At 46.6% G+C, this 72,089-nt stretch overlaps 1 pseudogene; it reads left to right on the top strand.

Annotated features, from left to right (window-relative positions):
- Positions 1 to 27,377: 27,377 nt before the first annotated feature.
- LOC119308250 lies at positions 27,378 to 31,373 on the top strand (annotated as a pseudogene).
- The last annotated feature ends 40,716 nt before the right edge of the window (positions 31,374 to 72,089 follow it).

Below are 72,089 nucleotides of genomic sequence, written 5' to 3'. Positions count from 1 at the left end.
TTGCATTGTGGTGTTCCACGTGGCGTGAGTTTGTGAAACTATTCCACATTGTTTTAATTGAAGACCAAACTCGTAACTCAAATATTCATCTCCATGATCAGATCGCAGAAACTTTATTTTCTTGTTACGATGATTTTCCATTTCACTCTGAAATTCTTTGAACCTTTCAACTATTTCAGACTTATGTTTCATCAAGTAAATATACCCATATCTTCTCAAATCATCTATGAAGGTCAGAAAATAACGATACCCGCCACGAGCCTTAATACTCATTGGTCTGCATACATCAGTATGTATTATTTCCAACAAGTTTGTTTCTCGTTCCATTGTTCCGAAGAACGGAGTTTTAGTCATCTCGCCCAAAGGCACGGTTCGCAAGCATCAAATGATTCATAACCAAGTAATTCCGGAAATCCATCTTTATGGAGTTTCTTCATGCGGTTTACACCGATATGACCCAAACGGCAGTGCCACAAATAAGTTGCACTATCATTATTAACTTTGCATCTTTTGGCATCAATATTATGAATATGTGTATCACTACGATCGAGATCCAATAAACTATTTTCATTGGGTGTATGACCATTGAAGGTTTTATTCATGTAAACAGAACAACAATTATTCTCTGACTTTAAATGAATAACTGTATTACAATAAACATGATCAAATCACATTCATGCTCAACGCAAAAGCTAAATAACATTTATTTAGGTTTAACACTAATCCCAAAAGTATAGTGAGTGTGTGATGATGATCATATCAATCTTGGAACTACTTCCAACACTCATCGTCACTTCCCCTTCAACTAGTCTCTGTTTATTCTGTAACTCCTGCTTCGAGTTACTAAATTTTTAGCAACCGAACAAGTATCAAATACTCAGGGGCTACTATAAACACTAGTAAGGTACACATCAATAACCTATACATCAAAATATACCCTTGTTCACTTTTCCATCCTTCTTATCCACCAAATATTTGGAGTAGTTCCACTTCCAGTGACCATTTCCTTTGCAGTAGAAGCACCCCGTTTCAGGCTTAGGTCCAGCTTTGGGCTTCTTCACGGGAGTGACAACTTGTTTGCCATTCTTCTTGAAGTTTCCCTTTCTTTCCCTTTTCTTGAAACTAGTGGTCTTGTCAATCATCAACACTTGATGCTCTTTCTTGATTTCTACCTTCGTCGATTTCAACATCACGAAGAGCTTGGGAATCACTTTCATCATCCCTTGCATATTATAGTTCATCACGAAGTTCTACTAACTTGGTTATGGTGACTAGAGAATTCTGTCAATCACTATCTTATCTGGAAGATTAACTCCCACTTGATTCAAGCGGTTGAAGTATCCAGACAATCTGAGCACATGCTCATGAGTTGAGCGATTCTCCTCCATCTTTCAGCTATAGAACTTGTTGGAGACTTCATATCTCTCAACTCGGGTATTTGCTTGAAATATTAACTTCAATTCCTGGAACATCTCATATGGTCCATGACGTTCAAAACGTCTTTGAAGTCCCGATTCTAAGCCGTTAAGCATGGTGCACTAAACTATCAAGTAGTAATCATATTGAGCTAGCCACACGTTCATAACGTCTGCATATGCTCCTGCAATAGGTTTGTCACCTAGCGGTGCATCAAGGACATAATTCTTCTGCGCAGCAATGAGGATAAACCTCAGATCACGGATCCAATCCGCATCATTGCTACTAACATCTTTCAACACAATTTTCTCTAGGAACATATCAAAATAAACATATGAAAGCAACAACGCAAGCTATTGATCTACAACACAATTTGCAAAATACTACCAGGACTAAGTTCATGATAAATTCAAGTTCAATTAATCATATTACTTAAGAACTCCCACTTAGATAGACATCCCTCTAATCCTCTAAGTGATTACGTGATCCATATCAACTACATCATGTCTGATCGTCACGTGAGATGGAGTAGTTTCAACGGTGAACATCAATATGTTGATCATATCTACTATATGATTCACGCTCGACCTTTTGGTCTCCCTGTTCCGAGGCCATATCTGTTATATGCTACGCTCGTCAAGTTTAACCTGAGTATTCCGCGTGTGCAACTGTTTTGCACCCGTTGTATTTGAATGTAGAGCCTATCACACCCGATCATCATGTGGTGTCTCAGCACGAAGAACTTTCGCAATGGTGCATACTCAGGGAGAACACTTCTTGATAATTTTAGTGAGAGATCATCTTATAATGCTACCGTCAATCAAAGCAAGATAAGATGCATAAAGGATAAACATCACATGCAATCAATATAAGTGATATGATATGGCCATCATCATCTTGTGCTTGTGATCTCCATCTCCGAAGCACCATCGTGATCACCATCGTCACCGGCGCGACACCTTGATCTCCATCGTAGCATCGTTGTCGTTATGCCATCTATTGCTTCTACGACTATCGCTACCGCTTAGTGATAAAGTAAAGCAATTACAGGGCATTTGCATTTCATACAATAAAGCGACAACCATATGGCTCCTGCCAGTTGCCGATAACTTCGGTTACAAAACATGATCATCTCATACAATAAAATATACCATCACATCTTGACCATATCACATCACAACATGCCCTACAAAAACAAGTTAGACGTCCTCTACTTTGTTGTTGCAAATTTTACGTGGCTGCTACGGGCTGAGCAAGAACCGTTCTTACCTACGCATCAAAACCACAACGATAGTTCGTCAAGTTAGTGCTGTTTTAGCCTTCGCAAGGACCGGGCGTAGCCACACTCGGTTCAACTTAAGTTGGAGAAACAGACACCCGCTAGTCACCTGTGTGCAAAGCACGGCGGTAAAACCAGTCTTGCGTAAGCGTACGGTAATGTCGGTCCGGGCCGCTTCATCCAACAATACCGCTGAACCAAAGTATGACATGCTGGTAAGCAGTATGACTTGTATCGCCCACAACTCACTTGTGTTCTACTCGTGCATATAACATCAACGCATAAAACCTAGGCTCGGATGCCACTATTGGGGAACGTAGTAATTTCAAAAAATTTCCTACGCACACACAAGATCATGGTGATGCATAGCAACGAGAGGGGAGAGTGTGTCCACGTACCCTCGTAGACCGAAAGCGGAAGCGTTAGAACAACGCGGTTGATGTAGTCGTACGTCTTCATGGCCCGACCGATCAAGCACCGAAACTACGGCACCTCCGAGTTCTAGCACACGTTCAGCTCGATGACGTCCCTCGAACTCCGATCCAGCCGAGTGTCGATGGAGAGTTCCGTCAGCACGACGGCGTGGTGACGATCTTGATGTACTACCGACGCAGGGCTTCGCCTAAGCAACACTACGATATTATCGAGGTGGATTATGGTGGAAGGGGGGCACCGCACACGGCTAAGAGATCCAAGGGATCAATTGTTGTTGTGCCTAGAGGTGCCCCCTGCCCCCGTATATAAAGAAGCAAGGGGGGAGGGGCGGCCGGCCTAGGAGGGGCGCGCCAAGGGGAGTCCTACTCCCACCGGGAGTAGGACTCCCTCCTTCCTTGTTGGAGTAGGAGAAGGGGGAAAGAGGGGGAGAGGAGGAAGGAAAAGGGGGCCGCACCCCTTGTCCAATTCGGACCAGAGGGGGGCTGCGCGCCTCCTTCCTTTCGGCCTCTCTCCTCTATTCCCGTATGGCCCAATAAGGCCCATATACTCCCCGGCGAATTCCCGTAACTCTCCGGTACTCCGAAAAATACCTGAATCACTCGGAACCTTTCCGAACTCCGAATATAGTCGTCCAATATATCTATCTTTACGTCTCGACCATTTCGAGACTCCTCGTCATGTCCCGTTCTCATCCGGGACTCCGAACTCCTTTGGTACATCAAAACTCATAAACTCATAATATAACGGTCATCAAAACCTTAAGCGTGCGGACCCTACGGGTTCGAGAACAATGTAGACATGACCTAGAACTATTCTCGGTCAATAACCAATAGCAGAACCTGGATGCTCATATTGGCTCCCACATATTCTACGAAGATCTTTATCGGTCAAACTGCATAACAACATACGTTGTTCCTTTTGTCATCGGTATGTTACTTGCCCGAGATTCGATCATCGGTATCCAATACCTAGTTCAATCTCGTTACCGGCAAGTCTCTTTACTCGTTACGTAATGCATCATTCCGTAACTAACTCATTAGTTACATTGCTTGCAAGGCTTATAGTGATGTGCATTACCGAGAGGGCCCAGAGATACCTCTCCGACAATCAGAGTGACAAAACCTAATCTCGAAATACGCCAACCCAACATGTACCTTTGGAGACACCTTTAGTACTCCTTTATAATCACCCAGTTACGTTGTGACGTTTGGTAGCACCCAAAGTGCTCCTCCGGTAAACGGGAGTTGCATAATCTCATAGTTACAGGAACATGTATAAGTCATGAAGAAAGCAATAGCAACATGCTAAACGATCAAGTGCTAGGCTAACGGAATGGGTCATGTCAATCACATCATTCTCCTAATGATGTGATCCCGTTAATCAAATGACAACTCTTTTGTCCATGGCTAGGAAACATAACTATCTTTGATAAACGGGCTAGTCAAGTAGAGGCATACTAGTGACACTATGTTTGTCTATGTATTCACACATGTATTATGTTTCCAGTTAATACAATTCTAGCATGAATAATAAACATTTATCATGATATAAGGAAATAAATAATAACTTTATTATTGCCTCTAGGGCATATTTCCTTTAGCAGCAACCTCTTCGTCTTCTTCTTAAGAATCTCTCCTCATAGAGGGCTTGCCAAGAACCTTGGCAGTAGTGGTTCTGACTCTCTTCTTCTTGTCCTAGCTAGTAGCTTCATCTTCAGACTCAATGGTGAACTTCATGGTTTCACCAGTGGCAACCTTTCTAGGTTTGGAAGTGGGAATCCTTCTTGCAGGTGCCTTCTTCTGCATTCCTGGCTTAGTGGCAGCATCTGTGCCATACTCCTTCTTGAGCACCTTCTTCTTGGAAGTGGCCTCATCCTCAACAGCCACATAGTCTTCATCCTTAGACTCTGAGGTTCTCTTCTTTCTGGCCCTGGTGGCTGCCTTGGGTAAGTTGCTGGGTGTGCTCCTGCTACCATCATCATAGCTGCTAGAGGGACTAGTGCCCTCACTCATCTGAACCTGTTCCTCAGACTTGTTCTGACTGTCACTCTAATCTGACATGATGCAAACACTGTCAGCAGACCCTGTGAATAGATATAGATGAGATAGATAGGATGAGCATCACAAAGTACAGAGGTTTTTGCAAAAGAATGAGTCAAAAACTTAGTTTTAGTTTTCCACAGAAAGCATTTCGGATCTACCGATTTGTAAACTTGGTGATACCGAAGCAGCTTTTGGAACCTAAACTAGTGAACTCGGTTAGACCGAGTCACAGTTCGGTGGCACCAAGACTGCTAGGGTTTCACAAAGTCCTGAACTCAGTCACACCGATTTGCAATTCTCGGTCAGACCGAGAATCACATGTGCAATGGCCTTGGCCAAATCGGTGGAACTGATTTCTACAACTCGGTTGGTCCGGGATGGTTTCGGCGGACACCTAACCCTAAATTTTCAATTCACAACTATACTATGGAGTGTTTTCGCTAGATAAGATGAACTCAATCATGGCAAGATACATGGCAAAACAATGTGCTAGGAATTCGGAGTGGGATTAGGACAAGGATCAAGTCTATACCCTATTTCGGCAATGGACTTGCTACGGCGGCAACGGCGGAGACGATTCCCGTTGACGGCGACGGAGACCAACGGCGGGAGGCAGCTGGCGACGAGGTGGACGATCCGGAGACCCAGGGAGGCAGAGCAGGCTGAGCGCAGGCGAAAAAGTTCGAAGAAATTTCCAAATTTTGGCCCCTGGATATATATAGCCTGACCCTGTCGGTGTGACCGAGTGGAACAACTCGGTGGCACCGAGATGCATAACTGCAAGCAGTTACTGCAACTTGGTGTGACCGAAAAGTCCAAATCGGTTGCACCGAGATTGAAAACCTAGATCGACTTAGTGATCTCGGTATGACCGAAATGGAAGAATCGGTCAGACTGAAACGCACAAAGAAGTTTAGGAAGTTTAAGTCTATGATGAATCGGGGACTCTGAGTGCTCCTCACACAGAGTGGTTCGAATCTGACTTGATCAAACTTTGTGATGTAGCATGAATAGAGTTTGAGATAAGAAAAGCATAGATAGATAGAGAGGGTTCTTAGGCATTCTTGTCCATCCACTTGGCAAAAGAAAAGAAACCAAACAATCAAAACAACAAGTGGATGTCCTCGGATGAATAAAATATGCTACTAACATGCTCACACAATAAAATGGCAAATGAAATATGTGGCAAAGCATGCACAACCAATTCTAGCATCTATCAAGCAATTGGGATGACTAGGTCATCTATATATGAGTATATTGACTTAGGAGTCAAATGAGAACGTTTGATCATAGGTCATACTCATCGTTTAAGCTCAAGTGGGGTTGCCACTTTTACATAATGCATTGTTGTGTTCACACCATTAGAGTTGCTTTGACTCAATTCTTAGAGTAAATCTCCCCCTAGATGTGAGATCCCCCCTAAGAGGGATGAACTAACCTTGGGTTTTGTCGATGATGACTTCATGTAGGTGTTGAAGATGTGGATGCTCAATGTTGATGTAGATCGTTTGGAGCAATCCTTTGGAGTGAGTTGCACTTTCAATACCTACACGGGTTAGTCCCACAAGGAACAAACAAGGATATCCATAGACATAGAGTGATGCACACAAGATGATGCCTATGAAAGCATTAGGTTACCTTATCCCTTGTCTTACCAACAAGAGGGTTTGTGACTCCATGAACTAGTGCAAGATGTGGAAGTTGATTGCACTTGTTCTTGCCAAAATGATAAGAGTGAAGTACGTTGGCGGAGTCACCCTCAAGAACTCTCTAGTTCTTCTTCTTCGGGATCCACATCATCTTGATGGGAATCCTTGGAGTTGTAGTCGTACTTGATGAAGTAGAACTTGATATAGTCTTGGGAACCCACTTGACCAAGGCCTTAGGAGCTTCTTCAAATGCATCAATCTCCTCTTGAAGCTTATCCTTGCCTTTTTGCTTGTGGTCTTGTGGTGTATGATCATCTTGAGCTTGTGTCCCTTTGAAGGAAGTAGGATCATACTTCTCTTGTTGAGGAACAAACTTCATCTTGGGGTATTGATCTTCTTCCCACTCAACTCCATTGGCATTGAACTTTCGCTCAAAACCAACACCTTGGTTCTTCCAGTGCCTTCCTTGCTTGCGTACAATTTCCTCGAATTGCTTACTCCCAGCAAGGCTCTTGTAAACACCTTTCTCTATAATTCCCTTCAATAAGCTATTTTCTTGCTCAAGAGTAACTTGGCTAAGAGAATCATTAGTGGAATCAAGAGAACTACTAGGAGCAACAACATTGGATTTAACATGATTATTGTTACTACTAGAGGAAGAATCTTTCTTGTTCTTGTTACTAGAATTGACTTGAGGCATGTAAGTAGATAAAAGTAAACGCTTGGCAATGTAAGAAGAACTTTTCTTACGAGGATCATCATTGATTGCCTTTAAGAACTCATGCTCTTGCTCAAGGTTGAGCTTTTCAAAGCATAACTTCTCATGAGTTCTTAAAAGTTCTCGATGATCTTCTAAGATAGTTTCATGAGCTAACTTAGGAGTGTTTAGTTCTTTAGTTAGAAGCTCAATCTTCTCCTTATAATTGTCATTCGTTTTATCTTGATTAGCATGATTAATTGGCGTTTCATCATAGTATTCATCACTAGAGTTGTCAACAAGTAAATCATCATCACCTAACAAGTCATCTTCATCACTATTGAAATCAACATACTCGGGGTGTGATACCTTTGGGCCTTTAGCCATGAAGCATCTTCCAAGTCCTTCATTTGGTGAATCAAATATGTCTTAGGAGTTGGTTGACACAAGTGCTAGACCGGCAACACCTTCATCTTGAGTATATTCGAAGTCGGAGTGATAGCTTCTCTCGGAGTGATTGTCGGGGTCGGAGCCGGATACCCATTCACCAACATGAGCTTGATGTCTTTGTTTTGTGTAGCTCCTTGATGACTTGTCCTTCCTTTCTGAATCCTTGCTTCTCCGGGATGTTCTTCGTTCATAACGATCATCTCTACTCCTTCTCTCTCTTGGTGGCGATTCTTCTCTTCTACTTCTTCTTTTTGGAGAGTCTTCTCTTCTTTTGTAGGGTGCCGTGCACTCATTGGAGTAGTGTCCGGGTCTTCCACAATTGTAGCAATTACGCTCTCGACTAGAAGATCTTTTGTCATTGTAGGACCTCGACTTGGAACTTCTCTCTTTGCTTCTACTCTTGTAAAACTTGTTGAAGTTCTTCACCATTAGGCTCAATTCTTCATTGAAGGTTTGTTTCTCACTTGATGATGTGGGAGCTTCACATGAGGCTTTGTAAGCACCACTTGACTTGTTGTGGAGCTCCTCCTTATCCTGGAGTGACATCTCATGAGCAACAATTATTCCAATGACTTACGTTGGCTTGAGATCTTTGTAATTGGGCATCATTTGGATCAATGTTCACATGGTATCATATTTTCCGTCCAAAGCTCTTAGGATCTTCTTGATGATGAATTTGTCAGTCATCTCTTCACTTCCTAAGCCGGCAATCTCATTTGTGATCAGAGCAAGCCTAGAGTACATTTCAGCGACACCTTCACCATCCTTCATTTTGAACTTGTCAAGCTGACTTTGAAGCATATCCAACTTGGATTCCTTGACGGAGTCGGTACTGATACGTCTCTGTCGTATCTATAATTTTTGATTGTTCCATGCCAATATTATTCAACTTTCATATACTTTTGGCAACTTTTTATATTATTTTTGGGACTAACATATTGATCCAGTGCCCAGTGCCAGTTCCTGTCTGTTGCATGTTTTTTGTTTCGCAGAAACCCAATATCAAACAGAGTCCAAACGGGATAAAAACGGACAGAGATTTTTTTTGGAATATTTATGATTTTTGGGAAGTAAAATCAACGCGAAACGGTGTCCGGGGTGGCCACGAGACAGGGGGGCGCGCCCTCCCCCTGGGCGCGGCCTGGGCACCTCGTGGGCCACCCATAAGGCGGTTGACGCTCTTCTTTTGGCGCAAGAAAGCTAATTTTATGAGAAAGATCTGGGCGAAAGATTCACCCCAATCGGAGTTATGGATCTCCGGATATTTAAGAAACAGTGAAGGGGTAGAATCTCAGAACGCAGAAACAGAGAGATAGATCCAATCTCGGAGGGGCTCTCGCCCCTCCCATGCCATGGGATCCAAGGACCAGAGGGGAAATCCTTCTCCCATCTAGGGAGGAGGTCAAGGAAGAAGAAGAAGGGGGGCCTCTCCCCCTTGCTTTCGGTGGCGCCGGAACGCTGCCGGGGGCCATCATCATCACCGTGATCTTCACCAACAACTTCACCACCTTCATCACCAACTCCTCCCCCCTCTATGCAGCAGTGTAACCTCTCTCTTACCCGCTGTAATCTCTACTTAAACATGGTGGTCAACACTATATATTATTTCCCAATGATGTATGGCTATATTATGATGTTTGAGTAGATCCGTTTTGTCCTATGGGTTAATTGATGATCGTGATTGGTTTGAGTTGCATGTTTTATTATTGGTGCTGTCCTATTTTGCCCTCCGTGTCACGCAAGCGTGAGGGATTCCCACTGTAGGGTTTGCAATATGTTTATGATTTGCTTATGGTGGGTTGAGTGAGTGACTGAAACACAAACCCGAGTAAGTAGGTTGTTTGCGTATGGGATAAAAGGGGACTTGATACTTTAATGCTATGGTTGGGTTTTACCTTAATGAATATTTAGTAGTTGCGAACACTTGCTAGAGTTCCAATCATAAGTGCATATGATCCAAGTAGAGAAAGTATGTTAGCTTATGCCTCTCCCTCAAATAGAATTGCAACAATGATTACCGGTCTAGTTATCGATTGCCTTGGACAAATAACTTTCTCATAACAAAAATCTCTCTACTAATGCTTACTTTATTGCATCTTTATCTAAACAGCCCCTAGTTTTTATTTACGCGTTCTTTATTATCTTGCAAACCTATTCTATCACACCTACAAAGTACTTCTAGTTTCATATTTGTTTTAGGTAAAGCGAACGTCAAGCGTGCGTAGAGTCTTATCAGTGGCTGATAGGACTTGAGAGAGTATTTGTTCTACCTTTAGCTCCTCGTTGGGTTCGACACTCTTACTTATCGAAAGAGGCTACAACTATCCCGTATACTTGCGGGTCATCAAGACCTTTTTTTGGCGCCGTTGCCAGGGAGTCATAGCGTGGGGTGAATATTCTCGTGTGTGCTTGTTTGCTTTATCACTAAGTAATTTTTATTTGTTGTTCTTAGTTGTTCTCTATCTTTAGTTATGGATATGGAACACGAAATACCAAAAAAACTTAGGTGTACTTGCTACTCATGGAGATGGGGAACCTCCTAAAACCCTTGATGCTCGTTATGTTCAAGATATTATGTACTACTTTGATAATCCTGAGAAAACCCAACTCAATTATGTTATGGGAGTAACGTTGGATCAACGTGAATACTTTAGGGATTATCGCTTGACACAAAAAGGGAAACTATTATGGGATCAAATTCAACTATTGAAGTGGTATGCTAGGCAACTATGCTTGATGCATGATTATACTTGCTGCTCTAGGATGAAGTCTCCACACCTTCCCTTTTCATGCAAATTCAATGGTAATGAAACCTTATCTTCTTATGCTAATGGTATCTTTGATTACTATGACGTGGAGCAAATAGAAGAATGTGTTGCTTTTATGGGTGCTTATGAGGTTGAATCTATGTTTAAAGCGTTTGATGATTTTGATGATTCAGTTTATAGACCAGAAAATCTTGCTATACTTAGATATTGCTATGAAAATTATGAATACAATTACAATATTAATGCATTTATTGAGAAAGTCTCCGCTGTCCAAGAAGAGAATGATATTTTGCAGGAAGCTATGGAAGAAGAAATTGATGAAACTGTGAGCTCATTGGATGAAAAAGATGACGAGGAGAGTGAAGAACAAAAGGAGAAAGTGCGGATTAGCTACCCGTGCCCACCTTCTAATGAGAGTAACCCTCCAACTCATACATTATTTAATTCCCCTTCGTGCTTACCGAAGGATGATTGCTATGATCCCTTGAATTTGTTTGAAATATACCTTTTTGATGATGCTTGCTATGCTTGTGGCCAAGATGCCAATATGAATTATGATTATGGAGATGAACTTGCTATAGTTCCTTATGTTAAACATGAAATTGTTGCTGTTGCACCCATGCATGATAGTCCTATTATCTTTTTGAATTCTCCAAACTACACTATATTGGGGAAGTTTGTGCTTATTAAGGATTATATTGATGGGTTGCCTTTTACCATTGCACATGATGATTTTGATGAATATAATATGCATGTGCTTGCTGCTCCTACTTGCAATTATTATGAGAGAGGAACTCTATCTCCGCCTCTTTATGTTTCCAATATGATAGAATTGCAAGAAACTGTTTATACTATGCATTGGCCTTTACTATGTGTGCATGAATTGTTCTTTTATGACATGCCGATGCATAGGAAGAGAGTTAGACTTCGTTGTTGCATGATATATGTTACTTTGTTCTCACTACTAAATTACAAATCATTGTTAATTAAAATTGGCTTTGATATACCTTGGGATCTGGGTGGATTCATTACTTGAGCACTAAATGCCTAGCTTAATGGCTTTAAAGAAAGCGCTGCCAGGGAGACAACCCGGAAGTTTTAGAGAGTCATTTATTTCTGTTGAGTGCTTTCTTATAGTCTAAAAACACAAAAATAAAGAGGGGAACCTAAAAACTTTTCAAAAAGGAAAGTAAAAGTGAGAAAGACAAGCATTATTGAAGTGGGAGGTAGCCTTGAACTTCGTTCATGCTCACGGAAACTTTGTGAATCTTGATTACAGAAAATTTTCAACAAAATAATTATCCCCTTGTACAATTCCATTGTATTATAAAAATAATGTGCCAAGGTTTGCCTTTAGGATGTTTACAATGCTTGTTGGTTTGTACAGTGCAGGACAGAAACTTTGGCTGTAGTGCACGATTTTAAGTTTTTAGCTGGAACGACAATTGGTTCTGATTCCTTTTGCAATGTCTTTCTATACTTTTATTTTTCCGAATTTTGGTGGAATTTTTGGGGTAACATAAGTATGGTGGATGTTCAGATTGCTACAGACTGTTCTGTTTTTGACAGATTCTGTTTTTGATGCATATTTTCCTTGTTTTGATGAATCTATCAATTTATATCAGTGGATTAAGCCATGGAAAAGTTATGTTACAGTAGACACAATGCAAAAAGAAGATATGAATTGGTTTGCTACAGTACTTAGAGTGGTGATTTGCTTTATTATACTAACGGATCTTACCGAGTTTTCTGTTGAAGTTTTGTGTGGATGTAGTGTCTAATCGAGGATGTCTCGATATGAGGAAAAGGAAGAGAGGCAAGAGCTCAAGCTTGGGGATGCCCGAGGCACCCCAAGTAAATATTCAAGGAGACTCAAGCGTCTAAGCTTGGGGATACCCCGGAAGGCATCCCCTCTTTCTTTAACAAGTATCGGTATGTTTTCGTATTCGTTTCGTTCATGCATTATGTGCAAATCTTGGAGCGTCTTTTGCATTTAGTTTTCACTTTTCTTTTATGCACCATGCTGGTATGAGATAGTCCTTGGTTGATTTATAGAATGCTCATTGCACTTCACTTAAATCTTTTGAGTATGGCTTTATAGAATGCTTCATATGCTTCACTTATATCATTTGAAGTTTGGATTGCCTGTTTCTTATCACATACAAAACCGCCATTTGTAGAATGCTCTTTTGCTTCACTTATATTTGTTAGAGTGTGGGCATATCTTTTGTAGAAAGAATTAAACTCTCTTGCTTCACTTATATCTATTTAGAGAGATGACAGGAGTTGGTCATTCACATGGTTAGTCATAAAATCCTACATAAACTTGTAGATCACTGAATATGATATGTTTGATTCCTTGCAATAGTTTTGTGATATAAAGATGGTGATATTAGAGTCATGCTAGTGGGTGGTTGTGGATTGTAGAGACACTTGTGTTGAGGTTTGCAAGTCCCGTAGCATGCATGTATGGTAACCGTTGTGTGACAAATTTGAAGCATGGGGTGTTTCTTTGATTGTCTTCCTTATGAGTGGCGGTCAAGGACGAGCGATGGTCTTTTCCTACCAATCTATCCCCCTAGGGGCATGCATAGTAGTACTTTGCTTCGAGGGCTAATAAATTCTTGCAATAAGTATATGAGTTCTTTATGACTAATGTGAGTCCATGGATTATACGCACTTTTACCTTTCCATCATTGCTAGCCTCTTCGGTACCGTGCATTACTCTTTCTCACCTCGAGAGTTGGTGCAAACTTCGCCGGTGCATCCAAACCCCGTGATACGATACGCTCTATCACACATAAGCCTCATTATATCTTCCTCAAAACAGCCACCATACCTACCTATCATGGCATTTCCATAGCCATTCCGAGATATATTGCCATGCAACTTCCATCATCATCATATTCATGACTTCAGCATTCATTGTCATATTGCTTTGCATGATCATAAGATAGCTAGCATGATGTTTTCATGGCTTGTCCATTTTTTGATGTCATTGCTACGCTAGATCATTGCACATCCCGGTACACCGCCGGAAGCATTCAATAGAGTCATATCTTTGTTCCAGTATCGAGTTGTAATATCGAGTTGTAAGTAAATAAAAGTGTGATGATCATCATTATTAGAGAATTGTCCCCCTCCCCAAAAAAGGGAAAAAACGAAGGCCAAAAAGAAAAGAAAAGAAAGGCCAAAGGAAAAAAAGAAAAAAAAAGAAAAAAAGAAAAAAAAATAATAAAAAAAGGGGCAATATTACTATCTCTTTTTCCACACTTGTGCTTCAAAGTAGCACCATGTTCTTCATGTAGTGAGTCTCATATCTTGTGCTTCAAAGTAGCACCATATTCTTCATATAGATTGTCTCCTATGTTGTCACTTTCATATACTAGTGGGAATTTTCATTATAGAACTTGGCTTGTATATTCCAACGATGGGCTTCCTCAAATGCCCTAGGTCTTCATGAGCAAGCAAGTTGGATGCACACCCACTTAGTTTCTTTTGTTGAGCTTTCATACACTTATAGCTCTTAGTACATCCGTTGCATGGCAATCCCTACTCCTCGCATTGACATCAATTGACGGGCATCTCCATAGCCCGTTGATTAGCCGCATCGATGTGAGACTTTCTCCTTTTTTGTCTTCTCCACATAACGTCCATCACTATATTCTATTCCACCTATAGTGCTATATCCATGGCTTGCGCTCATGTATTGCGTGAGGGTTTAAAAAGCTGAAGCGCGTTAAAAAGTATGAACCAATTGCTCGGCTTGTCATCGGGGTTGTGCATGATGGGAGCATTTTGTGTGACGAAAATGAAGCATGGCCAAACTATATGATTTTGTAGGGATAAGCTTGCTTTGGCCTTGTTGTTTTGAAAAGACATGATTGCTTTATTGGTACGCTCGAAGTATTATTGTTTTTATGTCAAATGATAGACTATTGCTTTGAATCACTCGTGTCTTAATATTCATGCCATGATTAGACATATGATCAAGATTATGCTAGGTAGCATTCCACATCAAAAGTTATCTTTTTTATCATTAACCTACTCGAGGACGAGCAGGAATTAAGCTTGGGGGTGCTCATACGTCTCCGTCGTATCTATAATTTTTGATTGTTCCATGCCAATATTATTCAACTTTCATATACTTTTGGCAACTTTTTATATTATTTTTGGGACTAACATATTGATCCAGTGCCCAGTGCCAGTTCCTATCTGTTGCATGTTTTTTGTTTCGCACAAACCCAATATAAAACAGAGTCCAAACGGGATAAAAATGGATGGAGATTTTTTTTGGAATATTTATGATTTTTGGGAAGTAAAATCAACGCGAAACGGTGTCCGGGGTGGCCACGAGATAGGGGCGCGCCCTCCCCCCTAGGCGCGGCCTGGGCTCTCGTTGGCCACCAGTAAGGCAGTTGACGCTCTTCTTTTGGCACAAGAAAGCTAATTTTATGAGAAAGATCTGGGCGAAAGATTCACCCCAATCGGAGTTACGGATCTCCGAATATTTAAGAAACGGTGAAGGGGTAGAATCTCAGAATGCATAAATAGAGATATAGATCCAATCTCGGAGGGGCTCTCGCCCCTCCCACGCCATGGGAGCCAAGGACCAGAGGGGAAACCCTTCTCCCATCTAGGGAGGAGGTCAAGGAAGAAGAAGAAGGAGAAGGGGGGCCCTCTCCCCCTTGCTTCCGGTGGCGCCGGAACGCTGCCGGGGGCCATCATCATCACCGCGATCTTCACCAACAACTTCACCACCTTCATCACCAACTCCTCCCCCCCTCTATGCAGCGGTGTAACATCTCTCTTACCCGTTGTAATCTCTACTTAAACATGGTGCTCAACGCTATATATTATTTCCCAATGATGTATGGCTATCTTATGATGTTTGAGTAGATCCGTTTTTTCCTATGGGTTAATTGATGATCGTGATTGGTTTGAGTTGCATGTTTTATTATTGGTGCTGTCCTATTGTGCCCTCCGTGTCACGCAAGCGTGAGGGATTCCCACTGTAGGGTTTGCAATATGTTTATGATTTGCTTATGGTGGGTTGCGTGAGTGACTGAAACACAAACCCGAGTAAGTAGGTTGTTTGCGTATGGGATAAAATGGGACTTGATACTTTAATGCTATGGTTGGGTTTTAACTTAATGAATCTTTAGTAGTTGCGGACGCTTGCTAGAGTTCCAATCATAAGTGCATATGATCCAAGCAGAGAAAGTATGTTAGCTTATGCCTCTCCCTCAATGATTGCCGGTCTAGTTATCGATTGCCTTGGACAAATAACTTTCTCGTAACAAAAATCTCTCTACTAATACTTACTTTATTGCATCTTTATCTGAACAGCCCCTAGTTTTTATTTACGCGTTCTTTATTATCTTGCAAACCTATTCTATCACACCTACAAAGTACTTCTAGTTTCATACTTGTTTTAGGTAAAGCGAACGTCAAGCGTGCGTAGAGTCGTATCAGTGGCCGATAGGACTTGAGAGAGTATTTGTTCTACCTTTAGCTACTCGTTGGGTTCGACAATCTTACTTATCGAAAGAGGCTACAACTATCCCGTATACTTGCGGGTCATCAGGTACCTTCGTGCATATCAATCAAAGTATCCCAAATTTCCTTTACATTCTCAAGATGGCTGATTTTGTTGAATTCTTCGAGGCACAATCATTGAAGAGGATATCACAGGCTTGAGCGTTATATTGCAGCATCTTCAACTCTTCCGCGGTAGCTTCACGGTTCGGTTCTCTCCCATCAAAGAATTTACCTTGCAAGCCAATACACACAATAGCCCAAACGGCGGGGTTATGTCCAAGAATATGCATTTTCATCTTATGCTTCCAACTTGCAAATTTAGTACCATCAAAGTAAGGACCACTACGGTGATAGTTTCCCTTGCTAGATGCCATAGTCTCCTAGGTTGTGAAACCAAGGCTATGATTACCAAGAGCTATGGAAATCAAAGCAAATGGAGACCAAAGCTCTGATACCACTTGTAGGATCGAAAGTATGTCTAGAGGGGGGTGATTAGACTACTTGACCAAATAAAAACTTATCCTTTTCCCAATTTTAGTCTTTGGCAGATTTTAGCTAACTTAGCACAAGTCAAGCAATCTTAACACAATTCAAGCAAGCATGTAAAGAGTATATGAGCAGAGGAAAGTAAAGCATGCAACTTGCAAGAATGTAAGGGGAAGGGTTTGGAGAATTCAAACGCAATTGGAGACACGGATGTTTTTGTCATGGTTCCGATAGGTGGTGCTATCGTACATCCACGTTGATGGAGACTTCAAACCACGAAGGGTAACGGCTGCGCGAGTCCACGGAGGGCTCCACCCACGAAGGGTCCACGAAGAAGCCACCTTGTCTATCCCACCATGGTCGTCGCCCACGAAGGACTTGCCTCACTAGCGGTAGATCTTCACAAAGTAGGCGATCTCCTTGCCCTTACAAACTCCTTGGTTGAACTCCACAATCTTGTCGGAGGCTCCCAAGTGACACCTAGCCAATCTAGGAGACACCACTCTCCAAGAGGTAACAAATGGTGTGTTGATGATGAACTCCTTGCTCTTGTGCTTCAAATGAATGATAGTCTCCCCAACACTCAACTCTCTCTCACATGATTTGGATTTGGTGGAAAGAAGATTTGAGTGGAAAGCAACTTGGGGAAGGCTAGAGATCAAGATTCATATGGTAGGAATGGAATATCTTGGCCTCAACACATGAGTAGGTGGTTCTCTCTCAGAAAATGTATGCTCGAAGTGTAGGCACGTTCTGATGGCTCTCTCCTCGATTGAAGAGGAGGTGGAGGGTTATATATAGCCTCCACACAAAATCTAACCGTTACACACAACTTGCCAATCTCGGTGGGACCAAATTGAGAAACTCAGTTGGACCGATTCAGCAAATCTAGTGACCGTTAGGATTTTCGGTGGGACTGACATGCAACTCGGTAGGACCGATATGGTTAGGGTTAGGGCATAAAGTAATCTCGGTGAGACCGATTACACAAACTCGGTGGGACCAATTTTGGTAATAAGCTAACCAGAGAGTTGGTCAGCTAAACTCGGTGGGACCCATTTGCTCATTTCAGTGAGACCAAAATGTTACGAAAGGGAAACAGAGAGTTTACATTGAAATCTCGATGGGACCGATCGCTCATCTCGGTGGTACCGAAACATTACAAAGGGAAACAGAGAGATTACAATCCCATCTCGGTGAGACCGAGATCCCTATCGGTGAGACTGATTTGTCTAGGGTTTGTGGCAGTGGCTATGACATCTGAACTTGGTAGCGCTGGATAGAAAGAATCGGTGGGGCCGAGTTTGACTTTTGGTTTAGGTCATATGAGGATGTGAGAAAGTAGTTGTGGGGTTTGGAGCATATCATTAAGCATTTTGAGCAAGAAAGCCATTAAGCAAGACCTCATCCCTCCTTGATAGTATTGGCTTTTCCTATAGACTCAATGTGATCTTGGATCACTAAAATAGAAATTGTAGAGTCTTGAGATTTTAGCTTGAGCCAATCCTTTTGTCCTTAGCATTTTGAGGGGTCCATTTTTCTCATCCATGCCATGCCAATCATTGAGCTTTCCTGAAATATTCATCTTGAAATAGCATTAGCTCAATGAGCTAGATGTTGTTAGGAATTACCAAAACCACCTAGGGATAGTTGCACTTTCATGATGAGACAGTCACCCCAGTGGGTTACTGTGAGACGCCCTACTCGTTTAAAAAGTGCAGTGTCATCCTCCCCACATGATTCTCAATAACAGCAAGGCTAAATGAAGATAGTCAACATAGCTCTCTAGTTGAGGACCGCAATTCCCCCACACCGCAATCGCAGGTGCTTGCTCTTACTTGGCAGTGTGATATGTGGTTGCATGTTGCATATGGTGTCTACCTTGTAATGCTTCTAATTAGGGTAAATTGCATCTGCTTAGTTAACACATTATACATATGAATATGACATGCCTTCCTGTTTTTGGTACATACTACGTCTTTCTATTAACCATGTTCTTACATCAAACTACTTTTCTTGTGTATCCCTCATCAATCACTTTTGACGATACACCTTCAAGTTGATAGTGTAATATTGGTTGCATCTTGCATATCATTTCAAACATGTATTGCCTCTAATTTATTGAAGTGCCACTTATAATGAGACACATCTAACTTGGTAGAGTGATTTTGGTTGGATCTTTCATATGGTGTCTAGATTGCATTGCTTCCAATTTGTTGAAATGCCTTCTGCTTAGCGTTTTTCATACATATTCCATCCTCCTACAATGTGGTTGCCATACATAAAAGTTGTGTTCGTCAGTATCATGCATCAACGAATTTGGAAGTGCGAATTTCATTCCTTTTTCTTGTGTGTTTACTTGATAAGGCAAAATCTGAAAGGACGAAGGCACGGAATGATGGTGGTCCTCTGGAGCAACCGAAACAGATGATCTCTGCAGATTCTCCTGCTACTCGTAATGCAGTGCAAGATCCAAATCTCATCTCCCCTACTCCACAACCCAAGGTGCTTGCTCTAACATGGCAGTGTGATATTTGGTTGCATGTTGCATATGGTGCCTAGCTTGTATTGCTCCTAATTTGTTAAATTGCATCTCCTTAGCTTACACATTATACATGTGAATATGACACGCCTTCCTGTTTTTGGTACATAGTACATCTGCCTATCGCACCATGATGAGACAGTCACGCCCGTGGGTTAGTATGAGACGCGCTACTCTTATAAAGAATGCAGTTTCATCCTCTCCACATGATTCTCAAGAAACAGCAAGCCTAAATGAAGATATTGAACGTAGCTCTGTACTTGAAGACCGCACTTCCCCTACACCACCATCACAGGTGCTTGCTCTAACTTCGCAGTGTGATATGTGGTTGCATGTTACATATGGTGTCTAGCTTGTAATGCTTCTAATTAGGGTAAATTGCATCTGCTTAGTTTACACATTATACCTGTGAATATGACATGCCTTCCTATTTTTGTTAGACACTACATCTATGTGTTAACCTTGTTCTTACATGAAACTACCTCCCTTCTGTATCCTGCATTAATCACTTATGATGAGTCACCTTTATTCGTTGCATATTGCATATTATTTCTAGCATGTTGCCATGTATTGCTTCTAATTTGGTCAAAATATATTTGTTAGGGCACCCTTTTAATTTGGCAGAGTGATATTGGTTCCATCTTTCATATGGTTTCTAGCTTGCATTGATTCTAAAAAGTTCAAACACCTTGTGCTTAGTTTACACTTTATACATCATACATGTCAATATGTCACACCGTCCTGTTTTTCATACATATTCCATCCTCTATCATGCGCCGTACATGAAAGTAGTGTTCGTCAGTATATGCATCAATGAGTTCTGAAGAGCAAATTTTATTCCTTTTTCTTGTGGGTTTGACTTGACAAGGAAAAATCAAGAAATAGGAAGGAAAAGAGTAAGGAAGGCGATGATGGTGGTCCTCTATAGCAACGTAAATGGGGCATCTGTACCGATTCTCCTTGTACAGCTAGTGCATTACAAGGTCCAAGTCTCCGCTCCCCTACTCCACCATGTAGGTGCTTGCTCTAACTTGGCAGCGTGATATCTGGTTGCATGTTGCATATGGTGTCTAGCTTGTATTGCTCCTAATCAGTGTAAACTGCATCTACTTAGCTTACACATGATATGTGTGAATATGACACGCTTTCCTGTTTTTGGTACATATTTTATCTGTCTATCACACCATGTTCTTACATGAAACTACTCTTCTTGTATATCCTGCATCAGTCACTTATGATGGGACACCTTTAAGTTGGCAGTGTGATATTGTTTGCATCTTGAATATGATTTCTAGCATGTATTGCTTCTAGTTTGATGAACGCCACCTATGACGAGACAGTTTTAACTTGGCAGAGTGATATTGATTGCACCTTCCATATGGTGTCTAGCTTGCAGTGCTTCTAATTTGTTGAAGTGCCTTCTGCTTAGTTACCACATCATAGGTGTGAATATGTCAAGCCGTCCAGTTTCTCATACATATTCCATCCTTGTATCATGACTTTGCCTTTCATCAGAGTAGTGTTCATCAGTATCATGCATGAATGAGTTCTGAAGAGCGAATTATATTCCTTTTTCTTGTCGGTTTGACCTCACAATGCAAAATCAATAAAGCTAAAGGAAATTGGCAAGGCATTGGATGATGGTGGTCCTTCCGAGCAACTGAAATGGAGGTTCTCTACAGATTCTACTACGCCATCCTCCCAACAAGATTCGCAAGACAACGCAAGGCTAGACAGCCAACGTAGCCGTGTAGATGATGAGCACATCTCCCCTACTCCACCATCACAGGTGCTTGCTCTAACTTGGCACTATTATATGTGGTTGCATGTTGCGTATGATGTCTAGCTTGTATTGCTTCTAACTTTGTTGAACTGCATCTGCTTACTTTACACATAATGCCTGTGAATATGATATGTGTTCCTGTTTCTAGAACATACTATATCTGATTACAACATGTTCTTACATCAGACTACTGTTCTTGCATATCCTGCATCAGTCACTTATGATAAGGCACCTTTAAGTCGCCACTGTGATATTCGTTGTGTCTTTCATATGATTTCTAGCATGTATTTCTTCTAATTTGTTGAAACGTCATACAGTTTGAACTTGGCAGAGTGATATTGGTTGCATCTTTCATATGGTGTCTAGCTTGCAGTGCTTCTAATTTGTTGAAATGCCTTCTGCTTAGTTACCACATCATAGGTGTGAATATGTCATGCCATCCTGTTTTTCATACATATTCCATCCTTGCATCATGTGTTTGCCTTTCATCCGAGTAGTGTTCGTCAGTATCATGTATGAATGAGTTCTGAAGAGCAAATTTTATTCCTTTTTCTCATCGGTTTGACTTCACAATGCAAAATTATTATAGCTGAAGGAAATTAGTCCAGCAGTGGATGATGGTGGTCCTTCGAAGCAACTCAAACAGGGGGTCTCTACAGATTCTACTCTGCCATCCTCCCAACAATATTCATAAGACAACACAATGCTGGACAGTCAACATAGCTATGTAGATGATGAGAACATCTCCCCTACTCCACCATCACAGGTGCTTGCTCTAACTTGGCACTATTATATGTGGTTGCATGTTGCGTATGATGTCTAGCTTGTGTTGCTTCTAACTTTGTTGAATTGCATCTGCTTACTTTACACATAATGCCTGTGAATATGACACATGTTCCTGTTTCTAGAACATACGTGTACATGATGAGCACATCTCCCCTACTCCACCATCACAGGTGCTTACTCTAACTTGGAACTGTTATATGTGGTTGCATTTTTCGTATGATGTCTAGTTTGTATTGCTTCTGATTATGTTGAATTGCATCTGCGTAGCTTACAACTTATACCTGCAACGATCACTTACCCATAAGACACATTTAACTTGGGACTGTGATGTAGGTTGCATCTTGCATTGTCTTCTAGCTTGTACTGCTTCTAATTTCTTGAAATGACACTTACGACGAGACACTTTTTACCTGATAGAGTGATATTGGTTGCATGTTCATATGGTGCCTAGCTTTCATTTCTTCTAATTTTGTTGAAATGCCTTCCGCTTACTGTTTTTTCATACATATTCCATCCTCCTATCGTACGTGTGAGTATGCAACACTGTCTTTTTTTGTATATGTTCCATCCTCCTATCCTGCGATTGCCTTACATCAAAGTAGTGTTCGTCTGTATCATGCATCAACCAGTTATGCAGAGCTAATTTTATTCATCTTCTTGTGGTTTTGACTTCATAAGGCAATATCAGAAAATAGGAAGGAAAAGAGTACGTTAGGGGATGTTGGTGGTCCTCCGCACCGACGCAAACAGAGACTCTCTAGATTTGCCACTCCTACTGCTAATGAAGTTGAAGTCCCAAGTCTACATGATGAGTTCATCTCCCGTACTCCACCATCGCAGGTGCTTGCTCTAAGTTGACAGTGTGATAATTGGTTTCATGTTGCATATGTTGTCTAGCCTGTATTTCTTCTATTTTGATTAAATTGCACCTGCTGAGTTTATACGTTATACATGTGCATATGACATGGCTTTCTGTGTCTAGAATACACTGCATCTATCTATCATATCATGTTCTTACATCAAAGTACTGCTATTGTGTATCCCGCATCAGTCACTCATGATTGGACACTTTTAACATGGCAGTTTGATAGTGGTTGCATATTGCATTGATTTCTACGTTGTACTGCTTCTAATTTTTCGAAATGCCACTTATGACAAGACACTTTTAACTTGGCAGAGTAATATTGGTTGCATCTTTCATATGGTGTCTAGCTTGCATTACTTCTATTTTCTTGAAAATCCTTCTGCTTAGTTTACACATCGTAGCTGTGAATATGTCATGTCGTCCTATTTTTCTTACATATTCCATCCTCATACGGTTGTCTTACATCAAAGTATTGCTTGTCTGTATCATGCATCAATGAGTTCTGAAGAGCGATTTTATTCTTTTGTGTTATGGGTACGGCTTGACATGGCAAAGTCGAAAAAGAGCAAGGAAAATAATATAGTAGGGAGTGGTGTTACTCGTCGGGTGAAACGGAAAAGGATCTGCCGTCGAGATTCTGCTGGTACTTATAGTGCAGTAGAAAGTCCAAGTCCACCGGCTAAATCTACAACCACAGTATCACCTGCTCCACCGGCTGCAGCATCCGTTTCAACTGTATCAGCATCTCAACGATTTACTCGTTCGTTTGCTCCGGAACTGGCAAGTTCCCAAGCTTCCTGCACACCTAACACTACTTCCGAAGCACTACTGACACAACAGGACTTGGCAAGATCAGATGAACCTCATGAGCATCAACACCAAGACGGTACCTGACCGAGTCAAGTTGCAGTTGCATGCTCCTTTATATGTACTCTCACAGTTTGATGTACACTAACACTTTCCATATTCATTGTTGAACTAGCACCACGGTGCAAGCGAAAACAGACATCAGGGATAATGCTTGATAGATTAACAAAATCTAAAGGAGGAAGAATGGAGATCCATTTTGAGGCAGGTTTAAAAAGGCCACGTGATGCCACAGAGTTAGCCAAGTTAGTATCAGAGGCAGCCATTGTCGTTAGGTGTCATGCATGTATCCTCCCAACGTGGATCCAGTATAGGAATGAGAAAGACAATACCCAGTTTAACACCTTCATTGACCATTTATCCGGAAGTAATGTTATTCATCGCAATTAGTAATATTGTCTTTCTCTGTCCCATACTTTCTAGCTTCCTCCTAAAAAGACTCACATTCTTTTTTCAACAGATGAGGTTCAAGTTGGATCCGAAAGATGATGCAACTGAACAAGCATGCACTCATGTTTTTCAGTCTGCTCTGCGATAGTATCGGTACCACCTTAGAAAATCTCACTTTGAAGGCAAGGCTAACAATGAAATCGCCCAAACATCTCCAGTGGAATATATTACAGATGAAGACTGGACAACCCTCGTTAAACACTGGTCTGATCCAAAGTATCAAGTAGGCTATATGTATTTGATCAGACCACATATTGAACTTGTATTTATGTATGTGACTTACAAGTGTATCTTCTTCTAGGCTAACTGTTTGAAGAACAAGACCAACCATTCTAAAGTGAAATTCCAATAGGCAACAGGATCTCGTAGCTATATTGCACACTACGAGGCTCTTGTAAATAGCTCCTACTTCTTTCTTTTTTCTGTGCCATATTATCGTATCTATATTGACTCGTTCCAAATACAGAGGAAAGCCCGTGCGGACCAAAAAGAACCTGAACCGAATGAAGTGCAAATCTTCAAGGATTGCGACACCAGCAAGATGCAGGGCATGAGCACACTAGTTCAATCCGCTGTTGTAAGTCCTTACTCCTCGTACCTTTGAACTGATTGGTACTGTGATATATTCATTTAACTACTTGGTTTGCAGCCAATGTCAGTTACTCTATTCACTTTTATACACAGTTGTCTTAATGTATCATTTCACCTTACATGGTTTAAAATAGATGAAGAATATTCTTTTGGTCTTGATCTGTAATCTAGTTGTTATGTTCACGTGCGCACACAATGATAAAATAGCATGTTTGTTTTATATCTGTTTGCCCATGATATGAATGATGTCATACTATGTTCATCCTACTTTAAACCATGTCTCTTTATCCTTAGATGTGAACGAATGTGAGGAAATAGACAATACAGTAGGCATGCTACATGGACATATGTTTCGAAAGTGATTTTATTATGTAGTTGGCACTACAATACATGCTAATGTATTACGGTAGTTCACCAAAATAAGTTAAGTATAAACATGTAACCTACTTTGTTTGTTTTTGTCTCATTAGTAACTTATCTGGTACACTAATCTACAAGTTCAAACTTTCAGGAAGCTATGGAACAAATGATTGAACAGTCACAACCACCTGAAGGTGACGAGGCTACCACATGCACAATGTCACCTCTTGCTGCAGTGCGTCAGTATCTCTCCACTAACAGTGCAAAAAGCACCTTCCTGTGTAATTCTGGGTTGGTTGTCAAGGTAACCTCGTCCAAATCGCCTACTGAACAAAATCTTTCGGCTAGACAGAGTGATATATCTGGTACACTAATGGACGTCGTTTCGGAAAAAAGAATAGTGGTTGACAAATGTCGTCAAGATATGAATGGTTTTGAAACCAGACTATCAGACATTCGCTTCGTTGTTCAAGAGCAATGGCGGAAAAAGGTGAAGATCATGCTGCTCCATCAGATTCTACAGCCTGAAACATTAGCACTCAGGTCAAATGATCTGTGCTTCTATACATCTGATGGTGCTTTTATCTGCAAGGACTGTAAACTTTATGCCAACAGTCCTTTTGTTGTATGGTTGGAATTTATTTTGTTGTGGTACAACATTTATGATGATGCCAAAGGCTGTAGTAATTACGACGCTATTTTTGTATAGTGTAGGTTTATCTTAGTAATGTATTCGACTGAAAGCTTCGTAGGAGCCCAACATGCCAACATTCGTCGGGCCCATTTCAATTGGGCTAAAAACGATTATCGGCCGAAATTTGCATGTAGCCCACTAAAAATATCTGGGCCTAAATCAACATAAGCTTTCATATTTTTCTGGTGGGCCTGTGCCCATAGTGGGCCTTTAACAGGTCTAAACATAATTTGGGGTTAGTAAAAAAAAATTTGCGAGGAGGGTCAGTAAAAAAGTTTACTGTTCATGTACTGTTCTGATCCGATTTGTCTTTTTTGCTGAGAGTTACTTAGATGTCCAAATGATCTGAAAATTGAAGCGGGCCTCGTGCAATAAATTATCTATAATGCATAAATAATTTGAATTTTTCGAATCTTTCACGAATTATGTTTTGACCGGGTGCATATAAGCATGGGCACCAAATCGCTGCACTGGATAACAAGTCCCTTCCCGTGTTAAAAAGAAAAGAGAGAGCAGGCAGGCAGATGGGATGGCGATGAGCCACGGGCGCAGGGCTTGTTTGTGCCTGTGCGTGCGGGGTGCTCACGTCTCCGGCCTCGGACGTTGCCGTTGCTCCACGCGAGCGCGCTGCCGCCGATGACATGTGAACTCGTCGCCATTCCCGTACCGCAGCACGAAGCAGAAATGGAAGCTTTGGCGCCGCGCTCCTGCTCGTGACCCCCCCCCCCTGAAACCCAACAAAACCCAGGCAAAATCGAGCTAATTTTTTTAAAATAATACATTTTTTAATAAAATTTGAAAAATAATACACGGTTTTGAGAAATTACACAAATAATACAGCGTCGGCTTCCTGTAAGCTGACTGGTACCAATCGGCCAGCGGCAAGCCGAGTAGAGCCCAGTCGGCTACCGGTAAGCCGATTAGTGGCTGCGCCACCAGACACACGGCAAGTCGGCCAGGTTGCATGCAGTCGGCCAAGGGGAGGCCGATAGGCCGGCCTATCGGCTTCAGGTAAGCCGATAAGTGGCTGGATGGATGAGTGGGCCTACGTGGGCTGATTGATTCCGGTATTATATATGTGCGAGTCCATGGGTTAGCCAGGCATACGGGTATTCGGGTACTCGCGTAGCGTATGCATATGCGGCCAGCCGGTGTACACATATTCGATGTATTGTATATACACCACGTACAACCCGGCCAGGTCATGCGCGTACGCACTGGCTGTAGTGCTGTACCAAGTCATGATCCTATGCTAGTACGCACGTAGGTTGTTTTGTCATGCATCTGCACGTGCATGCATGGCCATGCAATACTGGAATCAATCAGCCCATGTACTAGTTAAGCACACATATAATATTGGAATCAATCAGTCCACGTACGCCCACGCAGCCATCACACGCAGCCCCATCCATCCAGGGACATAGGCCGGCCTATCGGCCTCCCCTTGGCCGACTGCATGGAACCTGTGGCTCAACCACTAATCGGCTTACCGGTGGCTGACTGGGCCCTATTCGGCTTGTCGCCGGCCGACTGGTTCCAGTCGGCTTACAGGAAGTCGACGCTGTATTATTTATGTAATTTCTCAAAACCGTATATTATTTTTCAAATTTTATTAAAAAAATGTATTATTTAAAAAAATTTAGCCAAAATCGAAACCCTCGCCACCCAAATCACACCCAAACCCTCGAGCCGCTTCCCAATCCCCAGCTCCCGAGTGCTCCTCCTCCCCCGATGGCCGACGCCACCCTTCCCTCGCCCGCTATGCTGCCGCCCTCCGATTCCGACCTGCTCCTGCCGCCGTCCGATTCCGACCTGCTCCTGCCGCCCACCGACGCCCCGACCCCGAAGCCGCCGCCAGGACCCCCAACCTCACCGACACCCCCGCCTCCGCCGCGGATCCCGAGACCCCCTTCTCCGACGCCGCCACCGCCTCCGACGCCGACATTTCCGCCGTCGCCCCGCTCTACGCGGCGGCCGTGGATGACGCCGACGACGACGGGATCAACGACCCCTCGGGCGCCGCCAGGAAGCACATGACCCTCGCGCCCCCGGCCCCGCCGACCAAGAAATCCAAGAAGAAGGGCGGCAACTGCGGTCGCCCCAGGCCCTCCTGTGGCGAGGAGGAGTTCCTCCTCACCCCGGCACCCCGCCTCGCTGCCGAACGCAACGACGACGGCCCCGAACTACATGTGCTCCTCTCGCGTGTCTACAAGTCCGAGAAGATCGAGGTCTCGGTGGATCGCCTAACCGCAGGCAGCACCAAGGGCTACCGCATGATACGTGCCACCCGTGGCATTGCATCCGGTGCTTGGTATTTTGAGGTCAAGGTGATGCACCTTGGTAGCTCTGGCGCCACCCGTCTCGGCTGGGCCACCAACAAGGCTGACATCCAGACACCTGTGGGTTGCGACAGCTTTGGTTTCAGTTACCGCAGCGTCGATGGCTCCTAGGTGTACAAGGCCTGGAGGCACAGGCGGAGCTCCCGGTAGGGCGAGGCAGGGCGCCCGCCCTACCTTGATTTTGGGCAAAACGATTTCTACATGTACGCATACGCTATCGCTGTCTGGTTCTGGAGTCACTGTCGCTAGAAAAAGAAGAGAACCAAGAAAAACGAGTAGGCCTAGTCGGTCGTCAGATTCTCTCCACGTTATTTAGGCCCATGAGTTCCTGCTGCTGGGCACCGTTCGCACGCACCAGTACACGCCATGCTATCTCTCTTACATTGAAAAACAACACGCTGTCACTCTTTCTCAAAATAAAAACACGCTATTTTTTTTTCTAAAATAACCACACTTTCTCTCTCACAAAAAAAACCGTACACAACGCCATCACATGTTGCGAATTTATGATGTAAATTTTCTGAGAATAGCTTTGCAATGTTTGTCCATTTTACGTGGTCCTGACTCACTCCTACGGACTCCAGAGAGCCAATGATTACTGGGTGCAACCAGAGGGAGATGGTAGCACGGGCTATATTCAACCGGTTTGAATGACAAACGCATAACAATGATATGAGTCTAGGGAGTTTGTCCCTTGTTGTCATACCGGTTGTGATATTGAGCCTTTTTATTTTTCTCTTTGCTCCGCTTGCGAGCTGTAATACTTTTATGACTCTGTGATACTTTGAGACTTTTTAATAAGATGGCTGCATGCATCGTTCAGATGCAGAGGCCGGGGGCAAGCCTCCTTTTTCAAAAAAAAAAAAACTCTTCATTATCCATATGTTTTCAGATTTATTTAAATATGATTGCATTTCTGTTGTATTTGAATTAGTTTAAAATTATGTAAAATTATGAGTGGACTATTATTGCGTAAAAGCTATTTTGATATTGCATCACATCATTTATTAGGCTTAGAGTTCGCCCCACCTTAAAAAATTTTCGTCCTCCGCCACTGCCTGGAGGGACAAGTACGCCGATGAAGGATATGGTGAAGGAGATGTCCCGGGCTTCTACATTTCTCTGCCTCAGGGCGAGCTGTATGAGCCCAAACAACCTGACCTGGTTAAGTGCAAGGGGATGCCTTTCCATGCACAAGGTCTCAAGGATGAGAAAAAGGCGCTGGATCCAGTTCCTGGTGAGTAATCTTTCTTAAGGTTCCTCTTCATATGTTCATTCTTTATGCTAAAAAACTGCAGGAATAGAGTACTTAGGTTTTAGGATAACATATTCAACAGAGTAATTCTTTAATGTGAATATATGGGCTACTTGATTTTGTATGTATGTTAGTTACTAGAAAAGTTTATAGATCGTCGTATGCAGCAATTATGTACTTATCTCATTTGTCATTTGTCCTCGGACTGCCCATGCTTCACAACTGCAGCAGCAGCTACGAAGCCCCTTTTTGAAATGGGTGCATTCTGTCCTTTTCAACCTTATGACTTATGCAAGCTCCAAATACCTGTGTGGTCACTGGGATACTTATATGTGTTCCAAATCTCCATTGCACATACTAGAACTTACAACGTGTTTGGTTCAGCGAATTCTGTGCGGTTTCCAATTCCCACGCTTTCTGGAAGTGCAGAATGTGTTTGATTTGCATACTACGCCTTCTGTAGTAGCGATTTCCGATGTGCGGTTTTGCAAAGTCGAAACCAGCTGAGCGGAAGGTGATTAGGAAACCGGACAGGACCGAACGAACCAAACAAAGTCAGTATCCCGTAAAAAAGAATCAGAAGCGACACTTACCTATTACGGAAACCCATTGCATTACCTGAGCAGGAACCAAACGCGCCGTTTATTTCATTTCACTCACTCATATTGTGATATTTCCCATAGATAGTCACCTAGTCAACCTAATAGGTGATATTATTTCCTTTGAAGTATGGAGCGGCATTTGATGCAGAAGCATGATGATGGATGCAGCATACTGTCCATTGACTAAAGCATAAAAGAAAATCAATCAAGTGGCATTTAGTTGTCAAATGACATCTCCTAAAACGCAGCGGTTGCAATTCATACAAGTTTCTAAATACTTATATGAATTTACTAAATTAGTTTCTGTCAAGGATGGTGTATATTGTTTGAGATATCAAAATGTAAGCTCTCAATGTCCATGTTCCACGAAAAGCTTTGCAATTCTGAGCTTTGCTGCCCCCTTCTGCACAGTGGACTCCACTACTCACCACCCCTTCATACGAGTGTATCATCTGCTTTTCCGGCACATCATAGTTATTCTGGTTCGGTTGCTTCTGCACATTCTGATTCTCAATCAAACCATGTCTTTGTTAGCCCATTGGTATGAATTCAAAGTTTATGACGTTGTGGTTAATTTCTTGTTCATGCATTTTTGCATATCTAGTCTATCATAGCACCTTCATGTCTTGCATCATTAGTGAAATCAGAAATTTCATTGTTATGTTTACAAGGATTTTGTTACCCTATTGTAGCTCTGATTGAGATTTTCAATAGTGGGGTGTTCAGTACATATACAGTCAACAGACACTATAAGGAAGGTGTTTCCTTGTGTTTTTGCATTTTGAAATAAAGAATCCCAGCTATTGTTGTCTTGCCCTTGCATGCCGCTTCCTGCTTCCAACTTCTCCAAACTCTATTCATAGGGCCTGTTGTCTTGTTATTGACTTCAATCTAACTGCAAATGTAGGAAGTGAGATAGTTTACTTCAAGAACGGGGTATGCCAAGGCACGGCCTTTGAGGATATTCCTGGAGGGCGCTACTACCCAGCTGCATCAATGTACTCACTGCCTGATGAGCCAAATTGTGAGGTCAGGTTCAACTTTGGGCCTGATTTCACGTTCTTCCCTGAAGACTTCGCAGGCCGTCCTGTCCCTCGGCCAATGAGCGAGGTACCTTACCAGGCATATGAGCTGAAGAATGAGGGACCTGCTGAAAATGGTAATGCTGAAAAGGCTGGTTAGTGTAGTTATCTTGCTGTTTTCATTATTCTGTCGAACATACCCGTGGAGTCCACTAGCTAGTTTATTTAGTGCTATGGCGAAGCTTACTGACGAACTTACCTTATCCTAGTTAAAATGCAGCAAACTGGCTGACGGCTGCTGCTGGTTTCTTGATTATTATGGCGAAGCTTACTGAACATATTTTATTGCGTCCTAATTAATTAAATCACAGCAGGCATGTTGATGGCTGTAGCCTGTTTATTAATTACATTGCGAAGTTTATTCATGAATATATATTTATCTGGCTAGAATGTATGATACGGTGCTGTACCAGCTTTAGGACCAGAGTTATGAACATACCGATTTGTGAAAAAAGCTTCTAGAGCGTTGTTTGGAACACGTGAAATTTTCTTGAATTCTGCAGGAATTGTATTTTTCTTGTGAAATTTCTGTGTTTTCTAGATGAAGCGGGTGCTTGTGGGTCAGCAAGCAGTTTTGTCTCTCCGTTTGCCACTTAGTTCTCCACGTATGACAATTCAAAAAATATGTTTATATTTAGCTAAGCATTGTGTTCTAAGCTTGGCGGGCTAAGTTGCATTTATCGTATCCCGTTTGATCTTGTTCAACGGAGCTCCCAAAACAGATCTTTATATAGCGGTTCGGACGGGCCGTTTTGGCTCCTGTGCTCGGATGAGCCTATGAGTGAATAGTAAAATTGTTAAAAATACAAAACAAATTCAAAAAATTCTGAAGAACTGAATTTGTCTTTTTTGTTGAGAGCTACTCAGATGTCCGAATGCTTTGAAATCTGGCACGAACGTCACGCACTCAAGCATCTTTCACCATAAAAAGATATATAATTTTTTGATTCTTTAGTATTAGTATTTATTTTGTTTTTACTGTTCATAGGGTGTAGATGAGCTCGGTTCGAATTGGATATTCGTTTCTTTCAAAACATTTCTCTATTCTTTTCCTTACTCTTGCAGAGCCCAAGGGCAGCGTGTCAACTTACGGCTCCTTTGGTTCCAAGGAATTTTACAGTATTTAGATCCTTAGAATTTTGCTCTGTGGTCGTCTGATTAGCATGATTGGAATTATTAGGAACTTTTACATAAAATTATTTTTCCTTTTTGGTGCTATCAGACACTCTTCCATCCAAATACCTATAGTTTTGTAATGAATCCCCTGAATCAAAGAGGTTTCAAGGGCATCTCCAACGACCCTCAAACCTTGCGGGCTGCGCTGTTCAGATCGTGGAAGCCATTCAATGTGGACCTGTATCGGTCTGCATGATGGTCCTTACGTATTTTCGTCCGCAAACTGAAGACAAACGTGAGGAGGCTTTGCAGGAGTTTGGACCGCTGCCACGCCCGCTTCTGACCGTCCTGGCCCACCCATACCCACTCCCTCGCCCGCGAGCGTTTCCTGTAAGAAATGATACTGGCGTCGGCACTGAAGTGGCATGCCGGCCGAGAAAGCACCGCCCGCACCGCTTCCTGGTGCACGCGACTACTTCGCGTTCAAATGACGCGTCGTCCGTTCGTCTGCTGCCCACATTAATGACACACGATTGCCGAGGCGGCTACTCTGCGCCACTTGTCCGTCCCTCTATCGCCCATCATCGCTATATAAACTGCTGCCATGACCATAGTTGTAGTCATCTGCATCCAATCCCTCTCCGCACCACTCCCACCATGGATTTCTCCCGCGCCAAAGTTCTCTGGGACAGGCTGGTGCTGGAGGAGAAGAAGGAGATGGCCGCCATTGCTACTGGCTTCAACCGAAGGGCTACGATGAATGGAGGATGCGGTCGCCGATGAGCCGGCGCCAGCCTCCTCGTCCACGCTACCCTCGCCGGTGCATTGCACCATGACCATTGGTGAGGCTCGTGCCCGTTACATGGACATGGTGCGGGAGGAACGACTTCGGGAGGTGCAGGCCGATGCCGCTTACAACCACCAACTCTCCAAGAGCACCTGCATGCGGAGGAGCAGCTCGCTGGCAGGGCGATAGCACCGGACACGGACCTGACGGAGCTGGCGGCGCTGCTCGACTCCTGTCGCTTCGCCCGCGAGATACGCCTTGCCCGTTGGCGGTACAACTAGCGGGTGGCGGCCGCCTATAATGAGTGCGATGAGTCGGTGGACAAGGTGTTCGGCGAGACCGATGATGAGGACGAGATCCTTGGCTCCGTCGAGGCCACACTGCGCCACCACGGCCACGAAGTCATCACGTTCGCGCGCGCCGCCGACAGCGAGGAAGAGTAGTGCATGGTAGATCATCGTCGCTCTGGTCCCAGGAAGGCCACCGCTCCTCCCCTTCCTTCAAGCCAAGCTTAGTAGGCTGAGCATCATCGCCGATTAGTCACTTGGTGGCGACATGAAGGCGGACAACTTTAGTTCCCAGGGCTCCGGAGGCGGAGCTGGAGAAGGCGAAGCTTCATTTTTGGGGCTCATGGCTGGAGATGGGGAACGGGCGCCGATAATCTTTTAGTTTAGGTATTATACCTTTGGAGTCGGACGGGCACCACTTTTAGTTGAACTATGTTTGAAATGTAATGAATTTCATCATGTTTATACGAAATCTAATGAAAATCCGCCGTGTTTGCATGAACTTCGTCCGATTTGTATGAAAATCCAGCCATGTTTGCACGAATTTCGTTTGTTGTACTGATAGTGTTTGAAATGTATGACGGGTAGCGTTGGATGACGACCACCCGTATCTGTGTCCGTGGATTGGTCTCCCGACATTCGCGGATAGATGTGGGAGGAAATTTACAGGTTGTCGCTGAAGATGCCCTAAGGGCATGGCCATCGTGTAACCCCAACAACTAGGTCTGGACTCCATGGTGGCAATAAAGTGTTAGCCCGAAGGAGGCAGGTGTTGCTTGCAGAGGAGGCTGTTGTTTCGATGAAGAAAGCTAGTAAAAGAAAGGAAAGAGAAAACAAGAAAAAGATGTGGCGAGCTGGGAGAAAACACACTGACCAGTCAAAAACCCCGACCCAGGCGGATGCCTCAGGCCTGCCTTATACGTCCTGGCTGACAGACGCCACTCCTATGCCACCCAAATCTAGGGTGGATATGGGGAGGCCTGGGCGCGTCCGCCACATCGGATTCAACAAATGCTGGCCCACCCCGACCCCACATATATTCATCCTCATCTGCTTCCGGGACCAAACTCTAGCCACTCCACTCCACTTGTCCCCAAGCCCCCTTCCGACGATCTTCGGCCTTCTCTGACATGGCGGGCAGCGGATCCGAGTCCTCGGTCACCCGATCAATGGATCGGGACCTTGTCTCATGCGGGCTCAAGGTGGAGATGACTGTCCGTCTTGCGCTCTATCGCTCCCGGGAGTAGTCCGCCCGGCAGCTACCGGAATCAATTCGGCGGGTGGCGCGTCACCATTGCCTCGTTGGAGATGGCGCGGTCCATCTGGCGCCCCAACTCCATGGCGGAGGCGCAACCCATTCGTTGGTGCACCGAGTCGAAGGTAGATGCCCGAAGTTATTGCCGTCCGATGCGAAGGTTAATATGGCATGACGTGTCCGCCTCGCGAGGCAGCAACAACCGTCGCGATAAAGGCCGGCGAGGTAGAGTTGCACGCCGCATAGTCACTACAGGTGACCGACAGCCCTGGTATGACAACTGCGTCATGGTGGACGTGTTGGGCTCCGACCACGATGGATCTATTGTGGACCTCACATTAACCTGCGATGTGCAGGCCATGGGCTCCGATGATGAAGAGTAGGGCATGGGAGACGGTGGCGCCTCGAGTCCCATGAGCTGGTCCATGTCCTATGTCCTACTCTACCTCGCCGGCGACCGCACCTTCACTTCAAGGGGCTCAGCTGGCCTCTAGACATGGACACAGCCATGGACCGAGTGCTGGTGAAGATTTAGATTAGGTTTTATATTGTATGGATTTGAGGATTTTAGTTGAGGTATCCGGTTGTGGAACAAAAAATATGAGATGTGAACAATCACTATTCATGGACCCGCCCGGTATGTCCGTGAATCGTTTGAGAGGCCAAATTTACTGTATGTGGTTGTAGATGTTGTGAGGCAGCATATGAAGTTGAATGGTAATCGGTATCGGCAATTGTTCTAGCTCTCCAAGCTTAGGTGGATGTAGGTAGCACCTTGGTGCTGCCTCCGTGCTACATGCCCTAAGGCCCGCCCTAAGCGAATCTTTTTGAAAAGAATCAGGAGCCCACATTGCGTATAGTGGTGTTAGGGCATTTCCAAGGCGGATCCGTAAACCTCTCGCAACCGTCTGAACTACGCTGTCCGTACTGTGAAGCCATCCAATACGGGTCTGTATCAGTCCGTGGGGCGGTCCGGACGCGATTTCTCCTGCAAATTGGAGACAAAAGTGTGCGAGCGTTGCGGGAGTCCGGACACGCGAAACATAGGACTCCGACACCCCCGCCCACCTAATTCCCCTCCCAGTCCCATTTCCTTCCACTCCACCCCTTCTCCCTCTTGTTTTGCATCCGCACCCTACACCTTCGTCGTCGCTGCTGTTCGTCTCCGACCGCCACAGAGGCATTGCCAGACGTCCGCAACCAGCACCAACGCACCCGCTCATCATTCCGACAGAGCTTTTAGCCTTGGAGCCGCTTGTACCCAGGTACACTCCGCCCCCTGTCGACGACCTCCGTGGTAGACACCACGGCGGGCAGGTGTTCGGTCAAATGTCATTGAGCTTATTTCCGAATGCTACGTCATTTTTAGAGTTGAAAGTATGGTGAGCTACTCGACCATGGCGGATGAGTTGTTGTGCTACGCGTGGCTGGCCGTATCCACAGATTTCATAGGCAGGACCAAAGGGCCGCCCATCTCGGAGCAAGTGCATGAAAAGTTTCACGCCAGAAAGCACATTGCACCCTACGACATGTACATCACTCAACGACGCAACGTGAGGTCGTTGTCGTATCACTGGTGTGCTATGCAGGTCGGCATCATCAAGTTTTGCAACTTCGTTAGTCAGCTCGATGCAAGATGGCCATTACACGTGAACATGGAGATGGTAAGTTTTACTTCCTCTTGCTCAACTTGTTCATTGATTCATTCACTCAATTTTGGTCTACACATTATATTTAGCACACACGCGCCGTCGTGGTGTACCACAGGTCTTAGGGATGGCCATTTACGTGCACACACTGTTGGATGAAGCTGAAGGGGAAGTATGTTTGGGAGGACATGATCTGTTCATGAAAAACTTGTTTGATATCCGGGATCTAGTCAAATTTGAGACCTTGTTGTACTAGAATTAATTTGCATGCTATGTGTGGATGATTTGTGCTATTTCCTATCTGAACTTTGATGAATATCGACCGGTTTGCATGAATTTCGTCTGCTTCATTTGTCGGATTTAGGGATCCGGCAACCCTTGAGGGGTTCGAACTCTGGGGTTTGTGTGGAGATCTCAACCTGCCCAGCCTGTCTACTCGCGATCCTCCCTAGCCTAGCGCGTAGAGCTCAAAGAGACACAAAGACACAGAGATTTATATTGGTTCAGGCCACCGTTGTGGTGTAATACCCTAATCCAGTGTGGTGTGGTGGATTGCCTCGAGGGGCTATGGATGAACTAGTACAAAGGATGAAGAAGCCTCAGGAGGTGAGGTGTTCTTGAGCTGGTGTGGTGCTCTACTTGTTCTGATTTCGGCCCCCTTCCTATGATGGTGGCTAGTCCACAACGGGAAGGGATTCCACAACGGCGGGATTTGAAAGGGGACAATAGTACAATCTATCCTAACAAAAGTAGTCTTCGCCTGCGAAAAGCCTCTGGTCGTGACGCTGCGGTGGGCTCGGTGATGACCTCCGTCCTGCCGTCCTGGCGGTCTTGGTCTTGTTGCACCAGAATGGAAACAATTGGCTGATTCCTCGGGACTCCGCGCCTGTGGCTTTCCTCTCTTGCACCGAAGAGGAAACCCGCGTTCTGCGCCCGCCTGGCCTTGGTCGTCATGGCTCACGTCAGCTGAGCCTCATGAGATAGCTGCATAGAACTCTCCGCCCCTCAGGAGCCCTCCTGAGGAGGCCACTTCCTTCGGGGGTCTTGGCGTCGTCCGCCTCGCGAGGCTTGGCCCCTCGCGAGCGTCTTGCGGTGTTGGTGTTGAAGCTGGGCTGTACCAGGCCGTCGATGGAGTCATGCGGTGGGCCGCAGGCAGGCAGGACTAGATACCCCAAGTCCAGGACACCGACAGTAACCCCCGGGCCCAAGGCGTGCTCGGACTTGGCTTCCAGGCGAAGCCAAAGGGCAAGTGCGGAGCGTCACGGGCCCCAACCGCCTGCGGCCTTGATGACGTGTGGCGATTGATTGGATGTGGGCGACTCCGTTTCCCCGTGCTGCTTCAGCAACTACTCGACTTGACTGGTCGACGCGGCATGCAGAAGGTCATGATGGCGCGAGGTCGTGGAGGCCGGCGGTTGGCCTCCCTTGGCTATAAATGTGAGGGAGGGGCAGAGCCCCGGTCCATCTTTCCTTCGTCTTGCTCCCGCCTGCTTCTTTCCTCTCCGTCTTGCTCAGGCGTCGCCGAAGAGGTTCTCAACGGCCGAGAAAGGGAAAGCCTCCAAGGAGGGGCCAGCCTCTCCTCCTCGAAAGAGGGGCCGTGGACGTCCCCGCAAGCACCCTACGGTCCCTCCGGCAGCATCCAGGGGGCGCGGGCGCACACCACCCAAAGGCAGCGTTGCTCCGGGTGCCCGCGATGGCACCTCTTCCCGCGGCGAGGGCTACCGGCTCCGGAGCAGCCCCCATGACGAAGGGAGGCGCGCCGTGATCGTGCGCCCGCCTCAGCCACGCTTTTCCTCGCTGGAGGTGCTTCCTGAGTTCGTGGTGTGGTCGGAGAGCCCGGCTGGCACCTTGCTCTAGCTCCCGCGCTTCTTCTCCGGCAAGCTTCCTTCTTCATGGCTTGCTGGCCTTTGGTTGCAGGCTGATGGGTGCTGCAACAGAGCCTCGTGGGTCAGCATCGAGGTCTCCGCCTCTGGTAGCATGGTGCTGGCCCACGGCTGGCAGACCTTCGCCCACGCGCGTGGTCTGAGCGGAAGGTGCACTCTCCACTTCAAGTACGACGGCCTGGCGACCCTCTATGTGAGGGTGTTTAGGGGGGATGGCCATCACGTGGGGTGCTGCCCGAAGGACAACAGCGACGACGATGGTGGCGACGACGAACTTGGCCTTGACGATGCGCGCTCCTCCTCCCGTGGCGGCAGCTCTTCCTCGGACGAGAGCTCGAGCAGCGGTGGTTAGGACCGGCCTCCGCGTCGTCGTGCTCATGTCGAGGACGCCGGTGGTTCGTCCCGTCGCAGCACTCCGGTGAAGCCGGAGAGGAGCCCGGCTTGAAGCTGGGGGCCGGCGAACTTGGACTCAAGGCCGGTGACCCCAGACCTCCTATGGAAGAACTGGTGGAGCGTCGGGCTACCTTGAGGCGCTGCTTGAGGATGGGCGCTGGTGCCAAGTTTGCACGCCTTCGGGCCCTCTTTCTTTAGCTTTTCCTTTCTCCTGCAATCCGAAAAAAGAAGAATGTACCCTGCGAGGGCGTGTAATGAACCATTGTTGCTATGCCATTTTATGTTATAATTGTCTTGTTGATGTTGTGTTGTAGTGTTTGCAATTTGAGCGGGTTAAGGTAGGAAGGCTTAGCTTGGTATGTGCAGTCGTCCTCCGCCTCATGAGAATCTAACCTTTGGCACTTGACAGGGCCCCCAGGGGGTACGCCCTGTGCCCTTAGGAGATACACCTTGTGCCCTCAGTAGCCGCAGCAGGGCAGATCTGTCCCTTGTAGGAAGAGAAAATTTGTCGAGCGGCTTGCTCCCCCTTACGCGAGCCCCCTGCCCTAGGTTGGGCCTGATGCACCGCGTCGCGCTGCCCCAGGGGGGCATGGACATGAGGGGTGCTGGAGCCTGTGGGCTCGATCGAGGGCTCCTCGCAAGGATGAAGCCGAAATAATGGGTTTGGCGCGGTGTGTGCGCGCAAGGGTAGGCCCTAGGCGCACAGACCTACCTAGCCCCACGCGCGAGGAGCGTGAGGAGAAGTGGTGGGCGACTGCCACCTCTCTCACGTCCTTGGAACAAAACATCTTAGGAGAAAACACAACTCAAGGAACCAGCATTCGAGAATACCAAATCCATTGAAAGACTACTAAAAACTGCAAGCAACTTCAGAAAGCAAATGAACAGCTGCGTCTGGCACCTAATCTAGTCTTCTCACCAGCGCGGAGCTAAGTGGTGCCACTAAGACGTGGGAGGGAGCCCCCATGAGGCCCCAGGGCGACTCTCAGGAGACTCCGGGGCGTGTACAGCCCCACTCACTATTACGTGAGAGTGTCACGAGTGGAGACCTTCATAGGCCGGAGCCTTGCTTCACAGTCCGGAGCCTTTCTTCAGGGGTAGAACTTCCGGAGGTGCTGGATGTTCCAGGCGTTCTGGATGGGGACCCCGTCCTGTGTCTCCAGGCGCGCGGCGCCAGGCCTAGAGACATGGGCAATCCTAAACAGGCCCTCCCACATGGGAGAGAGCTTATGCAGCCCTTCCCTAGAGAGCACCCGCCTCAGGATGAGATCGCCCACCTCCAACGTACTGGGGAGGACGCTGTGGCAGTGGCACCGCCGCAGCGCCTGCTGGTACCTCGCTGCTCAGAGCGAGGCTTGACGGCGGCGTTCCTCCCCCAGCACAAGATCCATCCTCTGCATGGCGTCCTGCTGCGTTTCATCGAACGCCAGGACCTGCGTGGAGCGATGCTTGACCTCGTGAGGGAGAACCGCCTCTGCTCCGTAGACGAGGAAGAACGGTGTTTCTCCTGTTGGCTTGGTCGTGGTGGTGCAGATGGACCACAACACGGACTGCAACTCGTCGATCCAGCCCCTGCCGCAGGCCTCGAGCTTCTTCTTGAAGGTGCGGGTCTTGAGGCCCCTCCGGACTTCCGCATTGGCCCTCTCAGCCTGTCCATTGCTCCGTGGGTGTGCTACTGAGGCGTAGCAGATCTGCGTTCCAAGTTTAGCACAGTATGTTTTGAAAAGGTTGCTAGTGAATTGCGAGCCGTTGTCGGTGATGATACGATTGGGGACCCCAAATCAGCTCACGATTCCCTTGATGAACTTGATAACTGATCCGGCTGGAATGGTACACACGACCTCTACCTCCGCCCACTTGGTGGACTTGTCGATGGCGACGTAGAGGTATCGGTAGCCCCCTGGCGCTCAAGGGAACGGTCCCAAGATGTCCAGCCCCCAGACCGCAAACGGCCACGTGAGCGGTATCATATGGAGGCCCTGCGCGGGCTGATGAATCTGCTTGGCGTGAAACTGGCATGCCTCACAAGAGTGCACCAGCTCTATAGCGTCGTTGAGCGAGGTGGGCCAGTAGAAGCCGCTGCGGAACACCTTGCCCACCAGGGTGCGCGACGAGGAGTGATGCCCGCAGTCCCCGCCTTGTATGTCCGCTAGCAGCTCGAGCCCCTGTTCCCTGGAGATGCACCGCAACGAAACGTCATTGGGCCTTGAGGGAGTCCTGGACTAGGGGGTGTCCGGATAGACGAACTATCATCATTGGCCGGACTCCAAGACTATGAAGATACAAGATTGAAGACTTCATCCCGTGTCCAGATGGGACTTTCCTTGGCGTGGAAGGCAAGCTTGGTGATACGGATATGTAGATCTCCTACCATTGTAACCGACTCTGTGTAACCCTAGCCCTCTCCATTGTGTATATAAACCGGAGGGTTTTAGTCCGTAGGACACAACAATCATACCATAGGCTAGCTTCTAGGGTTTAGCCTCCTTGATCTCGTGGTAGATCTACTCTTGTACTACCCATATCATCAATATTAATCAAGCAGGAGTAGGGTTTTACCTCCATCGAGAGGGCCCGAACCTAGGTAAAAACATCGTGTCCCTTGTCTCCTGTTACCATCCGCCTAGACGCACAGTTCGGGACCCCCTACCCGAGATCCGCCGGTTTTGACACCGACATTTGTGCTTTCATTGAGAGTTCCTCTGTGTTGTCACCTATAGGCCCAATGGCTCCTTCGATCATCAACAACAACGCGGTCTAGGGTGAGACTTTTCTCCCCGGACAGATCTTGGTATTCGGGAGCTTCGCACTGCGGGCTAATTCGCTTGGCCATCTGGAGCAGATCGAAAGCTACGCCCCTGGCCATCAGGTCAGATTTGGAAGTTTGAAGTATATGGCCGACATCGGCGGAGACTTGATCTTCGACGGATTCGAGCCACAGCCAAGCGCGCCGCACTGTCACGATGGGCATGATTTAGCTCTGCTGCCGGACAGTGCCCTGGAGGCTGCACAAGAGTCCGCTCTGACCCTTAGCTCGGAGCCGACGCCGCCAATCGAGGATGGGTGGCTGGACACCACCTCGGGGGCTGCTACCTCTACAGCGATAGAGCCGAATACGGACCCTGTCCCTTGTGAAGCTCGTGACTCCAAGGTGCCGGACTCCTCTCCGGACCCCGAACCTTCCGCGCCCCAGCCAATCGAATCCGATTGGGCGCCGATCATGGAGTTCACCGCTGCGGACATCTTTCAGCACTCACCTTTCGGCGACATCCTGAATTTGCTAAAATGTCTCTCTTTATCAGGAGAGCCCTGGCCGGATTATGGTCAGAACGGTTGGGACACGGACGACGAAGAAATTCAAAGCCCACCCACCATCCACTTTATAGCCACTGTCGATGACTTAACCGATATGCTAGACTTCGACTCCGAAGACATCGACGGTATGGACGACGATGCCAGAGACGAACAAGAACCAGCACCCACAGGGCACTGGAAGGCCACCTCAACTCACGATGTATATATGGTGGATACACCTAAAGGAAGCGATAACGAGGAACAACGGGACGCTGCGAAGGATAATTCCCTCGAAAAACAGCCGAAAGGGCGACGCAAGCGCCGTCTAAAGTCCCGCCTCGACAACGACAGCACCCATATAGACCCAACCATAGAGCAGGGCGAACCGGTGGACGACGAACATGCCCCCGAGCAAGTATCCGAACAGGATGAATTGGATAAGCAATCCACCCCCGGCGAAAACAACAGTCCGGATAATCTCACGCCGGACACATCATTGGAGCAGAAGAACCTCCACAAAAGGCTCGTCGCCAGTGCACGAAGTCTGAAGAAGCAGAAGCGGAAGCTCAAAACAGCGGAAGATATACTCAGAATGAGATGGAGCAAAGTACTCAAGACCGCAGACAAATACGGCGATAGTCGCCAAGAAAAAAGCTACCCGAAGCGCAAACTACTGCCCGAATTTGACGAGGAGGCCGTAGAGCCCCCACAATCAAAAAACAAAGAGGCCGCCCGGTTGGATAGATGACCACATGGCAAACAAAGAGCGACAAGCAGCGCCGCACATAAGTCGGCATGCGATCCACATAAGGATCCTCACAAAAAGGATGGCCCGGTCAGGTCCATCTATGGGCCAAGAAAGCAAGCCCCAGAAAGCAATACAACACGTCGAGTGTTCGAACATCACGGCACACCCAAATACAGGGGTGCCGCACACCCCCTATGTTTCACCGATGAGGTGCTGGATCATGAATTTCCAGCAGGATTCAAGCCCGTAAACATAGAGGCATACGACGGAACAACAGACCCCGGAGTCTGGATTGAAGATTACATCCTGCACATACATATGGCTAGAGGAGATGACCTCCACGCCATAAAATACCTACCCCTCAAGCTCACAGGGCCAGCCCGGCATTGGCTCAAAATCCTCCCAGAAAATACCATTGGAAGTTGGGAAGAGCTCGAGAATGCGTTTCGAGCAAATTTTCAGGGGACTTATGTCCGCCCTCTGGATGTAGACGATTTAAGTCACATAACCCAACAGCCCGGAGAGTCAGCCTGCAAATTCTGAAACAGGTTCCTCACCAAAAAGAACCAAATAGTCGACTGTCCGGACGCCGAAGCCTTAGCAGCCTTCAAACATAACGTCCGAGACGAATGGCTCGCCAGACACCTCGGCCAGGAAAAGCCAAGAAGAATGGCCGCACTAACAAGCCTAATGACCCGCTTTTGCGCGGGAGAGGACAGCTGGCTGGCAAGATGCAGCACCAACGACCCAAGTACATCCGAGGTCAGGGATGTAAATGGGAAACCACGACGCAGAAAGGACCAGCGCCGAACTAAGGGAAACGGCCCAAAGAGCACGGCAGTCAACACCGGGTTCAAAAGCTCTCGGCAGAACAACAAAACACTGCCTCTCAAGGACAACAGCGGCGAGCTATCCAACCTAAACAAAATATTGGACAAGATATGCCAAATCCACAGCACCTCCGGGAAGCCTGCAAACCATACCCACAGAAATTGTTGGGTCTTCAAACAGTCCGGCTGACTTAATGCCGAACACAAGGGGCTCGAAACACCAAGTGAGGACGATGACGAACTCCACAAGCAGAGCACCGGCAAACAAAGGAATTTCCCACAAGAGGTCAAAATAGTAAACTCACTTCACGTGACAACAGGCAAAAGTAGAGTGGCACCCATTAAAATATGCGCCGCACGGTCCACCGCAGCGGAGTCCCGACACTGGATGTCAAAACCAATCACTGTCGACCATCAGGATTACTCCGGAAGTATCCAGAATGCAGGATGGACTGCCCTGATATTAGATCCTATAATCGACGGACCACAATTTACACAAGTCCTAATGGACGACGGCAGTGATCTAAACCTACTCTATCAGGATACAATCCGCAGAATGGGGATAGACCCAACCAAAATACGCCATAGCAACACCTCCTTTAAAGGAGTGATGCCAGGCCCATATGCCCATTGCACGGGCTCTCTACCACTGGAAGTTGTGTTCGGCTCATCCGACAACTCCTATCGCGAAAAGTTAGTCTTCCACATCGCCCCATTTAAAAGTAGCTATCAAACACTATTGGGACGCGAAGCTTTCGCCCGCTTTAACGCAATACCGCATTATGCATTTACACTTAAAATGCCCGGTCCACGCGGCATAATCTCATTAAAGGGAAACCTCGAGTGTTCCTCGAATATGGAAGAAAGTGAGACTGCCTTGCAGCCACACATTAATCCGGCTTTGCCGATCAAAGCACCCAAACAGGTCATTCAGACCCCGGACACGGTTAGGCGAGTCCGGCACAAATAAACAAGGGGCTTATTAGCCGCATCCCCCCTTACAAGGGGCTGCACGCATGTACAATAAGAGACAATAAAGCTCAATTTTATTCGTTTTTTGACTTATATTCTGTCTATACATTTTTCGCACGATCCCTTTTTCAAACTAAGTTCTTCTCTTTTACAGATGAACACCATGCTACGCCTGTCCGGGATACGGCACAACGGAGACACAGGCACAGACGTGCAGTAGAGACCCGTTGCAAGGATTCTTTTTAGATTAAGACCCTGCGTAAACCTTTCTTACTGTCTCTTGTTGATAAACATCCCCCGGTTTCTCACCATAACCGAGGAGGAAGCTGGCATTTTGGCATCGGCCGCGTCAGAAATCCTTGCGCGTACCTGGACACTAGGGGCTTAGGGCATTGTTCTGCCCGTTTTCATAAAAGACCTAATACCTTAGGGAGTGTTCGGCGTCTCGAGTTAGGCCTTATATGCATCAGCTCCGAATCATGTCTTTGATCAAATGTTGGGTTTGCCCGGCTCCTGTGTTTTGCTGCCTTACGTTCCGCTCTATCGGCTAACGCGGCACCAGGAGAACTACTGCGATTGTGCCCTGGTTTGTCCAGGTGAGCACCTCAGTAGAGAAAGCCGAAAACTGACTGTCATGATATAGCGAGAGACTGGTCAACCACTCGATCGACTACCAGAATGTTTAGAATTCCTCCGCTTTAATGAAGGACCGTTTCCCGATCAGGCACATACGCGCCCAAAAATTTGGAGAGCGCAGTGCCCCTAGGGGCTATATCGTAGCCCCACCATCGAACTCCTATGGCTAAGTGAAAGTGATAAAGCATTATAGTCCGGTTGCCTAGTTTGCTACGCTATCACCTCCTTCACAGGACCAAGACGTTGGATTAAGTGTGAAAAAGCGCTTTTTTGCAAACACCCCCACACTATGTGCGTGGGGGCTGAAGCCGAAGACTGCCATCTTTCAGGTTATATACACATATACGTTAACAGCCGCACAGGAGGCATTTCAACACTTGAACGCACAAGTATAAAAAGCCCTTATATTATAAACATGGTTTCACAAATCATACATGTCATTTGAACATAACATTCTTCGAGCACTGCGTTTCTATTAAACGAGCACCCTGCAGGACTTCCTCAAAACAGTGATCGGCTGGTAATCGGCTTCTAAACGAATCCTGGGATGCAACGTCGGTGGCCTCCATCTCTGCCCAGTATGTTTTGACACAGGCGAGAGCCATCCGCGCACCCTCTATGCATGCCGACCGCTTCATCGCCTCGATATGTGGCACCGCATCAAGGAATTGCTGCACCAAGCCAAAATAACTCTTCGGCTCGGGCCTCTTCGGCCACAAATGAGCCACGACATCCTTCATGGCAAGTTCGGACAACCTATTCAGCTCAGCCTACTCGGCTAGCCGATCGGTTAATGGAAGTGGACGCTCCGGACTATGGAATTGCGACCAAAAAAGCTCCTCCATTCCATGATCCTTTTGGCCTCTGAAGTGCGCGACTGCGTCTGCGGCACTCGCCACCAAATTCAGATAAGCATCCTCCGCACCCCACAACTGGCCCAACTGAGCATACTTCGGATCCGTGAACTTCCTACGCAGCAGAAAAGGCTTGCCAGCCGCAATATCCCCGGCCTGACGTAGCTCCTCTTTTATAGCTCTCATTGCGGAGCGGGCATCCTTGGCTTCGGCGGTCGCCTTCTTCAGGCCCTCTTGCTCCACTCGGCGTTCTCTTTCAAGAAAATCATAGCGGTCGGTAGCATCCTTCAGCTTCACGGCCATTTCGGCCATTTCCTCCCTACTTCGGCAGTGAGCAGCCTGTTCGGCTCTTAGCTCTTCGGCCGCCTTCAAGGCAGCCGCATTACTTTCTCTGGCTTGCTCCTTAGCTCGGGCAAGCTCCGCTCAAAGGTCCTCCATAGCAGCGGCACCATCTGCATTAAGCATACATGTTGTAAGGCACGGGCGTCAAGCTCCCTTATACCAGGTGTCCGCGGAAAAGCCACATACCTTGTGACTCGTCAAGTCGCTTATTGACCAGCGTGATGTCCGCATCCGCAACGTCAAGTTGCCGCTTCAGTTCGGCAAATCTATCAGTCTGGCTGGCCACCGAACGCTCCGCCCCCTGAATAGGAAGGGCGACATCTTATAACTGAGATTATGATCCTCGGCACGGTGTCACTTTTGACAACATACCGAGTCTCAGGGGCTACTATCTATACAGGGTGCATTCTATATGCATAACTGTCAGGAGGTATATCATTTTCGCGTACCTCAAACCCCGTCAGTAAACTTTTGACGGCCTCATGTAACCCGCTCTCAGTGGATGAAATCCTTTCAATCACCGTACCCATTAACATACGATGATCTTCTGAGATAGACGCCCGCCCGAGCAGATCCTTCAGCTCCCCCGACCGAACACTAGTTGGCGCCAAACTTTCTAGCCCCGCCGGACTCGGGGAAGCCCTCCGTGACGACACCTCAGGGTCGTCTGCCCCGCCTGATGGTGCGGCAGACGGAGGCGTTTCGCTCTCCATCATCTCCGGACGAAGATCCCCCAAAGACGAGCTCTGCTGAGAAGGGCTGAGATCCGAACTACAAGGTAATAACTTCTTTATCTTCAGAAATAAAAACAGGGATGTCCCTTATTACAAAACTCCCTTTTCTACTTACGGCTCACTAGAGGGCTGATTTCCTTGGGGAAATAGTGCGGCCGGGGCTCCTCCCAGCGCAGGACCCTCTAGTGAAGATTTCTTCCCCCGCTTTGAGGCCTTGGTCTCCGGATCTTCAGAAGCGGTCCTCTTCTCCCCTTGGAGGGGGGGGGATTCTTGATCCCCCCTTCCTCAAAAGCATCCTCAGCGGAGGCGATAGCTTTCCTGTTCCCCCCTTCGCCCTCTTCCAAAGGCGCAGCCTCCCGCATCTTGGTTAACACAGGATCCGGCATGGTCTCAGGGAGGGGAGCCGGACACCTTATTAGTTTTGCTTTTGCGATCCATTCCTGTTCAAGGGACAACTCTTTAAAGGGCAAGTTTATGATAAATGTACGGATAGCATGTCCGGACACAGGGACTACTTACTTGAGTATCCGGGCAATTGCAGCTCAGACCTGCGTCCTCGGTCAAGTCCGGACACACCTCTTGTGATCCGAAGAACATTTTATACATCTCCACGGGCGTCGCACCCATGAAGTGTTGGAGAGCTCGCGGTCCCTCCGGATTGAATTCCCACAGGCGGAGGGGGCGACGTTTGCAGGGCAGAAGGCGCCGAATCAGCATGACCTGTGCCACTACAACCAGATTGATCTCCCTCTCTTGGAGGTCTCGAATACGGCCCTGCAATAATGGAACGTCCTTGGACGGCCCCCAGTCAAGCCCTTTGTTGACCCATGACGCCAGCCGTTGTGGAGGGCCCGAACGAAAGGCAGGCGGCGCCACCCATCTGGTGCCCCTGGGAGCGGTGATGTAGAACCACTCCTGTTGCCACAAACCAAGCTCCTCTTGAAAAAAGCCCTCGGGCCATGGAGCATCTGCCCTCTTGCTTATAACTGCCCCTCCACACTCTGCCTGCCGCCCCTCGATCATCTTCGGCTCCATGTTGAAGGTCTTGAGCCACAATCCGAAGTGAGGGGTAGTGTGGAGGAAGGCTTCGCATACAACAATGAACGATGAGATGTGGAGGATGGACTTCGGATCCAAGTCATGGAATTCCAACCCATAATAAAACATGAGCCCCCTCACGAAGGGGTCCATCGGGAAGCCTAAACCTCGACGGAAGTGAGACACGAACACCACGCTCTCACCAGGCTCGGGAGTAGGAATGACTTGCCCTTGGGCGGGCAGCCTATGCGAGATTTCGCCGCTTAGATACCTGGCGTCTCTCAGCTTTAGCACATCTTCTTCCGTGACGGAAGAAGGCATCCACCAGCCTTGTAGGTCGGAGCTGGACATTGTCGAAGGTCTGAAGCGCCTGAATCTGGGGCCTTGGGTGTTGGAACTTGGGGCGAGGGGCGGATTCGATTGAAGATTGAAGAAAAGGAACAGGCCTTGGTCTCATTATAAAGGGGTTGAATACCAAGAGCCGTCCCCGTAACTGTTTCGGACTCGCCTTCGATGGAGGGGGCAGGCCAACGGGCGCGGTTGGGTTACCCACGTCCGTATTGATGAGAATCCCGAATAAGGGGACACGACCTCTGCTTTGACAAGACGTGCCAAGGAAACCGCTTCGCTAAACGCGCTGAGGTGGAACAATAAAAACAATTCGAGTAAAGGCTTGGCCGTGGTATGACGTCATGCCACGAAATACGTCAGCAGATTGAACTTGTGTAAATATTATTCTCTCTACGGTGGTATGTGGAATTTATTTTGCAGAGCCGGACACTATCCTGGTGTTCAAAATCTTCTATGAATTATTCGGAGGAGGAACCCGCCTTGCAATGCCGAAGACAATATGCGCGCCGGACTCGTCGTCATTGAAGCCTGGTTCAGGGGCTACTGAGGGAGTCCTGGACTAGGGGGTGTCCGGATAGCCGAACTATCATCATTGGCCAGACTCCAAGACTATGAAGATACAAGATTGAAGACTTCGTCCCATGTCCGGATGGGACTTTCCTTGGCGTGGAAGGCAAGCTTGGCAATACGGATATGTAGATCTCCTACCATTGTAACCGACTCTGTGTAACCCTAGCCCTCTCCGGTGTCTATATAAACCGGAGGGTTTTAGTCCGTAGGAAACAACAATCATACCATAGGCTAGCTTCTAGGGTTTAGCCTCCTTGATCTCGTGGTAGATCTACTCTTGTACTACCCATATCATCAATATTAATGAAGCATGAGTAGGGTTTTACCTCCATCGAGAGGGCCCGAACCTGGGTAAAAACATCGTGTCCCTTGTCTCCTGTTACCATCCGCCTAGACGTACAGTTCGGGACCCCCTTCCCGAGATCCGCCAGTTTTGACACCGACAGGCCTCCTGCGATATAACTCACCATCCTTGATGCAGTACGCGGTGGCCTGGCGGGCCACGCGTGCAGTGTCCTCCTCCTTTTCTGGTAGGGTCCCCTGAAGCAAGTACGCCTTGAACTCTTCGGTCCAGCACCCCTCCTGAGGCTCGAGCGCGAGCAGTAAGCGGACTCATGAGGGGTGACCACAGGCTGGAGCACCCATCTCAGGTGCCTGTGGCAAGTCCTCCTGAGGTGCTGCTAGAGTCGTGGCGTGCAGGGTCGTAGATGGCTTGAAGAGCCGCTCCTCAAACACCCCTAGCTCCTGAGGGAGCCTACAAGAGGCTCTTTTGGTGATGTCGTCTTCTTCCTTGTTCATCCCGCTCGGCACATGCTGCAGCTCCACACCCATGAACCGCTTCTCCATTTTGTGCACCTCCTCTAGGTACGCCTCCATGTGCTCGTCCTTGGGCGTGTACTCCTTGTTCTAGAAGTTGACAAGAAGCTGAGAGTCGCCCTTGATGGTGAGGAACTTTACCCCCAGCGCGACCGCGGCCCTGAGTCCGGCAAGCAAGCCTTCGAATTCTGCGATGCTGGAGACCTTCTCGCCCCACTGAAAGCAGAGTTGCACTGCATAACAAAGCTTGTCCTTGGTGGGTGAGATGAGGACGGCCCCCGCCCTTGCGCCTTGCTGAGCAAATACCCCATCGAAGTACATGATACATCCGTTCGGCTCTTCATCTCCTAGCAGGAGGGATGTGACGCCCCCGATTCAATCGTACACTAATCATGCATGCAAATGTGTACGATCAAGATCAGGGACTCACCGGAAGATATCACAACACAACTCTAAAACTTAAATAAGTCATACAAGCATCATAATACAAGCCAAGGGCCTCGAGGGCTCGAATACAAGTGCTCAATCATAGACAAGTCAGCGGAAGCAACAATATCTGAGAACAGACATAAGTTAAACAAGTTTGCCTTAAGAAGGCTTGCACAAACTGGGATACAGATCAAAAGAGGCGCAGGCCTCCTGCCTGGGATCCTCCTAAACTACACCTGGTCGTCGTCAGCAAGCTGCACGTAGTAGTAGGCACCTCCAGTGTAGTAGTCATCGTCGACGGTGGGATCTGGCTCCTGGGCTCCGACATCTGGTTGCGACAACCAGGTAGAAAGGAAAGGGGAAAAAAGGGGGAGAAAGCAACCGTGAGTACTCATCCAAAGTACTCGCAAGCAAGGAGCTACACTACATATGCATGGGTATATGTGTAAAGGGCCATATTAGTGGACTGAACTGCAGAATGCCAGAATAAGAGGGGGATAACTAATCCTGTCGAAGACTACGCTTCTGGCAGCCTCCGTCTTGCAGCATGTAGAAGAGAGTAGACTGAAATCCTCCAAGTAGCATCGTATAGCAATAATCCTACCCGGCAATCCTCTCCTTGTCGCCCTGTTAGAGAGCGATCACCGGGTTGTATCTGGCACTTGGAAGGGTGTGTTTTATTAAGTATCCGGTTCTAGTTGTCATAAGGTCAAGGTACAACTCCAAGTCATCCTGTTACCGAAGATCACGGCTATTCGAATAGATTAACTTCCCTATAGGGGTGCACCACATAACCCAACACGCTCGATCCCATTTGGCCGCACACACTTTCCTGGGTCATGCCCGGCCTCGGAAGATCAACACGTCGCAGCCCCACCTAGGCACAACAGAGAGGTCAGCATGCCGGTCTAAACCCTATGCGCGCAGGGGTCTGGGCCCATCGCCCATTGCACACCTGCATGTTGCGTACCCTGCCGGAAGCAGAACTAGCCCCCTTAATACCAGAGCTGGCTTACGTTCCAATCCGGCGCGCGCCGCTCAGTCGCTGACGTCACGAAGGCTTCGGCTAATACCACGACGTCGAGTGCCCATAACTGTTCCTGCGTAGTTGGTTAGTGCGTATAGGCCAGTGGCCAGACTCAGATCAAATACCAAGATCTCGTTAAGCATGTTATTATGAAGCAACCGCGAACGCCGACCAGGGCCAGGCCCACCTGTCTCCTAGGTGGTCTCAACCTGCCCTGTCGCTCCGCCACAAAGTAACAGTCGGGGGCCGTCGGGAACCCAGGCCCACCTCTATTGGGATGGAGCCACCTGCCCTTCCAGCCCCCACATCGGAATCACTTGTGGGTACTCAACAAGCTGACCTGACTTTAGTCACCATCTGTATAGTATGTATGTATGTATAGTATATACCCGTGATCACCTCCCAAGTGATCACGACCCGATAGTATAGCAAGGCAGACTGACAAGAATGTAGGGCCAATGATGATAAACTAGCATCCTATACTAAGCATTTAGGATTGCAGGTAAGGTGTCAACAAATGTAGCAACAATGTCAGGATATGCATCAGAATAGGATCAACGGAAAGTAGTAACATGCTACACTACTCTAATGCAAGCAGTATAGAGGATAATAGGCGATATCTGGTGATCAAGGGGGGGGGGATTGCCTGGTTGCTCTGGCAAGAAGGAGGGGTCATCAACACCGTAGTCGAACTGGGGTCGCCGGCAGTCTCGGGGTCTACCGGAAAGAAGTAACGGAAAGGGAACACAATAAATAATAGAGAAATCAAAGCATCACAAAGCGTAACATGGCAATACGCGGTGCTAGGTGTGCCCTAACGCGGTAGTAGGTGATACCGGCGAAAGGGGGAAACATCCGGGAAAGTATCCCTGGTGTTTTGCGTTTTCAGATAGATGAACCGGAGGTGAAATGTTGCAGGTTCATTATGCTAGGGACGCGTGGCGGACGAACGGACTGCGTATCCGGATTCGTCTCGTCGTTCTGAGCAACTTTCATGTATAAAGTATTTTCATCCGATCTATGGTTTAAAAGATATGATTTTCTAAAGATTTTATTAATTTCTGGAATTTAATTAATTATTTAATTTAATCCGAAATTGGATTTACGACATCAGCATGATGTCATGCTGACGTCAGCAGTCAACAGAGATTGACTAGTCAACCTGGCATGTGGGCCCAGTGGGACCCACCTGTCATACACTGTTAGGTTGATTAGGGTTTAGGTTAAACTAATTACTGTTTAATTAAACTAACAGGTTAATTAGATTAATTAAATAGGATTCATTAACTTAATTAATTTAGTTTATTAATTAATTAAATTTATTATTATTACTATTATTTTTCTATCTCCTTTTCTTTTTATAAAACATTTTGGGGGGTGGGGCCCCTTGTCATTGGCCCCAAACGGCCTTAACGGGCACGGGCATGCGAGCGCTGGGTTAGTGGGCGAACGGGCGCCATTGCGGGCGCCCAACAGAGCACTGCGAGGCCGGCAACAGGGCGTGGCGTGGCAACGCGGGGAGCTGAGGACGACGCGCCGGAGTTGCAGCGCCGCTGGTGGAGCGGTGAGGCGACGAGCTGGGGCGCAAGGCGAGGGGCACCGTGGTTGGGTCGTCGGACGCAGGTGCGCAGTTAGGGGCGGACCGGGCGGCTGCGTGGGCAGAGCCACGCCGGAGCAGCAGTGAGCAGGGGGAGAGGCACATGAGGCACGCTGCAAGCGGGCGCAAGGTGCGGCGCGGCCGTGGCGCGATGGAGGCAAAGGACGCCTGCGGGGGCGCGCGCGAGTCGTGGCGAGGGCACGGGACTGCGGGGGAAGTGCGAGTCAGGGGAGGTCCAGGGCGCAGGTGACGCACGGGTGCAGCAGAGGGCAACGACGACGTCGGGCGCGGGCGCGGTCTGGCGCGGTGTGCAGGGAGCGGGAACGGCATGGGCGGCGAGTGCGCACATGCGGACGCGACGGCGGATCCGCCAGGGAAGAAGAGGGGAAGGGAAGGAGGGCTCACATAGCCCTGTAGATGTGCTATAGCGGGCTCGGGGCGGCGCCGGAGCTCGGGCCGGCGGTGGTCGACGACGAGACAGCAGCGTCGGGCGATGGCGCGCGACGGAGGCAGCTGGTCTTCGGGGAGGGCATCCGGTGCACAATGTGGCGCAGGAGGTTGGCAAGGTCGCCGGCGGGAGGTAGGAGGCGCACTAGGTCGGGTGGGGTGCCGCCCTGCGCGAGCACGGTTGTGCGGTGGCCCATGTGGAGCGAGGGGATCGGGCTCGATCCAGATCCAACGAGGGTGGGGGGAGAACGAGAGAGAGACGTGGGGGAGTGGGGCGGTTGGGGACTAGGGTTCGGTTCGGTGGGGGGGTCGGGGTGACCTAGTAGGGCGCTGGGGTGGGCCGGCCTTGTCGGCCTGATTGGCCCAGAGGCCAGCTGGGCCGTGGCCCAAAGGGGGTGTTCTCCTCTTATTTTATTTTCTATTTCTGTTTTGTATTTTCTTTTATTTATTTTTCCTTTTCTGTTTTATTTTACTTTTAATTTCTTTAGTTTTGTAAAATATGACAATAGCTCCTAAATTATGTCTCTGAATAACCCACGGCCTTAAAAAGTTTGGTGACTACATAAACTAGTTTAAAATTTGTTTATTAATTTAAAAGCATTCAAATAATTGTTTTCTACTGTTTTATTTAGTTAAGTGCATTTAAACTCTTTATATAGACTTGGTTTATCCATCAATATTACGTATGAATTATTTGGCACAAACCAAACATTTTTGTTTTATTGTGTGAAAACTTTTGTTGTATGCCATATTTGGAATTTGAATTTTGAATCGGTTCTTGAACTAACGAGGGATTACCAACAGTAACGGAGGTGACGTGGCATCATTAGCAGAGTTTACTGTAGCTTGATTATCCGGGCGTCACAATTCTCCTCCACTACAAGAAATCTCGTCGCGAGATTTAGGAGGGGAGTAAGGGGGAGAGATTGGTTACGAAATTCTAACGGATCTTCTCGGTGTTGGTTGCTCTTCTCGAAGAGGTCGATCCAATATATTGATGCCTTCATACTTCTGCTTCAGGTCAAAATGATGAAGTCGTCATCCTATCTGATCTTCATCGTACTTACGAAAAGGATATGGGGGAAGACTCGGGAAGGGCGGGCCTTACCAGGTTGACTATCTGGTAGATAACATCGGGGAAGGTTGCGGAAAGTAACTCTCGGATTGAACTTAAGAAGAAATCGAGAGCAAGTAAGAAGGTACCAAGAGAAGTTTCAAGCGGGCAGGCAATCGTTTAATGCCTGAAACAGGGCGTGAAAAGGGGTTCAGATCAACGAGAATAATTATTGCGCCTAATACCAGAATAGGTCACTAGGAATGTGGCTCGTGAATTACATACAAGGTCACGTGCGAGGAACAACCTTGAGAACAGGGGGTGTACAGGAGAGTCAGGTTTTGATCCTGTGGAACCGTGGGTTATGGGCCCACCATGTGTTTTTTTAAGGAGCAGTGACATCTTGCATGGTCATGATAGCAAGGCATGTCAGAGAGTACCATGTCAGTTATGTCGGCAACAACGTTGGTACCTAGGGCGAGGGACGAAGAGAACCATTTTCCTGCTCGTTGAAACGAGGCGGACCAGTAGGCAAAGTTCTCGTCCATCGGCGGTTACCGAGATGTCATCAACAAAAGTAACAGGGTCTTACTGACAAAGTTGTACACCGAGGTGTTTACATAAGCAGGGAATTATCACTGCTCAGTTAAGTAGATTACAAGAAAGGCTAAACAAAACAATGGAAAGGAAAATGCGTTTAAACACATATTTCAGGGGTATATCCTTCCCAAGGACAAGCAGAGCATGATATCAATGACGGGATATAATGTAGAAAACCCTTTAGGAAAGGGGAGAGAAATTTCATGACATTGCACATACAACGATGTTTGGATAATTGAGCAGGAAACATTTAGCATTGGGCTTCAAATGTTCCTGTTGAAAATCGGAGTACCATAGACATGCTTCGAGATAGCATTGACATGGTCTTCAAGCAAAGGTCGGACTTGGGATATACAAAGGATCAATCAGGATAACTTATTAAACAAGGCATTCAAGTTCCTCATGGAAAATTGGTTAACCTTGTTAAAAAGGAAACTATAACAATAGGCCCTTCGGCCAGGTGTGCTAGGCATGACATCACCTTACCGAGTCATATAAAGACCGATGTTATAACTCTTGGAAATATGTTCGAACCATCATATCTGACCGAGGTTCAGATCCGATTGGGGTCAGGATACCTCAGACTCAGGATGCCCGAGAAGAAAAGGTGCAAAACAAATTGACGAGATGATATGACAAGATTCTCGGGAAATGTACAATGGAAGTGAGTTCCGAAACAAGAGTTCCTCATTAAAACAAGGAGAGGAAGAGGAGGTAGCTGATGAACACTGCGACAGTTCACCGAGATTTTCAAAAGATGGATTTCCACAATTATGTGAACAAGGAGATATCAATTGTCACATCAAATGATATAATGAAGTATGTTCGAGAAAAACATCCACAATTAAACCTTGGTTCATAGGTGCACCCGAAATATGGGATGGGTTGCACGATAAATGTTTGAATGATGATTCAATAAGCCATAGACGTAGAATGAAACTATAGACCAATAACTTCAAAGCAATAGGGTTGCTAGAAGTTTAGAATTTACACATCACAGACCATTTGTCGGTATTCCGGTTAGAAACAACACAAGGACCAAGAAAAGAATGGTGATGTTAATAAGTATCACTTGTATCAAGAATTCTTAAGGGTGGTGAATTTCCCATGACATTCTTGACATAGAAGATAGCAATACTCCAAGGTAGAACATAACATAAGTTGGGTAGCAAGGATCTCAAGGTACCACACAAAACACGAACAAGTTTGTGTTGGAGGGGAGGCATTAAAGTGGTCGATGACAACACAAATCATCAAGGGCAAGGATGGTATTTCTCATCATGAATTCAATTGATATCCAGGAAGGAGTCAAGATGTTGATGATGATCACGACAAATTTTGTCGAGAGGCTCCACGAAGATGTAATCCATCGGCGATGGCATCAAGTTAAAGGAATTATGAAGCAAAAGGTTATTGGAACCATGGGTACGACACAAACTTGAAATCAAGCTTGTTGTTCAAGGTGAAATGATATGACGAGGAAAATCGACGTACGCTTAGCTCATCATCGAAAATTGTGCTCCGGGAAGAAAGGACCAGGTAGCATAGTTAAAATTTAGCACAAAATGATATAGTCGACCATGCTAGGAATGACGTGATGGAGTATTAAACTTCTCATCCACAATGTACTAGGAGTACTGAATCACAGGGGCGATTCGATTCACTAATCGGTGTCCTCGGTTGACGACAACCCAGAACCCGTGGAGTGACTATGACGGGGAAAGGCACTACTTCGTCAGAATTTCATAGATGAAGTGCAATGGGTGGATATTCTCGAGATACCATGGGGTAATACTCGAAGGAAGAACAAAATAGAGGTTGGGAAGGCGTACTGATCTGCAGAAGGCAAGTAATTTAACTTGTCCAAGAAATAAAATCAAAGGAGAACAAACATGGTCGGAACCACAGTTGCAAAGGATCAATTCACAGCTACCAGATGATATTTATCAAGGAAATATTTATTATTACAAGAAGTTTCCGTGATAGGATCTACATCATGTCCATGGGCATGAACACAAAGTTCAAGGTCGACTCCCACTTCTTCAATGCATAACCTTTCATTCACTTCCCGTCTTCGAAGAAGTTGCAGTGTTGAAATTTTATCTAGCGAAGCACCAGAAGAGTATGACTCGTGAAAACTTTCGGGTTGACACGGTTTAGAGAAGGCATATGTTCAACCCATAGGGGCTTCTTAGAAACATATACCACAAGGTTCAAGAGTAAATATCACAATCTCGAATGTAGAGCAAGGTTGAGAAAGTAGATGATACAATTTAACAAAGGCATTATGTATCCGAGGGAAGGCTCACAAGGTTATTGAACATGAAGGGCGATGTCGGATAAAATCCATTAAAGGATCTGCCGGTCCATAACAGAGCTGATGTGAGCATCGGCACACAACCAGAGGAAGTAACAATGCAAGGGCAGTGGATTATAGAAACAACTGACTAATCCAGAGCTCAAATGCAAAGGAATTAAGATTTTCAAATCAAGGGATCAGAAGCAATGTTCTGATTAGGGGTGGGTAAGTAGAATAGCCTTAGGGGTACAATCGACGACAATTGGATTGGTTGAGAACCAGCTCATGTTTAAAATGATGTCTGAGCCGGAAAGATAATTTAAAAGGATCAACTGATGATTGTGTGCATTCGCACTCATGTTGAATCAAAAGGATCAAAATGACGGTGCCTACGAATACTAACGAGTATTGCCAGACATATGGAAAGCATCCATCATGCAAGTAGTCAAGTATTGCAGAGCAATAAGTTACTAAGGATTTTTGGAGGATCGAATAATATTTCGAAGACCATTGTGAAACACATGAACAACTGGGGGATGAGCGGATACTCGATAAGTGCGAGAATTATCCGTATGGGTATTCAGGTGACAAAGAACAGCAAGGCAGTAAGCTTAAAGGATTATCGAAACAATGATGAGTGTTTTGGGGTATCTTGTAATAACAAGACCAACTGGGGATGAATATAAGAATAACAACTGTAAGTAGTTATCCATAAGGGTTGACGGTGGAAGGGGAAATGCAAACGCGATGAACACAAGTTCTTGGGTTAACAGCGGAGAGTATCTTCAGGGTCTTCACGTGCAGCAGACGATCATCAGTAATAAGGGCTCTCCGGGTGAAAGTGATAACGAGATCCTAATGTTAGATTTAGCAAAATTCATTTAATCCGAATAGAAGAGAGATCAGAGTCCCAGAGTATAGATAAGGAGTAAAAGATCCTAATACCACCCAATGGCGACGTGGGCCCATGGGCCACATAGCCATGTTAGTGAAAGTTTTGTAAAGTCTAGACTCGACTTTGGCCAAGGAGTGTGGAAGGGGGATTCCTACAGGCAGTCGACGCTTATACCAACTTGTGACACCCCAGATTCAATCGTACAATAATCATGCACGCAAATGTGTACGATCAAGATCAGGGACTCACCGGAAGATATCACAACACAACTCTAAAACTTAAATAAGTCATACAAGCATCATAATACAAGCCAGGGGCCTCGAGGGCTCGAATACAAGTGCTCGATCATAGACGAGTCAGCGGAAGCAACAATATCTGAGTACAGACATAAGTTAAACAAGTTCGCCTTAAGAAGGCTAGCACAAACTGGGATACAGATCAAAAGAGGCGCAGGCCTCCTGCCTGGGATCCTCCTAAACTACACATGGTCGTCGTCAGCAAGTTGCACATAGTAGTAGGCACCTCCAGTGTAGTAGTCGTCGTCGACGGTGGCATCTGGCTCCTGGGCTCCGACATCTGGTTGCGACAACCAGGTAGAAAGGTAAGGGGAAAAAAGGGGGAGAAAGCAACCATGAGTACTCATCCAAAGTACTCGCAAGCAAGGAGCTACACTACATATGCATGGGTATATGTGTAAAGGGCCATATTAGTGGACTAAACTGCAAAATGCCACAATAAGAGGGGGATAACTAATCCTGTCGAAGACTACGCTTCTGGCAGCCTCCGTCTTGCAGCATGTAGAAGAGAGTAGACTGAAATCCTCCAAGTAGCATCGTATAGCAATAATCCTACCCGGCAATCCTCTCCTTGTCGCCCTGTTAGAGAGCGATCACCGGGTTGTATCTGGCACTTGGAAGGGTGTGTTTTATTAAGTATCCGGTTCTAGTTGTCATAAGGTCAAGGTACAACTCCAAGTCGTCCTGTTACCAAAGATCACGGCTATTCGAATAGATTAACTTCCCTACAGGGGTGCACCACATAACCCAACACGCTCGATCCCATTTGGCCGCACACACTTTCCTGGGTCATGCCCGGCCTCGGAAGATCAACACGTCGCAGCCCCACCTAGGCACAACAGAGAGGTCAGCACGCCGGTCTAAATCCTATGCGCGCAGGGGTCTGGGCCCATCACCCATTGAACACCTGCACGTTGCGTACGCGGCCGGAAGCAGAACTAGCTCCCTTAATACAAGAGCAGGCTTACGTTCCAATCCGGCGCGCGCCACTCAGTCGATGACGTCACGAAGGCTTCGGCTGATACCACGATGTCGAGTGCCCACAACTATTCCCGCGTAGTTGGTTGGTGCGTATAGGCCAGTGGCCAGACTCAGATCAAATACCAAGATCTCGTTAAGCGTGTTATTATGAAGCAACCGCGAACGCCGACCAGGGCCAGGCCCACCTGTCTCCTAGGTGGTCTCAACCTGCCCTGTCGCTCTGCCACAAAGTAACAGTCGGGGGCCGTCGGGAACCCAGGCCCACCTCTACCGGGATGGAGCCACCTGTCCTTCCATCCCCCACATCGGAATCACTTGCGGGTACTCAACAAGCTGACCCGACTTTAGTCACCATCTGTATACTATGTATGTATGTATAGTATATACCCGTGATCACCTCCCAAGTGATCACGGCCCGATAGTATAGCAAGGCAGACTGACAAGAATGTAGGGCCAATGATGATAAACTAGCATCCTATACTAAGCATTTAGGATTGCAGGTAAGGTATCAACAAATGTAGCAACAATGTCAGAATATGCATCAGAATAGGATCAACGGAAAGCAGTAACATGCTACACTACTCTAATGCAAGCAGTATAGAGGAGAATAGGCGATATCTAGTGATCAAGGCGGGGGGGCTTGCCTGGTTGCTCTGGCAAGAAGGAGGGGTCATCAACACCGTAGTCGAACTGGGGGTCGCCGGCAGTCTCGGGGTCAACCGGAAAGAAGTAACGGAAGGGGAACACAATAAATAAAAGAGCAATCAAAGCATCACAAAGCGTAACATGGCAATACGCGGTGCTAGGTGTGCCCTAACGCGGTAGTAGGTGATACCGGCGAAAGGGGGAAACATCTGGGAAAGTATCCCCAGTGTTTTGCGTTTTCAAATAGATGAACCGGAGGTGAAATGTTGCAGGTTCACTATGCTAGGGACGCGTGGCAGACGAAGGGACTGCGTATCCGGATCCGTCTCGTCGTTTTGAGCAACTTTCATGTATAAAGTATTTTCATCCGATCTATGGTTTAAAAGATATGATTTTCTAAAGATTTTATTAATTTCTGGAATTTAATTAATTATTTAATTTAATTCAAAATTCGATTTACGACATCAGCATGATGTCATGCTGACGTCAGCAGTCAACAGAGGTTGACTGGTCAACCTGGCATGTGGGCCCAGTGCGACCCACCTATCATACACTGTTAGGTTGATTAGGGTTTAGGTTAAACTAATTACTGTTTAATTAAACTAACAGGTTAATTAGATTAATTAAATAGGATTAATTAACTTAATTAATTTAGTTAATTAATTAATTAATTAAATTTATTATTATTGCTATTATTTTTCCATCTCCTTTTCTTTTTATAAAATGTTTTGGGGGGTGGGGCCCCTTGTCATTGGCCCCAAAGGGCCTTAACGGGCACGGGCATGCGAGCGCTGGGTTAGCGGGTGAACGGGCGCCGTTGCGGGCGCCCAACAGAGCACTGCGAGGCCGGCGGCGGGGCGTGGCGTGGCAACGCGGGGAGGTGAGGACGGCGCACCGGAGTTGCAGCGCCGCTGGTGGAGCGGTGAGGCGACGAGGTGGGGCGCAAGGCGAGGGGCGCTGTGGTTGGGTCGTCGGACGCAGGTGCGCGCTCAGGGGCGGACCGGGCGGCTACGCGGGCAGAGCCGCGCCGGAGCAGCAGTGAGCAGGGGGGAGAGGCGCACGAGGCACGCTGCAAGTGGGCGCAAGGTGCGGCGCGATGGAGGCAAAGGACGCCGGCGGGGGCGCGCGCGAGTCGTGGCGAGGGCACGGGACTGCGGGGGAAGTGCAAGCCAGGAGAGGTCTGGGGCGCAGGCGACCCGCGGGTGCAGCAGAGGGCACCGACGACGTCGGGCGCGGGCGCGGTCTGGCGCGGTGTGCAGGGAGCGGGAACGGCACGGGCGACGAGTGTGCACATGCGGACGCGACGGCGGATCCGCCAGGGAAGAAGAGGGGAAGGGAAGGGGAGCTCACATAGTCGTGTAGATGTGCTATAGCGGGCTCGGGGCGGCGCCGGAGCTCGGGCCGGCGGTGGTCGATGACGAGACAGAAGCGTCAGGCGATGGTGCACGACGGAGGCAGCTGGTCTTCGGGAAGGGCATCCGGTGCGCAATGTGGCGCAGGAGGTTGGCAAGGTCGCCGGCAGGAGGTAGGAGGCGCACTAGGTGGGGTGGGGTGCTGCCCTGCACGAGCACGGTTGTGCGGCGGCGCGTGTGGAGCGAGGGGATCGGGCTCGATCCAGATCCAGCGAGGGTGGGGGGAGAACAAGAGAGAGACATGGGGGAGTGGGGCGGTTGGGGGCTAGGGTTCGGTTCGGTGGGGGGGTCGGGGTGACCTAGTAGGGCGCCGGGGTGGGCCGGCCTTGTCGGCCTGATTGGCCCAGAGGCCAGCTGGGCCATGGCCCAAAGGGGGGGGGGTTCTCCTCTTATTTTTTTTTCTGTTTCTGTTTTGTATTTTCTTTTATTTATTTTTCCTTTTCTGTTTTATTTTACTTTTAATTTCTTTAATTTTGTAAAATATGACAATTGCTCCTAAATTATGTCTTTGAATAACCCACGGCCTTAAAAAGTTTGGTGACTACATAAACTAGTTTAAAATTTGTTTATTAATTTAAAAGCATTCAAATAATTGTTTTCTGCTGTTTTATTTAGTTAAGTGTATTTAAACTCTTTATAAAGAGTTGGTTTATCCATCAATATTACGTATGAATTATTTGGCACAAACCAAACATTTTTGTTTTATTGTGTGAAAACTTTTGTTGTATGCCATATTTGGAATTTGAATTCTGAATCGGTTCTTGAACTAACGAGGGATTACGAACAGTAACGGAGGTGACATGGCATCATTAGCAGAGTTTACTGTAGCTTGATTATCCGGGCGTCACAAGGGAGTAGTCCTCGCCTTCTCTGTGGTCTGGAGTGTCGGTCCACTCGGCCATGAAGTCCGCGAGGGCTGCGCCCTTGATGACCCTGGTGGTACTGAACTCGAGATTAAATGCTTGAAGCTCAACGTTCCTTTCGGCAACTCGCCTGGCTGCGTTCAAGCTCCAGAGCACCCTCTACAGCGGGTACGCCAAGACAACTTTGATGGGGTGGCCTTGAAAGTAGTGGCACAACTTCCTGGAGGCGACTAGAAGTGCGTGCAAGAGCTTCTGTGGCATGGGGTAGTGTGCCCCGGCCTCCCTGAATACCGTGCTGATGAAGTACATGGGGTGCTCGACGAGGGGGGAAGCATCAGCGGAGTCTTGTTCTTCACGAGGGCACAGGTCCCTTACAGCCTCATGAGGCCCATCCTCTAGAGCCTTGACAGTCACGGGGTCAATCGTGGCTTCAGGATAAATGTCGACCACTGCGCCGGCCGAAACTTCAGATGCCTCGCCCTGGGGGTTCTATGCCTTGCTTGCTGGTTGTGCATCCCACTCGAGAGGGCGCGGTGCCACCATTATGGGGGACTGGTCAGGTATCTCTTGAGGTCCTGGAATGATGCGTCTGGTTCGGGGGTCCACTCGAATGGCTCCTTCCTTTTCATCAACTTAAAAAATGGGAGGGCGCGCTCCCCCAGCTTGGAAATGAAGCGCCCAAGTGAGGTTACGCAGCCAGCTAGCTTCTGCATCTCCTTCAGGGTCTGGGGGGGGGGGTTCATATCTTCTATCGCCTTGACCTTCTCTGGGTTAGCCTTGATCCCTCTTTGTGACACCAAGAAGCCCAGCAGCTTGCTGGAGGGGACACCGAACACACACTTCTCGGAGTTAAGCCGAAGATCCACCGTGCACGGGTTGGCGACGTCTCCTCCAGATCTTCTATCAGAGTCCTGGCATTTCGAGACTTCACCACTATATCATCGACGTAGGCTTCTGTGTTCCTCCCGAGCTGCAAACCCAGGGCGATGTGCATCAACTGCTAGAAGGTTGCTCCAGCGTTGCGCATCCCAAAAGGCATGCAGGTGTAGCAGTACACCCCGCATATGGGGTGAGGAATGCCGTCTTCTCCACATCCTCCACAGCCATCTTGATCTGGTGGTAGCCAGAGAAGGCGTCCAGGAAGCACAACAGGTCGCACTCAGCAGTGGAGTCGACGATCTGGTCGATGCGAGCGAGCGGGAAGGGATCTTGAGGGTAGGCCTTGTTGAGGTTGGTGAAATCGATGCACATGCGCTCCTTCCCTCCTTTCTTGGGGACGATGACGGGGTTCGCCAGCCACTCTGGGTCCCGCACCTCTCTGATGACCCCTGCGGCTTGTAGCTTACGGGTTTCTTGGATGATGAAGGCCTGCTTCTCGATGGACTATCAGCGAGCCTTCTGCTTCACCGGACGCACATTTGGGCATACCCCCAGGTGGTGCTGGATTATCCCCCTTGGGACCCCGACCAGGTGTTTGGGTTCCCAGGCGAATACATCCTTGTTGGCTCGCAAAAAGTTGATCAATGCCTCCTCTTGATCCTGACGGAGGCCATCCCCTATGGTGAAGGTGGCACTGGCCGTCCTGTCCTTGCAGACTGGCACTTACTTAATCTCAGCTCGGTCTTGGGAGAACAACTGCTTCTTCTTGGTAGGCGCTGCTTCTGGGGCCTCCTGGTCCTTCTTCTCGTAGGGTAGCACGGCCGCGCCCGCCTTGAAGGCGAGGTTGAGGGCTTGCAATGCGCCTTTGGTGTCCCCCGCCACCTTGAGGACACCATTGCTGCCAGGCATCTTCATGAGGTTGTACGTGGGATGGGTCGCAGCCATAAACTGGGCCAAGGCTGGGTATCCCAGAATAGCATTGTACGGCAGGTCGATCTTGGCGATGTCGAGGTCGATGAGCTTGGTGCGGTAGTTGTCGCGGGTCCCGAAGGTGACAGGGAGACGGATCTGCCCCAGGGGCCTGGTGGAGCCGTCGCCGACCCCAGAGAAAGGCTTGGAAGGGTGGAGCCGGCTGGGAGGCACGTGGAGTAGACCGAACGCCTCCGGGGAGAGCCTGTTGAGGCCGACTCCGCCGTTGATGAGGGTCCTGGTGATCGCCACGTGGCAGACGGTGGGGGTGCAGAGCATCGGGAGAGCGCCTGCTCCTGTCATGGCGGCGGGGTGATCTTCGGGGCCAAAGGCGAGGTCAGCCTGGGGCCCCGCCCAGCCCGGGGGAGACCCCGAGCCCGCCTGAGTATTGCCTACCCGCCGGTAGAACTGCCTGATGTGGCGGTCGGAGGGTGGCGCTTGCGATCCACCTAGGAGAGCTGCGACGACCGGGGGCGCCGACGCCACATAGTGGGCGAGGAAGAGGTCGTGCAGCTCCTCCCAAGAGGCCACGGAAGATGCCGGCAGGTTGAGTAACCAGGCACGTGGTGCGCCTACGAGGGCCATGGGGAACAAGTTGGCCTTCACCTTGTCGTCCCCGCTAGCCGCCCAAACTGCCTCCTCATATGCCTGGAGAAAGGGGGCTGGATCTACCGCACCGTCGTAGCGCGACGGCATCTCCAGTCGGAACTTGGGCGGCCACTACACCTGCCACAGGGAGAGGGTGAAGCAGCGCAGCCCCGTCGCTTCTCCGGGAACACGCATCGATGGGGCCGACAGAGGAGCGTCGAGGAAGGAGATTCCGACGCACCCCTACCTGGCACGCCAAATGTCGGATTTAGGATCCGGCAACCCTTGAGGGGTTCGAACTCTGGGGTGCATGTGGAGATCTCAACCTGCCCAGCCTGCCTATGATACGTCTCCACTCTATAATTTTTGATTGTTCCATGCTATTATATTACCCGTTTTGGATGTTTATGGGCTTTACTTTACACTTTTATATCATTTTTGGGACTAACCTACTAACTGGACGCCCAACCCGAATTGCTATTTTTTAGCCTATTTCAGTGTTTCGAAGAAAAAGAATATCAAACGAAGTCCAAATGAAATGAAACCTTCAGGAACGATCTTTTTGGAACAAACACAATCTAGGAGACTTGGATTGGACGTCAAGAAGCAGCCAAGGCGGCCACGAGGCAGGAGGGCGTGCCCTAGGGCGGTAGGTGCGCCCCACCCTCGTGGGCCCCTCGTGGCTCCCCTGATCTACCTCCTTCGCCTATATATACTCCCCGTACCCTGAAAACATCCAGGAGCACCACGAAAAACTATTTCCACCGCCGCAACCTTCTGTATCCACGAGATCCAATCTTGGAGCCTTTGTCGGTGCTCCGCCGGAGGGGAAGTCGACCACGGAGGGCCTCTACATTATCTCCAAGGCCTCTCCAATAAGTTGTGAGTAGTTTACCACAGACCTTCGGGTCCATAGTTATTAGCTAGATGGCTTCTTCTCTCTCTTTGAATCTCAGTACAAAGTTCTCCTCGATCTTCTTGGAGATCTATTCGATGTAACTCTTTTTGCGGTGTGTTTGTCGAGATCCGATGAATTGTGGTTTATAATCAAGTTAATCTATGATAAATAATTGAATCTCCTCTCAATTCTTTTATGTGTGATTGGTTATCTTTGCAAGTCTCTTCGAATTATCAGTTTGGTTTGGCCTACTAGATTGATCTTTCTTGCAGTGGGAGAAGTGCTTAGCTTTGGGTTCAATCTTGCGGTGTCCTTTCGCAGTGACAGCAGGGGAGCAAGGCACATATTGTATTGTTGCCATTGAGGATAAAAAGATGGGGTTTATATCATATTGTTTGAGTTTATCCTTCTACATCATGTCATCTTGCTTAATGCGTTACTCTGTTCTTATGAACTTAATACTCTAGATGCAGGCAGGAGTCGGTCGATGTGTGGAGTAATAGTAGTAGATGCAGAATCGTTTTGGTCTACTTGTTGCGGACGTGATGCCTATATACATGATTATGCCTAGATATTCTCATAACTATGCACTTTTCTATCAATTGCTCGACAGTAATTTGTTCACCCACCGTAATACTTATGCTATCTTGAGAGAAGCCACTAGTGAAACCTATGGCCCCCGAGTCTATCTTTTATCATATAAGTTTCCAATCTACTTTTATTTGCAATCTTTACTTTCCAATCTATATCATAAAAATACCAAAAAATATTTATCTTATCTTATTATCTGTATCAGATCTCACTTTTGCAAGTTTCCGTGAAGGGATTGACAATCCCTTTATCGTGTTGGTTGCGAGGTTCTTGTTTCTTTGTGTAGGTACGAGGAACTTTTGAGGAGCCTCCTATTGGATTGATACCTTGGTTCTCAAAAACTAAGGGAAACACTTACGCTACTTTGCTGCATCACCTTTTCCTCTTCAAGGGAAAACCAATGCAATGCTCAAGAGGTAGCAAGAAGGATTTCTGGCGCCGTTGCCGGGGAGGTCTTCTCTCAAGTCAAGACATACCAAGTACCCATCACAAACTCATCTCCCTCGCATTACATTATTTGCCATTTGCCTCTCGTTTTCCTATCCCCCACTTCACCCTTACCGTTTTATTCGCCCTCTCTTTCCCGTTCTCCTCTCTCTTTTTCGCTTGTCTCTTGTGTGCTCATCGTTATGGCTAGTCCTCTTATCCTTGTTATTACTCCCGAGCATGAAGTTCTTAATTTTAAGCAAAGGGAGGGAGAAAATCTAAAAGATGCTTGGCATAGAATTTGCAATGCTAAAAATAGATCTACTAGGAAGCTTTCTACTTTCGTTCTTCTTCACAATTTTTATGTAGGCATTACTCCTTGGAATAGATGCATTCTTGATACCATTACCGGAGGAATTTTTTTGGATATCCATACGTTGGATGCTTATAATGCTATGTTGGATTTGTTTGGCCCACCTCCTCTCTTGGTTAATGGGACTATTTTAACTCTAGAACATGTGATGTAAAGGCTTGAAATTATTGAAAATAAAGTTGCCACTGTTGAGATGATTAAAAATTTGGATAAAAATAGCCATAACCAAATTACCCAATATGGATCTAGGGTTGGAGTTACTTTGATTTTTTTAAAGAGAAAGAACCTATAGTTAACGAAAGAATAGATCTAGATTCTACAAGAATCGGTAAACTTGAGGATATTATTACCAACTTAGGGTCTGCCTTTTCATCCGTGAAAAATACTCCAACTCCTCCTACCAAAATTGCCAAACTTATTTATGTTCCTAAAAATAAGGGCGGATCTTCTAGTAAGGAAAATGCGGATCTCAAATCAATAAGTGTTCATCCCAATTGTCTCTCTATCATAAAGGAACCTTGTGCTACAAATGAATTTCTTGATTTCTTGCCTAGGAGTTTAATCATTGCTAAAAAGAAAAAAACTTCTAAGGGTTATAAGTGCTCTACTGAAGAATTGAATGCCAAAGATGACAATATTTAGATCTATTCTCGCTTTTATGCCTAGCTAGGGGCGTTAAACGATAGCGCTTGTTGGGAGGCAACCCAATTTTATTTTTATTCCTTGGTTTTTGCTTATGTTTAGTAAGAAATAATTCATCTAGCCTCTGCTTAGATGTGGTTTTATGTTTTAATTAGTGTTTGTGCCAAGTAGAACCTATAGGATAACCTACGGTGATAGTTAATTTGATTCTGCTGAAAAACAGAAACTTTTGCATGCACGAGAATAATTTTAATAAATCACAAGAATGTGCTTTTTAGTTGATTCTTTTTGAAGTAGATCAGTAGACAAATTTACCAGGTCTTCCTATTTTGGTAGGATTTTTAGAGTTCCAGAACTATTCGAAAGTTACAGACTGCTATAGACTGTTCTGTTTTGACAGATTCTGTTTTTCGTGTGTTGTTTGCTTATTTTGATGCATCCATGGCTAGTATCGGGGGGTATGAACCATAGAGAAGTTGGAATACAGTAGGGTTAACACCAATATAAATAAATAATGAGTTCATTACAGTATATTATGTGGTCGTTTTTCTTTCTTGCACTAATGGAGCTTATGAGATTTCCTGTTGAGTTTTTTGTTGTGAAGTTTTCAAGTTTTGGGTAAAGATTTGATGGACTATGGAATAAGGGGTGGCAAGAGCCCAAGCTTGGGGATGCCCATGGCACCCAAAGATATTCAAGGACAACCAAAAGCCTAAGCTTGGGGATGCCCCGGATGGCATCCCCTCTTTCGTCTTCGTCTATCGGTAACTTTACTTGGAGCTATATTTTTATTCGCCACATGATATGTGTTTTGCTTGGAGCATCTTGTATGATATGAGTCTTTGCTTTTTAGTTTACCACAATCATCCTTTCTGTACACACCTTTTGGGAAAGATACACTTGATCTGGAATTTATTAGAATACTCTATGTGCTTCACTTATATCTTTTGAGCTAGATAATTTTTGCTCTAGCGCTTTACTTATATCTTTTAGAGCGCGGCGGTGCTTCACTTATATAATTTTGAGAGTCTTTTAGAACAGCATGGTATTTGCTATGGTTATAAATTTGGTCCTAGAATGATGGGCATCCAAGTTGGGTATAATAAAAACTATCATAGAAAGTGAATTGGATGCTATGATCAATTTGATGCTTGATAATTGTTTTGAGATATGAGGATGGTGATATTAGAGTCATGCTAGTGGAGTAATTATGAATTTGAGGAATACTTGTGTTGAATTTTGTGATTCCCATAGCATGCACGTATGGTGAACCGCTTTGTGATGAAGTTGGAGCATAATTTATTTATTGATTGTCTTCCTTATGAGTGGCGGTCGGGGACGAGCGATGGTCTTTTCCTATAAATCTATCCCCCTAGGAGCATGCGCGTAGTACTTTGTTTTCGATGACTTGTAGATTTTTGCAATAAGTATATGAGTTCTTTATGACTAATGTTGAGTTCATGGATTATACGTACTCTCACCCTTCCACCATTGCTAGCCTGTCTTGTGCCGTGCAACTTTTGCCGGTACCATACACCCACCATATACCTTCCTTAAAACAGCCACCATACCTACCTATTATGGCATTTCCATAGCCATTCCGAGATATATTGCCATGCAACTTTCCACCATTCCGTTTATTATGACACGCTCCATCATTGTCATACTGCTTTTGCATGATCATGTAGTTGACATTGTATTTGTGGCAAGGCCACCTTCATAATTCTTTCATACATGTCACTCTTGATTCATTGCATATCCCGGTACACCGCCGGAGGCATGCACATAGAGTCATATTTTGTATTGAGTTGTAATTCTTGAGTTGTAAGTAAATAAAAGTGTAATGATCTTCATTATTATAGCATTGTCCCAAGTGAGGAAAGGATGATGGATACTATGATTCCCCCACAAGTCGGGATGAGACTTTAGACTTTATAAAAATAAAAGAGGCCAAAGAAGCCCAAATAAAAAAAATAAAAGAGGCCAAAGAATCCCAAATAAAAAAAGAGGCCAAAGAAGCCCACCAAAAAAAGAGAGAAAAGGAGAGAAGGGACAATGTTACTATCTTTTTTCCACACTTGTGCTTCAAAGTAGCACCATGATCTTCATGATAGAGAGTCTCCTACGTTGTCACTTTCATATACTAGTGGGAATTTTTCATTATACAACTTGACTTGTATATTCCAATGATGGGCTTCCTCAAGATGCCCTAGGTCTTCGTGAGGAAGCAAGTTGGATGCACACCCACTTTGTTCCTTTTTGTTGAGCTTTCATACACTTATAGCTCTAGTGCATCCGTTGCATGGCAATCCCTACTCACTCACATTGATATCTATTAATGGGCATATCTATAGCCCGTTGATATGCCTAGTTGATGTGAGACTATCTTCTCCTTTTTTGTCTTCTCCACAACCACCATCCTATTCCACATATAGTGCTATGTCGATGGCTCACTCTCATGTATTGCATGAAAGTTAAAAAAGTTTGAAAATACTAAAGTATGAAACAATTGCTTGGCTTGTCATCGGGGTTGTGCATGATTAAATACTTTGTGTGATGAAGATAGATCATAGCCAGACTATATGATTTTGTAGGGATAGCTTTCTTTAGCCATGTTATTTTGAGAAGACATGATTGCTTTGTTAGTATGCTTGAAGTATTATTACTCTTATGTCAATATGAACTTTTATTTTGAATCATCTGGATCTGAACATTCATGCCACAATAAAGAAAATTATATTGAGAATTATGCTAGGTAGCATTCCACATCAAAAATTCTGTTTTTATCATTTACCTACTCGAGGACGAGCAAGAATTAAGCTTGGGGATGCTTGATATGTCTCCAAACTATCTATAATTTTTTATTGTTCCATGCTATTGTATTACCCATTTTGGATGTTTATGGGCTTTACTTTACACTTCTATATCATTTTGGGACTAACCTACTAACTGGAGGCCCAGCCCGAATTGCTGTTTATTTGCCTATTTCAGTGTTTCGAAGAAAAGGAATATCAAACGGAGTCCAAACAAAATGAAACCTTCGGGAACAATCTTTTTGGAACAAACGGAATCCAGGAGACTTGGAGTGGACGTCAAGAAGCAGCCGAGGCGGCCACGAGGCAGGTGGGCGCGCCCTAGGGGGTAGGCGCGCCCCCACCCTTGTGGGCCCCTCGTGGCTCCCCTGACCTACCTCCTTCGCCTATATATACTCCTGTACCCTGAAAACATCCAGGAGCACCACGGAAAACTATTTCCACCACCGCAACCTTCTGTATCCGCGAGATCCCATCTTGGAGCCTTTGTCGGCGCTCTGCCGGAGGGGGAATCGACCATGGAGGGCCTCGACATCATCTCCAAGGCCTCTCCAATGAGTTGTGAGTAGTTTACCACAGACCTTCGGGTCCATAGTTATTAGCTAGATGACTTCTTCTCTCTCTTTGAATCTCAATACAAAGTTCTCCTCGATCTTCTTGGAGATCTATTTGATGTAACTCTTTTTGCGGTGTGTTTGTCGAGATCCGATGAATTTTGGGTTTATAATCAAGTTTATCTATGAGAAATAATTGAATCTCCTCTCAATTCTTTTATGTGTGATTGCTTATCTTTGCAAGTCTCTTCGAATTATCAGTTTGGTTTGGCCTACTAGATTGATCTTTCTTGCAATGGGAGAAGTGCTTAGCTTTGGGTTCAATCTTGCGGTGTCCTTTCCCAGTGACAGCAGGGGAGCAAGGCACGTATTGTATTGTTGCCATTGAGGATAAAAAGATGGGGTTTATATCATATTGTTTGAGTTTATCCTTCTACATCATGTCATCTTGCTTAATGCGTTACACTGTTCTTATGAACTTAATACTCTAGATGCAGGCAGGAGTCGGTCGATGTGTGGAGTAATAGTAGTAGATGCAGAATCGTTTCGATCTACTTGTTGCGGACGTGATGCCTATATACATGATCATGCCTAGATATTCTCATAACTATGCACTTTTCTATCAATTGCTCGACAGTAATTTGTTCACCCACCGTAATACTTATGCTATCTTGAGAGAAGCCACTAGTGAAACCTATGGCCCCCGGGTGTTATCATATAAGTTTCCAATCTACTTTTATTTGCAATCTTTACTTTCCAATCTATATCATAAAAATACCAAAAAATATTTATCTTATCTTATTATCTGTATCAGATCTCACTTTCGCAAGTTTTCGTGAAGGGATTGACAACCCCTTTATCACACTGGTTGCAAGGTTCTTGTTTTTTTGTGTAGGTACGAGGGACTTTTGAGGAGCCTCCTACTGGATTGATACCTTGGTTCTAAAAAACTGAGGGAAATACTTATGCTACTTTGCTGGATCACCCTTTCCTCTTCAAGGGAAAACCAACGCAGTGCTCAAGATGTAGCAGCCTACTCGCGATCCTCCTAGCATAGCGCGTAGAGCTCAAAGAGACACAAAGACACAGAGATTTATACTGGTTCGGGCCACCATTGTGGTGTAATACCCTAATCCAGTGTGGTGTGGTGGATTGCCTCGAGGGGCTATGGATGAACTAGTACAAAGGATGAACAAGCCTAAGGAGGTGAGGTGTTCTTGAGGTGGTGTGGTGCTCTACATGTTCTGATTTCGGTACCCTTCCTATGATCGTGGCTA

The sequence above is a fragment of the Triticum dicoccoides genome, chromosome 5B (genome assembly GCF_002162155.2).
Source record: "Triticum dicoccoides isolate Atlit2015 ecotype Zavitan chromosome 5B, WEW_v2.0, whole genome shotgun sequence".
Taxonomy (NCBI): Eukaryota; Viridiplantae; Streptophyta; class Magnoliopsida; order Poales; family Poaceae; genus Triticum; species Triticum dicoccoides.
The sequence above is the reverse complement of the archived record's forward strand: the minus strand, read 5'-3'. Positions and strand labels throughout refer to the sequence as shown.